Source organism: Patiria miniata, unplaced genomic scaffold (assembly GCF_015706575.1).
Source record: "Patiria miniata isolate m_02_andy unplaced genomic scaffold, ASM1570657v1 HiC_scaffold_26, whole genome shotgun sequence".
Classification (NCBI taxonomy): domain Eukaryota; kingdom Metazoa; phylum Echinodermata; class Asteroidea; order Valvatida; family Asterinidae; genus Patiria; species Patiria miniata.
The window spans coordinates 4675099-4747187 of NW_024037065.1; the positions used below are offsets into that span (position 1 = coordinate 4675099).

Here is a 72089-nt window from a genome sequence, read left to right on the forward strand (position 1 = left end):
TATTAATATCTGATAAAGAGCAAAGCTAAAAGTGGCGTGACTTTCCAAAATTTCTCTTTTTTATAGACATGCTTGCCCATTTTATTTTGATGATTCGCCCAAAAAAAATAATCCTGCTTAATGTTACTTATAATTTGTGTACTGATTGCACAGCAGGCAGTCCGGCCGCAACGAGGTTTTGTCCCAGAACATTCGCGATGGTCCGGGAAAGAAAAAAAACTGTTTTTGCTATAACCGACAAGAAGCTAAATCAAAAATCAACTGATGTTTATTAGTTGGCGTTTCATGATAGCAAACATTTCGATGGGTTTGGAATAAAAGCATGAAATGCTTAATCTTACAGATTTGAAAATCCTCGTTTGGTACGGCAATTGAGTGCTTAGATTCCAAGACACACCCGTACCATCCCCTCGTGTTATTTTCACTAAATAATGTGCAGTCAAATTTCCTGTCGAGTTAATATCTGCCACACTGGATTTTCATCAAAATAACTTGTTAATGTTGCTTTTCAATTTGCTATTTCAGTTAAGAGTAAGATGATTTGCACAGTATTGTTTTATCTTTCTATTTTGCAACCAGACTCATTGACATGCCGAAATAAGAGTTGTAAATTGAAATTGCTTGGTGTTTTTTATCAGCAGTCCAAAATGTGAATGTTAAATTCATTTTAAACATTGCAAACTTTCAAAGTCAGTTAAAAGTTGCAATGAAACGGTAGGAATGAGTGAAGTATTGACAATTACAATTTTCTGATAAATTTTGCAGCTACAATTTTAAAAGGCCAAAAAGCACAAAAAGGAAACAAAATACACAGTATATGTCAGTATTGCTTACTTGTTCATTACAATTTTAGAGCTATACACTTTAAAACGTACTCAAGGTTGAGTTCAGAATAATTTTATGAAAATTAAAATGATGTATATTACAGTCAAACAGCAACAATATTTTATGAAATTTTGACCGAAAACTAATAAAATCCATGTTTTGTTAGGGATCAGTCAAAAGTTTCGAAATGCAGTTATCTTTTTCATTTAGAAAGATAGTAAAAAGTACAAAGCACTTGTGACCTGCCAATTCAACTCCCTGGCGTTTGGACTTGCTTGCTAAAAACTCATTGGTCGTTAATATTGGGAGGGGGTACATGCATCCTGTAGTACTGTTAGTAACGCACATGTACAATCAAGTGTGTATTTTGTGTAAGTCTATCGGAACAGCATATGCTTGGGGATTAGTTGAAGTATAGACTTAAAGCTTGCTTAAAATCAACAGACCTCGCAAATGGAGAGGTATACCAGGTTCATTTGTTTTAAAACACGCCACAAGCGTTGGTTACCAAGTGGCAATAACGACAACGAAATAAACGTACTTGTGTTCAAGACTACGTGGGCAACAACTAATGCATCTGCTTGCAATGAGTGTGTATTTTTTTTACTCACTTGGTTTTAATAAATGTGGCTGTGCCCACGTCTGGAAAGCGCGAGTTTGAAAGTTCATTTTTTTGTTTCCGAAACAAATGTAATTTCTGAATAAACTTCATGAATATTGTAGCGTTTTCGGGGGTTCAATTTTATTCAGTGGACAGACAGAATAAGACACAAATGACACCAATATTCCGGTTTCTTATCTTCTAATTCTTTCCTCCAAACATCCAAACAATGAACACACGATATCAGTATTACTTGTGATTTACCTTTATCTGCACTATACTGGTAATCGCAACGTGGAGCCTGGGGTGTGTACGCGCGGAGCTGGCCTTTCGGAACAACCTTCACAACCAAGATCTGTACAGCAACAACCCGCGCGCGCGCGCACGCACTTTTCGCGCCAATTTCACGCTGACTTGCGCTGACCCAACCTCCACTACAAGTAAACAGCGCCACCTATACTGGATTCTGCAAACTCTACAATATAATAGTCATTTTTTTCTAGAGCGAACTGATACTTATTATCACCATTTAAAATGGACAAGTGCTATAGGTGTTTTCAGTTGGATTCCCTAAGTACGGAAATGCCAGTTGGCCTTGTTGTTGGTAAGGCGCTGTATACGGACTGCAGCTGAATTTCACCGTCACTGAACTTGACATTCGTAATTTTTTTATTGAATGAGAAATCAATATTTTAAGATCGGAAATTGGGTTTGGTGGATAAGGCACGTGGGTAAAAAAATAAATGTTTGTTTAACTTAACAGTATAGTTTAAAGTTTTAACTGTTTAAGGAGGGCAAAGCATGCTGCGTCAATTGCTTTGCAACATGAATTCCATTCCCCCTTTGTGCACATTCAGCTATGTCCTCATGATTGAAATACAGCTACTTTTTTTTTTTAGTCGTATGGGGTCTAAAGTCTTATGTTTAGACCCTGCACCCCCTTTCTCTTCCCACTCTAGAAACTTATGTAATGCATCAACTCACGCTCAGTGAATCGTTGCCAGCTGATGTATACAGGCTGGCAACATGTCTTGATCTTCATCTACTTCATTTCTTCTTACACCCACATTTAGTAGCCCTTGCCAGTTCCTTAAAAGGATTTATGCTTGGAGGCCTCATGACCCAGCTAGCAAAACAATTAGGACCCAGTGTGGTACCAATTGGGAAAAACTGGGCAAAGCAATTTGGTCCCGAATGGGCAACATGACTGGGACCAAATTGGGCAAACTTGGACCCAATTTTTCCCAACTGGTCCCCATTTGGGCAATGCACCCGGGGATTCGAATGTGGCCCAATTGGGCAAATCTGGGCAAAATGGGGATTTACATGAGCAACACAGATGATGCCCAATATTGAAAAGGACAAAACCTATCTGCTCGAGTTAAGCGTTTAAAGACCTGCGACAAAACAACAAAAACATGCATAGTAAACTGTGTATTTAGCTTATACACTCATAGGAACAGTTGCAAGGCAAATACGACATTTACAAACATCGAAAAATAAAACTACCAAGTCGTTACAAAACACCTGAACAGGATGTTGGTAAATGACAAGCGTAAGCTTCCTGTAAAATTATGGCACCAGGTGTAAAGCCATTTTCAGGAAATTGGTATATTTTTTATACATTTTCAACGCTGTGAATGTACGTGTCACATAACAAACATAATACAAACATTATTTTGAATTTAGCATATTGCGTTTGTGAGATAGGGCTTAATGGTCCAAAACTTCAAAAATCGATATAAAATCACACGATGACGTCATAATGACGTAACCTCAATTTTTACCTATAACACATCCCGGTCTACCTACATAACCGAGTTTCAACCCAATCCATCTTACAGTTCTTTAGATATAGGGTCTTAGAGTTTGCATGCTTAAGATGACGTAATCGTGACCTCACTCTTCGGGACACAAGCTCACTATGGGGTCGTAATATATTGTAAGTTTCATCAGAATACGAGTTTGTTCTAGGTCAAAAGTGGCGTGGTTAATAAAACTGTGTACAAAGTCTATGGGATTTGGGTAAGAACAAAAAGAAAAAGGAAGAAAAAAATATCTAGAGCTCTATGTCTGTTTGGAACAGAACATAGGGATCAAAACACGTCACAGACTATGCATATATACAACGTTTCAAAGTATACGGTACAATAATTTTTAAATTTAGCATGTAGCGTCTGTGAAATATATTATCTTCCAAAAGAAATAAAATCATACCAAATTAGACGTATCGGACAATCTTCATACGCAATTTTGACCCATTCCAACTTATATTTTTCTCAATATGAGACTTAAACAAATGCATCTTTATGATAGCCACACATGCCCTACAATGACGTCATCTTGACAACACTTGTCAATGCACTTTTTTGCATTGTGGTCTTGGTTTCTACCAAGCTTTAAGTCAATCCAATGAAAGGAAGTGTTAAATTTTGGAAGCGGAATGAAATTGTAAATATTAAAAAAAATCATACAGAATCATGCGATGACGTCATGGTGACGTCATTTCACATACTGGTACCATTATCTAGCAATTCACTAAGTTTCATGACGATGGGACCTTCCCTAAAAATCGCATTTTTGAAGACGTAATGATGACGTCACACATTTTTCAAAATTATGTGCATATTTATTTACATACCAAGTTTCACCTAAATCAGACTTACAGTTCTCTAGCTATAGAACTTTACAAGATGCACATTTAGGATGACGTCACGAGACCTATGATGACGTCACCTCAATTTTCATCTATGACATCTCTGCCTACCTACATACCAAGTTTCAACCCAAACAGACTGACAGTTCTGTAAATATAGGACTTTGTAATATGCACATGAATGATGACGTCATCATGACGTCACTCTTCGGGACACATCCTTGCTATAGGGACTGTGGTAACTTTCAATGATGTATGACAAAGATTTATACCAGAAGTGCCGTACAGAAATATCGTGCACAAAGTCTATGGGGTTTGGGTGGGACAAGAAGAAGAAGAAAGAAACAAAATCAGAACAAGGCTTTTCCGTAACTTTGCGGAAAAGCCCCCCAAAAACAGAACAAAAACCAAAAAAAGCCAAAAAATATATTGTAAGAATGCTCGTGCAAAACTTGAACATCAAAAAGTGAGAGTTTAATGTGAGCATGGTGTCAATAAGGCAGGGAAAAAACATGTTTCTCGTCCGGGTTTGGGGGAAAAAAGGAGGAAGAGGGGCTTTTCATTTTTAATTTTTTTTCAAAATGGCCGCCATTTTTAAATTTCCTGCAACCGTTGGTGTTTCCACTGTTTAAAGACACTTTTAAAATGAAAGGCAAGTTGGACAAGAGAACTGAACATATTTAATGTGTCATTTAGAGTTGTGTTGGTCTACAATGAACAGTTTTGTATTTTCCAATGAATTTGTGGATTTTTTCGGTGTTTTATTTTACTGCATTTTTAAAAAATAGAAAAAAATAGAAAAAAATGCAGGCGGCCTCCAAAAAGGAGGTGGGCGGGGACGAGAAACATGTTTTATTTTTTAACTTCGCTTAATACTTGATAAGCAGAATTCCAATCTCTTTTGTGACGTTGTATTGTTCTGAAAAGAACCGCTTTGGTTAATATTCGATGTTTCAGACGATGTGCTCTGTCCGTCATCAGGAGACTGCTGGAGCATCGTGGAATGGAGGGATCCTTGGTGGTCACTGCAGAATGTTGTCCAGTGAGTGGATGTAATGATGAAGGAAGGGATTGGAGCAGGGTGCCAAGGGTATAGAAGACCCATAGTCTACGTTTTCACTGTAGGCGCGCTGAAGCGCTCTAGGGGGCTGGTCGTGAATGATGCAACGGATTCTTACTGATGATTACTGGCATTTATTGAATCACCGTGAAAACTGAAAGAAGATAGATACAGATATAGAGTTCAATGAGCACCAATTAATTAGAGAATTGAAATGAAACCAATTGACTATATAAACAACCACTCGTATGAAATGAATAAATATGAGCGCATATACTCTCTTAACCAGTACGACGTGTCTGCGCTCTAACAAAATACTGAGATAGGCATTAATATAAAGTAGCTAATATAAAGTTATTGAAATAGCAAATGTCATACCGTTTACGCCTTCAGACCAGCTTTACTATATGAGGTTGTGGTAATTCGGCAGAATACTCTGTGGCCCAAGCTGAATGAGAATACAAATAACAAAACTCTTAAATGTCGTAGATCTATAAATATTTTTAATAGCAAAGGACTAAGAAATAATAAGAAATAACGTAAGGTATATGGCTCATTTGTATAACGTAACAGAAAAGAGCATAAGTAGCTAGCGATTATGTAATACTCTGTAGGATCATGAAGTGAAAGTGAAAAGTGAAAGTAACGTACACGAACGTGCATCATTATGGAATGTTCAGTGTGCGCATCGTAAAACAACCTGCGCGCATATTTGGAGGCAAGCCCGCGTGCGCATGCTTAAAGGTAAGCTCGCGCGCACTCAACCTGTCACTTACACAGGGTGCCAAGGGTATAGAAGACCCATAGTCTTACTATGGGGCAAAATACTACTTGACTTCTGGACCTTATTGGGGTTCACTGGCTTCATGAGTAGTTGGTGCCAACCGTCACTGTTCATGATATCCGATGTCTTGTGGAACTTGGTCTTGTTTGAGGAACTTGGTCTTGTTTGAGGAACTTGGTCTTGTTTGAGGATCTTTGTCTTGTTTGAGGATCTTCACGGCCTCCAGGTAACGGCAACGTGCAGCTTCGCTACTTTAACAGTTTTAGTAATCCTGAACATCTTAAAAACAAATTGATACATGCATTGGGAACATTAGTAAGGGGAAAAAAACATAACAGTCTGCATTTAAGTTTACCATTCTTAAAAAGCAGGAGCCAATTTCGTGAAATTTGCTTAAGCACAAATACACGTGCTTAACCCTGACCACCCAACTCCATCAAAATTCATCCCCTCTCCATTTTGGTGGATTCTGGGGGACTTGGTCCAGAAAGCTTGGCGTGACTAAATATTAATGAAGTATGATGGACTTGGGTCTAATGACGTACCTGAAGCTAGGGGTATCCGATTGATTTTGCCAAGCTACCCGTTCTGCTATTATGATAAAAGCCATGTGTAGCAAGTCCATGAATGTCAACCAGTGCGTCAGTGGTGGATTCCATTATATCATGTACAGTTTTGTATTAGAGGCACAGTGATTGATAGATTTTGATAACTTGGTCCAGGACCTAGTATAAGACGCTAGGAAGTTAGGGTTAAATATTTAGGTTACTGGACCAAACTCCATGCTGTGTACATGTGTATTGCTTGTGACTGGTATTTACCATTTACTATGCATAAAAATCGCGTAGACTTTTGGTGGGTAACCTGATTATATTCATATTAAGTTTTTTTGTGCTTCAGCAAATTTTATGCTTTAGCATCTTATGAAATTGGCCCCAGCTGCCAGGATGCTGATGATTCCTACACTTGTTTTTATCATGGACCAAATTTGTGTGTGCAATTTATCATTAAATGACAGAACCTGTCCCAGCCCTAAAAAGTACTGAATAATATTAAACATTTATTTCCAGGCTGACGACCTAAAAAAAAAAAAAAAATTCAAATAGAAGGGTTAATGAATATTACATTACCTCCCCATGGGCTGGCAGGTCAAAAAGTGTGGGGACAGCACCTTCTCGAAGCCTTGTGTGCACACCAGTCTTATCAAAGCAGGATGCCTCGAAGTGGTCTAAACACAGCAAAGCAAACTTTGATGGTTCCCACTCATGGCGATTAATGTTCAGAATCCACTGCTCTAACAGGTCTGGACTACTGGAGGGGAAGCTGGAAATTTAAATCATAATTTTGCATGTTAGATATGATTTTTGTAATATACCATGTTACCTTTTCTTATGGCTACAGTTGCGCATAACGTTTTTGTCCTCTAATGTTCGTTCAAAGTCCCCTTTAGAATGCAGAAACGCAGTCTCTTTGATTTTAATAACGGAGGACTGGTGACTGGTGTGCGGTGAAAAAACCAAACCTTGTCTACATTTCAGCACGGAGGATAGTGGGCACCCCCCAAACTTCCAGCCCCCCCCCCCCCCCCGCCCACCCGGATGAGTACTCTGTTTAAATACTAATTTCCCAGAAGTAGGCATATGGTTTTTGGGTGTAATTTTAACTCAAACAAAACACAAATGCGTGAATTTGGAATAGCATCTTTTCGGGCACTTTTTTTTCATCAAGATATTTTGGCTGGGATGCGAACATAACAATAGAAGTGATTTTGGTTTTTAACATGCTGTGGCTTTTATTACAGCAGTCATCCGCTTTATCTGACTCAACTTCAGGGTCTATGGCTGTACTTGGAACCAGACCGAATGATTCTTGGACTTTCTTTTTTCTTTAAAAAAAAATCCTCCAATGCCATAGATAACTGAAACAAAAACATTAATATCCTTCAATGTTAAAATGCTTAATAGAACTAAAAAGAAATTGATTAAAAACATGTATGCCTAGGCCTAGGCCCTATGTTATAACCAGAAGATGGTGTTTGTACGTTGACGAACAGATACAGAGCATACGAATAGAGAAAGCTAAAGAAGAAAAAAAACAAACAAACAAACAAACACGATGGTATAATTGGTAGTCAAACATTTAAACAATCGAGCTACCGAATCGTTCAGGGCCCAATTTCTTGGATCTGCTCAACGCAGAATTCCGTGCTTACGACCACACATTTTGTGCTAACCACGATAGCAAAAAACTTCTACGCTACATATATGCATGCGCTGAAGCAAAATTCCTTGCTAACGTGTGAAGTACGTTTACCGTAAACAATTTTCTGCTATAGTAAGCAGGGATTTTTCCGTAATAGTAAGCAGAGCCAAGAAATTTGGCCCAGGTTGGAAGGGCGAGTTATAAATCCTCGAGTGAACATAATTGACGCTGATAACGCTTGCACCGCGCGCGCGTTGTTCAACGCAAATTGAATACAAGTGCGTCAAAACATATCCTTGTCGTCCTAGGTGAACTGACGAAATATGATACACATTCATACTAAAGAGAACAAATTTAGTACTCGGTAAGGCCCCTAAATTATAAGAAAACATTCATATTCATGACATGAATCAGGGCTATCCGACTCAATTTAAAGGGGCACAAGATCCTGAAATCCCCGAAAATTCTATGTTTTGGATTGTTTACTTAGCCAGTTTCAAACATCTGGTTTAAAAGAAACAAACCTAATCTCTTACCGTTCCCGAGAAAAGTCGAAAAGAAAACCCACTTGATTACATTGGACATGACGGAGTACGAATACGTTTTTCGTGTCGTTCTCAGCTCAGTGTACGCTAAACACGTGTCTCGGGAACAGTGGTTTCTTTAACGTCCGCACAAACATTTTACGCGTACGAATGAAATACAACTAGCAGCAAAAATGGACCTCGAAATTCGTTCTCGCATGCATAATACAGGAAAAACACACACACACAAAACAGTTTTGAAAGGAAAGTTGTGTGGATGTGTATATCCTGCTTTAAAATGTTATTTCCGATTATCATCATCTCGTTCAAAGCGCGTTTTGTAGCCCTATTGGGCTGGTTCAAGGATCTAGAGTCCCTTATTTCAACCACTTTTACTTACGGAGGGGAATGTCTTCCCACTTCCAGGTTTACTATTGTGCGTGCTGCACAAGTTGGCATCGTACTTCTTTGGACGGCACGTAGTCCTACCTGTTCGAGGGAAAAAAAATAGTGACAAAACATCCCACACGACCCGTAAAAAACATTCACAACCACAGACTAAACACCTTATGTTTCTGCATTCTGCAACTTTCCTGCCATCAGAAAAGAAAAAAAATTCTTCAACTTAGTTCAAGGATCGATCAAACTGTCAGAGGCTAGGCTTTCTAGGCTACCTGTAGAGACCCAACTTCAAAATTCGCGGTGAAACAATCATCAAATATCGACCCCGATGTTTAACACTAGTTGGTACGACGAAATGTGACATTGCTGGCTCGAAATTTAGAACAGATTTTTGTCATTTTGCAATTTGACCACAAATCTAAGACTACGAAGAACAGCATTGTGATATGAAAATGTGAGGCTTTCGTGCGAGTTTTGTATCCTAATAAACGTAGGCCTAGGCCTATTTTAAGGGGGGGGGTGGACATTTATTAATGCGCCCCATCGTTTGCATAAGATCTATTTAAGAAAAAGAAAACCGAGAAGCAAACCCTTTAAAAACGTTATTTTTTAAAACAAAACAAAAATATTAAATTTATTTCGCAAGATAATAGATAACTTCTTACTTATGAAACGTCTTCAAAATTACTTTTTCAGCGCAGCGAAGATGTGTGAGGTCTGCGCACAGCAAGCAGACGACACGAACGCGCATCATTGACAGTTTTGCGCTCAAATTTACATTTCATCTGGTCTCACCAATATGGCGTCAACATCATTTATTGTGCGGCTTGCTATTAGCTTTCAAGTCTGTATATGGAGATCAGTGTTTACGACCCTTTTCTCGACGCTTTATAATGATGCTAAAAATGTGGATTTAAGGGCGCCCTCGATCGTAATGTAAAGAGAGAATCCAGGAACATCGTCCAAGCAAGCTAGCGATACTTCATTTTATCAACAGTGTATGATAAAATGCTTTATACTCAGCAAGTACATGTTTGTTTGCATATGAATTCATTTTGCACTTATCCCTAGTTTTATATACATGCATACAGGCCAGCAATCTTGCATGCTGTTAAGTATTTGACCTAATTAGCTGGATCGCCTCACTCATTTCTCCAGCCTTGCACAGCTGTACTCAATGATTTACATACAACTGTAGAGGCCAACTTATAACCAATGGAAAAGTTTGTTTTGTCTTATATTGCTTGGTGAAGCGGTGGCCCAAGTTGGGTTGTACTCGCATCTGTCACAGTCATTGAGACAGCAAGAGCACTTTTCATTTTGTGCACATTCAGTTTTCCCCTCCACCATCCCCTAAACCCCGCCTTGTCTTGTTTGCTCTTTAACTTTCTAAAATATTTAAAAAGGATTGACGGGTTCAGGAAGCCATTTCCCCTTTTCTCATTGTTGAAAAACATTTGTTCACTTTTAATTCTTTTTGAGGTGCTAAATATTGTACAGTTGCAATAGCGCTCACAAGTCTCATGGGGCTAGGTTTCTGACTTAATTGTACATCAGTAGACATGCAACTTTTTAATGTTTACGTTTTAATGATGTACATGTACATGGATATGGCCTATAACCACTTGTTTTCGTTTACATGTACATTTCGTACATGCATGTACCTTGTAGCTTCTGTTCTGTACCAAGCTAAGTCTTGGGTGTGTTAACTCTGTGGTGCCAGTTGCTAAGTGTATGTTGATCACTCAGTAGTGTTCAAAATCGTGGGATTTTGTCCCATGTAGTAATTGATGTGACCGGTTTGCCAAGTTATCGGTAACCGGCACAGCTATGAATAATGAGTAATTGGAATGAATTAAAACTTCACGTGACTGTGGTATAAACTCAAATTTGCGAGTAAATTCATGGTTATTTGAGGCCGAGTATAAGCACGCTATATAGTAAATGGTACATGCATCATTTTGTACAGTGCGAAAGTAGTAATTGCAAACACACATACCTGTTGATTCCACAACGCTGGCAAAGATATGGCTCGCTTGCACCAAGTTTGCACCGTGCTTGCGCCGTGCTCGCGCCGTGCTCGCGCCGTGCTTGCGACATGCTTAAGCCATGTTTGTCCATGCTTGCGCCATGCTTGCGCCATGCTTGCGCCATGCTTGAGCCATGCTTGCACCACACTTGCACCATGCTTGCACTATGTTTATCGTCACCGACACCACGAAGTAACACTCTACCGTGTTAAAGCATATTTTTTTTTCGATTTTCAGTTTTTTGGATTTTTAAACATTATTCATCAAGGCCTACCATTGCACAAAGTTTCAAAGCTTCAAGAGCTTTACTTTGATAATTACGCTAAGTATCCATGGCAACTTTTGCGCAAAAGTGACAATTTTCGTTTTCACGAAGTAACACTCAAGTTCCATTTTCCACTGCAATGCATGGCGCGCACTCTGCTCATAAGTGAGCAAAAACGTTTTCACGAAGTAACACTCTTCTTGTAACAAGTTGTATGAGCGCGCGCACGCTGACCTGAAGTTGCACTTTCCTCGTGTTGAATACATTGAAGAGTGTTACTTCGTGAAAACGAAAATTTACAGTTTCGCAGCTTTTTCGGTTTCACGAACTAACACTCATCTTTTTTCTCTTATTTCTTGTTTATTTAATACACAAACGCGTGAAAACAGCAGATTTAATAAATTCATATCATCAAGTGTCCACGAGAAACCCAACTGAAAATACTCTGTCGTTTTGACGGAAAGTGTTGTTTTAGAAGGCGTTCAACTTTAGTTGCCGTTTTCTCCGATTGCTAGTTTTTACTAGTATGTAGATGGGTGTTACTTCGTGGTGTCGGTGACGCTATGGCTAAAAGAGGTTGTGGAATGCTGAAAATCGTTTTTTTTTATATTTTTATATTGTACAGAAGACCCATATATTATAGCATAATGACAAACTCCCATTCTTTTTTAATGTGCGTTTATACGTTTATAAAACTGAAATTCATCGAGTAATTTGTTGGTCGGCGAGCGCATAATTGAAATCAACAGTCGTCGGGCTCTTCGTAAAATCAGAAAAAGCGTGACGTAATAAACATGACTCGTTTATACAACGACTGTTTACTGCTGCCCAACCCGCCCCGTCAGCACGTTTGACTCGCAGTCAAGCAGTGAAAAAGACTCACGGAGATTGATATTCCTTCCCATTGCTTAATTTTTGGATGGGTATATTGAACAAGGACACGGTGACCTCTGAGCTGTTCTTCCGTATAACTTTGAGCCACAACTGCCCGAAAAAGAGACCAGCGAAAACACGGATACTGCAACTGGCCAGCTGAAAACGCCAGGCAACGCGGCTATGATGAGTGGTAGGTCTGCGACGTTCGGCGTGAAAAAAAAACAGCTGCGTTTTATCCAAGGACTCAAAGTATTATGTTCATGATAACATTTTTAGATGAGCATCAACAGTCCTATCGCAACTTTCTTCGTGTTTTACAGACAATCTCAAACGTTATTCTGGTAAATATTCAGTCCAAAGAGACGACAAATCGTCGGATTGTTTTCGAATTATACGCGTACGGCACGCATAACGCATCATGGATGTGGTCGACCGTGTCCAGAACTAATGTTGTACGGTTAGCAGCGTCGCGGGCCCCGGTCAAGTTCCTTGCGTTGCCTGGTGCTTTTTATGTATACGTTCGCCACAAAAAGTTAGTTTACCGATTATACACAAACCGTACGTGTACGGTGTAGGCCTTTGTGTAGTGTGACTCACTGTTGCATTTTTTGCACTGTTGCAACTTTTTTGTGACTAACATCATGTGTTTTTCAACTTTTTGATTTTCAGGATGAAGGTGATTGTTCCCGCCCCAACCTACAAGCTGCTGTGAAGACAACAAGCCTAAACATATTTTATATGTCTTGATGTTAATGTTATGTATCGGCTTCCTTTATTCAGTTTTCATTTATTGACCAAATGTATCAAGTGTGGACACACTTACAGAAAATGCTGAAGAAGAATTTACTGCCAAAGTAAGATTTTTCAGTCCTGAGAAATGGAAGACGCCCAAAAAGAAACATCAGAAAGACACTGGCATAACTTTGAGGGCAGTTTGCACAAAATTAACAACGTAAGGGATTATTTCCGAAGTTGCAAAACTAGCAGCTCTGTATGAAGAAAAAATCAACATATTCGGAGTAGATGTAGCTGATGACGATACGACTAATTTGCATCCTCAGCACGTTTGTCTTGTGTGCTATTCTAGACTGTTTCTGAGTAGAAAACAGCTGCGAACCTGCAACCACCTCTTTGGCAGCCTCATCCCCGAACTGGACAATGCTCAGTATGTAGCGATTGCAATAAGCACTCTAAAGGTGGGAGGCCACCAAAGCCAAAGCATCCAGGTCGTCCAAAGAGTCAACCTAGCAACCTTGACAACCACTTTGAGTATCTCAGGTCTTCTATAAACACTGCCTCAATCCTGAATACTGCTGATTTTGGCAACTTTTCGGCTACGTCTTGTACATTTCTATGTAAACTTTGTAATAAGTTGTTAGGCTTTCCTGTTGCTACACCATGTAAACATGTCTTCTGCCTTACATGCATTAAGACCATCTACATGAAGGAGAATAAAGTCAAGTGCCCATGTCCCATTTGTGACTCACCCACCCACTACAGAGAGCTACAAACTGTGAGAGCTTACTTTTGGGAAAATTTTAACACTAGTAGCCTGAAATGCAACTCTTGCAACAAAGTGTTGCTCCTCTCAGAAATTCATGGTCACAAGTGTAACCCCATTCTTGCCATAAGCAGAGAGATACATCATGCATTAGTCGTAGATGATCCACTCATCGCAACCCCCCTATCTCCAACCCTTGAAAAATTAGGAACAAAAATCCTAAAATCGAAACTGGCCAAGTCAACAGATGGCATCTCAGCAGCTTTCAAGACTGGAGGACAGGTAGGGTTAACAAAATTCAACTGGTTATTTTACAAGAAAATTACATCTGTACAACTACAATAGTAAAAACTAAATGGACTGTGTACATTACAGTTATCCACATTTTGGTACTGTTATTTACAATAAATATTTACAGTATAGGCTTAATTATCATTTATTCAAAACAAATTAAAAATTGGGAGGGGGGTAAGAGCATTAATACAACTTAAAGGACAAACTGAAAAGTTTCTGGGGCAATACCCCACTGAATTGCAACACGAATATTTCTACCAATTTCCAATAATTCCATTATGTTTTCCCTAGCAACTGATGACAACATGCGTCCCCAAACCACGGCGAACAAGCGAGGAGGCGTCATCATCAGCCAAAAGACAAAGGACACTTGTTCTGGATAAGGCACGAAACTTAATCAGTGGAGGTACTGTACAAGTTCAGCTGGCAGATGAGATCAAACTGCAGAAGCACCACAAAGAGCTTCAAGAAGAGCTGAGCAGTCTTCATCATGTCATGATACCACAGGGGGGACCTTCTTTCGCTCAAGGCACAAATGTGCATCACGTGGAAAAGAAACAGAGAGTTGAACGTATACTACAGTCATACTCCTTTGCTTCAATAATTTATTTTAGTAAACCAAAAAACTTTGTAAATGTAAAAAAAAAACCACAAAAATACCCAAAACTCATCGCATCTCATAACTATTTGTTAACTATCTTTACATTTTATGCATTGAGGCTGGCTGAAACAGTATGGAATCCACACAGAATGTGAGGCAAAACTTCGGAGTCAACAAAAAGAAATCATCAAAGACAACATTGTTGCCGAATACTTGCCTTTCACATTCCCAAATGATGAAGGTTGGTTTGTCGTCAAGCAAGCTGCATGCGTTGCAGTCCGTTCCCTCAGTGACAAGGTCAAGCAACAGTTTGAGGAGTATGACAAGTAAGGATTTGTTTCATCCCTTTCTTTTTCTATAGTGAGACAAATGTGAAAAGTAATCAAAGACGGTTATGAATGTTAAGCCAACTATTGTATGTTTTTATTTTTGTTTTATTTACTCAAACAGTGCTGAAAAATTGGTTTGGCATGAAGGAGTCATCCCAAATGACAAAATTTGGATCAAGATTGGTGAGGATAAAAGTGGAGGAACATTTAAGCAGATGATGCAAGTGGGAAATGTTCATCACCACAATTCAATGGCAAACACTGTCGTAATATGTGCCTTTGAGGCAACAGACACCATCAAAAACCTTAACATCGGCCTTCTTCGCCACAAGCAGCAAGTGAAAGAGCTGATGCAGTCCTTCATTTTTAAGGAGCGCGATCGCGCAGGCGCTCCTACCGCGCTCCTCATCTGTCCCAAAGGAGCGTAAAAAATCACGCTCCTCGAAAAATCTAAGAGAACTTTTCAAACAATGGACAATGTGACAATAAACAGTGGAAAACAGCACCTACAAATTTGTGTGAATCGTTTCTGATAATGTACATTATCCTACCGCGAATTAAAATATACATGATGCCACAAAAGTACGATCCAAGCGGGCCCGGACTTGCCAGCCACACACACACTAGCCGGCCGGCTGGCCACACACACATAAACTGCAGTTAATAGCGCACAGCACAATTCACTGAACGTTTGTGTGTTGCTGGCTGCAGAGATCAGATGGTAATCTGCAACGTGTTTCTATTGGCCGGCAACAAGTTTTCGGTAACAAAAGAGCCAATCATGATCGATCTTCTTTACGGGACGCTTAATGCAGAAAGCGGTGTGTTCGTGCTTTGGTTCACCACGAAAACGTTGCACAATGCATTCATAGCATGCGTACGCATTGAGTTCGCGCACGAAATCCACTCATTGTGTTGGACAATATCATGTGTAAACTGTTGTCATGTTCGCGTCGCACGCACGTGCATATTGTGGCCGTAACGTTTTCCAAACTTTGGATCCGACTCATCTGACCATGTCCAAACAAAGTGTGCAAGTTGGGACTTTTTTTAAATGGAATATTTCTAGCTTCGGCTACGAAACCTCGGATGTGAATGGCCGTAAAATGGTCACAAGAATCTGGTGCAAAGTATGCCGCAAATACATCGACAAAATAAAACGCGACGGCAGGATTCGCGGACAAGCTCTTACGGACATTGAAACGTACGTCAAAGGCTCAGTGTACGTCACTAAGCATACAGCAACAAGGCACTTGGGATCGAAGGTACGTGTATATTTTTTGTCTTTAGTCAGAAATACATTTTTGTTTAAATGATTTCCTTATATTCTTGCAAAGAAAGAAAATGTCGGATTTGAAAACCCTAAAACCTTAACTCCGAAACTTCGCTTGTTATTGTTAATATAATAAAATCTGTCAACAGTGTCATGTCTGTCAAGAAATGGCCATCCATTATACTTGCAAACAATATTTAAATTTTTATGGTCTTCAGACTCTTGATTTCATTCAGGTTTATAGTTGATATACTGTTGTTTTAGCATGCCAATTTCCTCTTCACCTTTTTTTATGCATCATGTATGTAATTTTCTTTACTAACAATTTTATTTTTTTATGAGCCCCTTTATTTATATTGTTATAAATCAATTCAAATAACATTAAATTTGTTATTAAATACTTACCTTCATCTGTTCATGTTAATTTGCAGTTCATTGTCCTTCTAACATTCAGATATTCTTAATCTTGTAATAGTTTTGTTTTTATTAGTTTTGTCGTTTTTGCTTATTTGCTTCAGTATTTCCCCCTTAATTACCCTTAAGTTCTAATTTATGTAACATGTTCTTTTTTTGTTGTTATTTTTGTTCAGGGGGACTTCACTTGACAAGCTTTGCTTTTTTGTTGGTCGTTTGCATCTCCAGGTATTGATACTAATTCTAATCGTTTTATTTTATGTACCATATGAAAACAAAGTTTGTTAAGTAATCACCATCTGTCACAGTCACCCCCGTTTAAGTTGCTCCCCCTTTAGTTTCAACAAATTTCGCCGCATCCACTAAAAATAAACCCTTCGCTTGATTCCCACGACCCCTCACAAATTTAAACCTACCTTTTTATGAAATCAAATGAATTAATTATTCGGCCTTAGTAATTAAAAAAAAAATCAACATTTATCTGCAGGCCTACACATTGATTGGAATACCATCACTTCAAACACTTATGGACTGTTTGGTTACTTAATAACAAAACAAAGCAAAATAATGAATAGCTAAATTCATTTTCTAATTTGAGAAATTGTTTTTTTTTTTCCAGGCACATGCTATTGGTTTGGAGTACCAAACGCTTCTTGGAGATGGCGATGAAGCCTCTGGTTCAGCTGCGGGGTTACATCCTACGTGTTCTAAACGTACCCAACCAAGCATTGCTGTTTCTTTACATAATCAAGCAGAAGAGGGCTACAGAAAGTTGTTGAGAACTGCTTACTTTATGGCTGTGGATGGACTACCACTGTCCACTTTCAAGACTCTTGTGAGGGTGCAAAAAGCAAACGGAGTCAAGCTAATCGAGGGAACAGAGAGTAGCAACAAAGCCCGGGAGTTCGTCCATGAAATTGCAAATGCCATCCGAGCCAAGTTGTCATCTATATTATGCTCATCTACTGCATTTTCTGTTCTTAGTGATGGGTCACAGGCAAGAAAAACCTCAAGTGAGAAAGAGCTGGTGATGGTCCAGGTTGTTAAAGCTGGGCACTCTGTCTTCTATGTTGCTGCATTGGAGAACATAGACAGTTATGGGGATGCAAATGCAGAAAATCTACACAAGTCCCTCGATAATGCTCTGGAAAACAAGCTGAAAATTCCCCATGACAAGTATACCAAGGCACTAGTCTCAGCTACTGCAGATGGAGCGTCGGTGAATACAGGAATCTACAATGGCCTACTTGTCAGATTTCAGAAAGCAGAACGTCCATGGCTTGTTTCAATCCACTGTGTCTCTCATCGATTAGAGCTAGCAGTGAAAGACACCCTGATGAAAGAAGGGCCTTTCAAGCAAGTGAGTGAAATGATGACAACCCTCTACTACCTCATGAAACAGTCTGGTAAATTCAAGAGGCACTTCGAAGTGACAGCCAGTGCACTACATTGTCAAGTATACAGGTTCCCAAAGGTCCATGGAACACGTTTTGTTGGTCACCAGAGAAAGGGTCTTAAAATTCTCCTACATAATTGGATACCCCTTGCCCAGGCAATCGAGAATTCCATCGCGAGCAAGAAGCACACGAACATGGACGCTAAGCTGAATGGTATCTTGAAGAAACTCCGAAGTTTGCAGTTTCTTGCCATGTGCTCCCTGTTGTATGAGCTCCTGGACATTGTCTCATCTTTGTCTCTGAAGTTTGAGAGAGGTGACGTTCAAACGTTTGAGGTGTTGCCTGCCATCGATGTAACAAAGGTGAGACTGCAGGACCTACTTGAGGATGAAGACCCTGTCAAGAAAGCAGGCTATAGCATCGAGGGCAATTCAGTATTATGTAATCTTCCAAAAGGGGGGCACATGAGGAAATCCGCTGAAAAGAGGGAGACAGTCTCTGTGGAACTGGATGGCATGTCCCATGCACAACGCCGCAGTGACACATCTACATCAAGCACAACTGATGAGAGTGACATGTCACGCAAGCTGAAACAAAAAGTTGTTCCAGCTCTAATGAAAAAACTTGATGAGCGCTTCCAATCCTTCAGCAACACCTTGTTCAAAAACATGTTTTGGGTGAACCCAGCTAACTGGAGAAGTGACGCGCCAGAAACTGAGATTGAATCTCTTCAAGCTTGCTCTAATCACTTTTCAACAACTTTGGTGGCTTCAGGCTTCGACTCCAGTAAAATCAAGCTAGAGTGGCAGACCCTTAAGATAGTGCACAAAAGTTTCTACCAAGGGATGGAAGCAGGAGAAATGTGGGCCAAGGTACTGCAGTACAGGAGGAAGGAGTTCCCTAACCTCTGCCTCCTTGTGGAGCTTATTATGGCAATTGGTGTAAGTAACAGTACGGTGGAGTGTGGCTTCAGCATGCTGACAGCCATGCTGTCTGACCGAAGGCTGTCACTGAGCCATACTACAATGGAGGACCTACTTGTCATCAAAGCCAATCATCAAGTCTGGTCAGAAAGTGAACGGGATGACATCATTGAGGCATCATTGAAGAACTTCATGTCATCCAAGCGACGGAAGCGGCAAGTGCAGAATTCAACCCCGAACTTTGCTACAGTCGAACATGGTCATTCCATGCCAAAGAAAATGAAGTGTAGCAATGTGGCAAACAGTGACACACAGGACAGTGACACACAGGACAGTGACACACAGGACAGTGACACACAGGACAGTGACACACAGGACAGTGACACACAGGACAGTGACACACAGGACAGTGACACACTGGACAGTGACACACAGGACAGTGACACACAGGACAGTGACACACAGGACAGTGACACACAGGACAGTGACACACAGGACAGTGACACACAGGACAGTGACACACAGGACAGTGACACACAGGACAGTGACACACAGGACAGTGACACACAGGACAGTGACACACAGGACAGTGACACACAGGACAGTGACACACAGGACAGTGACACACAGGACAGTGACACACAGGACAGTGACACACAGGACAGTGACACACAGGACAGTGACACTGACTCAAGTACAAGTGACTCTGATCTATCTGGGCAAACAGACTTGGACAACCAATCTGGAACCGAACACGTCAGTGATGATGAGCCTGATCATGGTGGAGGACCTTCCAGATCGGTGGAACAGGAAGATAGAGGAGATAAGGATTTCGATGACACTGACTCTGACTCATCGTTTTGATTGGGGTTGGTTTACTGTCTGCATTGAACAGAGTTAAAAGTGCAGTGTTCGAATTAGGCAGTTTAAACTTTCAATTAACTTTTTTTTCCTTATGATTGAAAACCAGGTGCAAAACTGCTCAAATGTGGACAAAGAAAATTTGTGATGCAATCTGGATCAAGCTAAATGGGTCATCTGTCTGGAATTTTAGGCCAAAATAGGACCACTTCATCACATCACATTTCTTGGTGTTCCGACTTCCATAATTTTTTAACTAACGATAGTATCAGCTTGGGGTTTTCACAGCAGTTATGCTGAAATTGTTCTCTTTTTTTGACCAGGGTCGACAAACAGCTCGTTAATAGCTTGATCCCATGTACTTTAAATTGCTACTGATTAAAATTCTTTTAAAGGTTTAATGCACATGTGTACTAGTTCCAACTGTGTTCATTTGTACTGATACCAGCTAATATTTATTTTAATTTACAAATATAAAAATATTCTGGTGGTTCAAATAAAATGGAAACAAACATTGAGATGATTTACATGATTAAGGTGTCATTACTCATTAACTCATGTTTTTAACAAATTAAATGATAACTTGAATTTTATAAAACAAAATTAAAAAAAAAACATTAGTCTGTGCTGCCCCAAGAAACTAAGAAAGAAATGAAAATGAAAGCAATGGTCGAGCAAATCGCTCTCCTTAAACAAAAAATGTAAATAGAAGTACAAATAACAGGGTAAACAACCCCTAAACTAAAAACCAGTTGTTTACCCTGTTATTTGTACTTCTATTTACATGTTTTGTTTAAGGAGAGCGATTTGCTCTCCTCGGAGATTTGAGGAGAGCGATTTATAGCTCTCCTGGATTTTCTTTAAATGAAGGACTGCTGATGGACTTAAGTTGGAGGTGATTAGGTATAGTATTTAAATAAAAACAAACTTTTGCTTTAATGTATTCGCCTTTCTTTATACATATAGAAAACTTCATTTCAAATAACTTTCTAAGTTTGAATATAATCCTGAATGTCTTAATTAGTAAGCAAAAACCTAACAGACATGTTTGCTCATTTTTCCCTTAGGGAACATACACTTGAAGTATTCATGTTTGGTGACTATGAATATTTACGCCGCATGTATGGCATCAGCGGACCATCAAGTAAGGTGACCTGAATGTACAATAAAAGTCAAACATTCAGTATTCACTTTGCAAAAGAAAATGTTTGCATAAAATATCAAATAACAACATGCATTTATTCTTGGTTATTTAGGGCGACACTGCTGCTTATACTGCACTGCCAAATAGGAAACCCCTCCCCCAATGAGAAGACGTACGATCCAGCGGGGGACTCTTGACACAATGAAAATTGACCAAGAAAAGTTCATTGACAATGGAGCTCAGCCACAGACGGCCATGAAGTACAATAATGTCATATGAACACCTATGCTTCCCCATACCCCTTAAACAGGTAGAAACTAAATACACACAAAACTTATTATTGAAAAGCTGTTTATTTCTTTAAAAAAAACTCAAGTAAGTCTTTTTTGTTTCAGGTTTGCCCACCAGGACTACATATTAGCCTTGGGCTTTTTTTTTTGAAGCACTTTAACAGCCTTGAGGTGGCTTGCAGTGAGCTAGATATAAAAATTGCATCCACCTTAGCAAGCAGCTCAAAACGTCAGGAGGAGGCTCTCTGTCATGGTTGTCAAGAGTACACCACTGTAATCCAATCTGCCGCGAAGCTGAAGGAGCAAGGTTCTGCCCGGCAACAGAATACTGAGCACTTGCAAGAACAGCTAACAGCTACACTGCTGGAAGTCCCTGATGGCCATGAAGTGCTGGTACTGCTGAATGATGCAATTCAAGAAAGCAAAGACAACAGTAACAACATGGTACAAGTATAAATTATATATAAATTACAAATTATGCATAATCCCACCTGCCCTTTTAGCCCCTCTGCTGTTACATAATTAGTTTTTTATATATATTTCAGAAGACTCGAGCACTGCAGCTCCGAAAAAAATCCCGTCTAAAGCCTGGACAAGGACCTTTGACTGCTGCGTTGGACACAACCCTACAACAATTTAAGGTAGAACGACAAGTGTACCACAACAAGTCCTTCGTTGGAAACCATGTACACAAGTGTTGTAAGGTGTGTATATGATATTTACCCAAAGGATGTGTCTTATTTTAATCCAAATACATATCTATGAGACAAAACTCATAATGACAAATCTTGTTTCACCTTTCATATTTATTGAACTGTTTAAATTGTACAGACATAAACTATCCACAAGTTAACAAATGCTATTGTGACAACAACCAAGACAGTTTGTCCAACATCCCCTCCAAGATTTAGAGAGGCAGAGCAGATTGCTGAAAAGTAAAGCACACTCTTCACCAAATTGGCTGACTGTCACAACCTTTACAAACTCTCCAGGGAAATGGATGAAGTGATATTGAAAGGCTTGGTAAGATATTACTAGTAAATGTCTTCACATCAAAATCGTTATTTTTTAAAATTCTATTATAATTGTGAGAATTTTGAAACTATGCCCTCTTTCTCAATTTTTTTCAGACAAGAATATCAAATCCTACATGGATTTCTTTAGAACGTCCTTCAGTAATGAAAGTTTCCCTCCAAAAATGCACTTATTGGAGGAGCACTGTGTGCCATGGATAATAAGATGGAGAGTTGGTTTAGGTTTTTATGGTGAGCAAGGGGGAAAATCTATTCATGCACGTCTAAATAGCATTCTGTCCAATGTCAGAGGAATGACCGAAGCAACCATCTTCTTAAAGTCAGCGATTGAGACACATTGGATTCAGACGAGCCCAGCTGCAAGGGGTAGGAAAGTGTCCAATAGGTCCAGTCTCAAATGAACCGCATTTGCCAGAATAATGTCTGATTGAGAACTCCGTCTTAAGAACCCCTAGCAACCGGCAACCGACCAATCAAGATATATTATTTTTGTTGTTGTGAGACCATGCATTACATGCTGTGAGTGCTGCAAAAATATTCTAATACCATAATCACACCACCAACAATCCCCATATCACATCATGGAGGAAGAAAAAAATAAACGTGTTTAGATTTTGCAAGGTTCTTTAATAAGTCCTACATTACTCATTTACTGCTACAAATTAAATGCAAGATAAAAACACATGCCTTGCCACATGTAGGACCTATTTGCACTTAACTAGTATCTTGCCATGGTGATGACCGCCATTGATGGAACTGATGGCGAGTATAACCCTAGTACTTTAAGTACTTAGTAGTACAACCATTGAGGTATGACGGAGACTGATTTCTTAACTCTTCCTGACCTAGGGAGTAGGGCTAATGTCACCGAATGTAATGCCCATGTAAATCGGAGTATGTAAATAACCGTACAAAAATGTACATTTAATTTCAAATTCAATAAACCCGTCTCGTTCTCTCTTCTTTTAAAGACTATTTGGTTCTGGGTGTGATTCATAGATTGACTGATATTTGTTAAATATAAACTACGGAACTTATCTTTCTGGTCTGGGAATCGTCCCGACACGTCGACATGTTTCCTCACTTTAACCTGTGATTGACTTCAATGAGCCATGCCTGGTGACCAGGGATATCCAAATTAAGGAATAAGCTGATTTTATATGTTTTCTAAGCTAGAACAGTTTTCAAATCATAAACATTTTTTTTATAATTTGGAGTAATTATAACCCGGTCTTTCAACATTTGCTATTGGAAAAAAAAATGTTGCTCCAATTGTATAGTGTGGAACTGTTTTTTTTTTTATAAAGTCTGAACTAAATCTCATCCCAATAGTATTTAGAAAACTCATTTTTTCATAAAAGACCAAAAATTTACAAAACTGTTCCTAAAAGTGCAAATTTAAACCAAAACATAGCCAATTTGCACGAGCGACTTCATTAAAAAAGATGATATTTTTTTAAAGAAAATAACGGCTGGTATAAGTCTAACCCTAAGCTTTCGACTGATATATAAATATTCATTACTTGTAACTATCTGTGGACGATGTCATTGGATAAGAAACGAAGCGTTGATGACGCGTTTTGTTTACTTCTAACGAAGCCAGGATTTAACAACAACATTGCGCATGCGTCAAGTCTGCGTGAAGCGCCTGGACATACGTGTGTGATAGGGGATCAAAATACGTAGAAAAACGTGAATACTGTGCTTTTTCAATAGCAAACGCGGATCAGTGGGAGTGACTCATTTGCAGATACGCTGCGCGCGTTAAACCTATTGTAACGCGTGCGCAGTTCGTGGCCTAGTTTTTCACTGCCAGACCTCTACAAGAAGAGAAGCGCCTCCAGTATTTGGGTGGCTCGGTTCGTTCGAAGGAGTCCCACGTATCCGCTCTGTTCACAAGTACCCCCTTACCGGTGTAGCATGAATTTAGGTTTTATGAAATACGGACTCATTGGTGGTATTGCGCATGCTTATGCATAGATAATTAGGAGAGGGACTGGTCACGTGAAAGGGTTTAACCAATAAAAGGGGAAAAGAGTCCGATTTTCATACGAGTCTGATTTTCATACGACACCGGCAAAGGAAGTACAAGTTGGGGGTGACCGACAGACGCCATCTTGCCTGACTGCATGCAATTCATTTGTACATAGAACAAATTCCTGGTGTACGCGTGTCACACACAAGGAACGGTGCGCATCAACCAGCGAAATGTCCCGCCTAAGAGTGCGCTCTTTGTTAGCACATGGAGCTCATAGGATAAAACAGCAGCTAGCTAGTGCCGTAGAGCAAGGTGCACAGCTGGTAAGTGCTGTGTTTGTAAGTCGGCAAAGAAGTTCCGTGAAGTTTACATCATTAGTCAGCAATCAAGAGCTGTGAAGAATTTAGTCAGCATTCAAGTGCTGTCAGTGATTGATGAATTTATTTTGCATTAATAGACAGTGCACAACTTACAAGCCATTGCCTCCGAGCTAGCCGAATGTACAAAGCAAATTAAGTACCCGCATAATTTATTAATTCAGTAGACGTAGACCCCCACATGTATTTGTATAGCTCCGGAGTCTTGCTATTAAAAGAGTCACTTCAACTTAACAGCGAATGCAATAACAGTTTTATTAATTTTAAATGATTCCCTTTCATGTTAATAGAGTTGAATAAGCCAAGTTCGCACTGTTTATAAATTATTTGTTGCGGATTGAGTTTTTGAATTCCCACGCTGTTTCCTTGAACTCCTCGCTGTTTCTTGTTCGTTTCATGTGCCTGCTGCGCATTAGGAGACTGAGTTTCAATAGTACGCCTTTTCTGACTGACGACTGCGGAGACTTCCTGAGAAGCCTTAGCTGCCGTACCCCTCCCCTCCCTCAGTCCACATATAGTTAGTTCAGACTGGTTTAGAGTTTCACCCCTCACCCCTCTTCCAAATCCACGCCCCTTTCTGGTTCCACTGACTGCGCCCTCTGACGATCCACTCTGCATCATTATCTGGTGAAGCTCCAGCAGACACATCCGTCCTCAAGCCGTGAGTGTTACAAGTGAGTGTTTATCTTAACGGGCACCCCCTCCACATTTTTGGTGGCAGCGGTGGAATGTCGATTTAAGAAGTTAACCATATCGTCGAATGCCTACACACGCTGTCCAATTTTTCTTTTAACACTGGTAATTGTTTCAAAGGAGTCGGGATTTACAAACTCTGGTTCTCTGGGGAGAACTTCAGCATTGTTCGTAGGGATTTTCTCTTTGTAAGAAATTACATTGGTCACGTGTTCCTTGGCGACAGCAGATTCCCTGATATCTGGTGCTTCCCACTTTTGAAGTCCACCACCACGCACCCGGCAGTATCGGTAAGTTACATCGTTTTCCGTTCCACACTCTAAACAAGACTTCAGCCTGGGTTTCTTGTTTGATGTGCTCAGCAATGAAATCAGTAAAGTTACCGGAAGAAGTTTCCAACAGCTGACTTTCAACTTTAGTCCATGGGCCAGACGCCAAAATTTGGCTAATTGGTACCACCTGAGGTGCCAAAATCTAAATATATTTTTTTCGAAAGGTCTATGTCTAGGGATAATAAATTGATGTGATATCAATCCCTTAATGGTAGTAAATGCCCATTTTTCAAGGCTTGTCAGAAAGAGCTCACTACATAAACCCTAGCTTTTGGGTTAGGATATGGTTGTACAATTCACAATTAGTATATATGCTTAGTTGTATACTGATGGAGTTTGGTCGAATTATCAGCTTGCTAAAGGTTTTAAAAATGACGTCACGTAAAAATACATATTGCCTCCAGAGGGCGCTGTTCGTAGATGCATATAATGTGCTCAGCAAAAAAAGAGAGGGTGACATTGCTGGCTGGAGTAGAATTAATCGACATCTCGAGACAGTACAACTGCTCTTTTTCAGGAATCTAAACAAGTAAAAAAAGCCAAAATAGCAAAAATTCCAACAAAACGAACTTTAACGACAATAACAGAACTTAAACAAGGGTGACAAATGTGGTGATTGGATCAGGTCGAAAAGGGTTTCTGAATTTGCTTTATGAAAGTGTAGTATCCAAACATATACACGTTTAATATAGAATAAGTGTTAAGCCACATGTCATTTCCAGGCCACCATACAAATGTACAGGTTTGACCTTTGTACCCTGTGTACAGTATTCGTGCATTGCATGTGTAGTTCCAATAAAGCAGCATACAAATCAATCTAAACAATCTGTCTCCATCCTCCGATTCTACACTGGCGACGAGGATAAAAGGTCACCAATCCTAACATTAGGATCCTGGACAGTAACTGTGAGTTAAAATCTGCAGCAAATCTTGGAGCAAAAGTGTGAAATTTGGCGGATAAAACTTCGTCTGACTGTGAACATTCTGCATATTCGCTGTTCATAGAGAATACACACGTTCACGTGTATACAGCTATACATACACGTACATGTACTTACTGTCCTACTCGCGATTTTCAGCATTGTTTATCGTGATTTTCGTCATGGCCTCCGGTGGTTTTTCAATGCCGACATTGCCACCATTTGATCCACATAGTGATCCATCTTCAGTTTCCACGAAATGGGAGAAATGGACACGAAGATTCGAAGGCGCAATGGTTGGGTTTGATATCACTGACGATACACGGAAAAAAGCGCTACTTCTACACTATGGAGGTGAGGAACTACAGGACATTTATGACACGCTCAAGTCAGATAGCAATGACTATGCTGCTGCCAAAAAGGCCCTCACTGACTACTTCGCGCCAAAGAAAAATGTCGTCTATGAGACCATCATATTCAGACGCACCAAGCAAAATACCACTGAGAACATTCACCAGTACTGCACGAGGCTTCGTCAGCAGGCTGTGAAGTGTGATTTCAGTGACATCGATCGCGAACTCAAAACGCAGATCATTGAAGGCTGCACCTCTAAGCACCTACGGCGCAAATCTTTGGAAAAAGACAGAAACTTGACTGAACTGCTAGAACTAGCACGATCACTGTCGTTGTCGGAGAGCAGAGCACATGACGTAGAAGCAGATGGCTCACAAACAGCCGTCAACAAAGTTGCCAAGCCCAAGCGCAACTTCAAAAAGCCTACCCGACATGACACCAAGCCCCCAAAGCGTACATGTTTCTACTGCGGAGGATCGTATCCCCACAAGAACCAATGTCCTGCCAAGGGTCACGAATGCTCAAAGTGCGGTAAGCAAGACCACTTTGAGAAAGTCTGCAGATCAGACAAGCAGCGTAAAAACACTCCGACTCGCAAACGTCGAGGATAGCTCAAGCGAGGATGAATACCTATTCGGCATCCACAAAGCAAGCTCAAACAAGCAGCCAAGAGTCGATGTTCGAATCTGCGGTTCTCGCATCAATGCCTTAATCGACACTGGAGCCTCTGTCGACGTCATGAGTCAGCGCACGTTCTACACATTAAAAATCACACCGCCCCTCACAAAGCCAACACACACTCGCGTATACGCGTACAACAGTGACAAGCCTCTACAGATCACTGGAACATTCAAAGCACTGGTGACGCACAAAGAAAACACATCATCAGCCACTTTCTTTGTCGTTGCTGGTAACTGTGACACTCTGCTGAGTTTCAACACAGCGTTGGCCCTCGAAATCGTCCACATTTCGTACGCAGTACAACATGATGGCGATATCCTGTCGAAATATGCAGATCGCTTCGAGGGAATCGGCAAACTAAAGGACACTAAATGCAAGCTCCATATCGACGAAACTGTAAGATCAGTTACCCAACCACATCGTCGAATTCCATTCCACGTGCGCAAACAAACAGAAAAGGAGCTACAGCGTCTCCTCGATCTCGACATCATTGAACGCGTTGGTGACGAGCCAACCCCATGGGTCTCACCGATTCAAGTTGTCCCAAAACCCAAGAGTCCTGATCAGATCCGCATTTGTGTGGACATGCGTGCGGCAAACAAGGCAGTCCAACGCAAACGCCATATAACGCCTACAATCGACGACATCATCTCAAAAGTCAATGGAGCCAAAGTCTTCTCAAAGCTAGACTTGAATGCAGGATACCACCAAATTGAGCTCGCTGAGGAATCGAGATACATAACAGTGTTCTCCACACACATCGGACTATTCCGATACAAGAGACTCAATTTTGGAGTCACCTCAGCCGCAGAGGTTTTTCAGAACCTCATCCAATCATCACTGCACGGTCTTGATGGTGTCATAAACATTAGTGATGACATACTCATCTTCGCACGCTCACAAGACGAGATGAACACCCGGCTCGATGCATGCCTGCAAAGGTTGAGAGATCGCAACCTCACACTAAACAAAGCCAAGTGTGAATTCAATCGCGATAGCATTGCTTTCTTCGGACACATATTCAGCGCAGAAGGCATATCACCAGACCCCCAGAAGGTCAAAGCAATCCTCAATGCTTCTGATCCGCAAACCGTGAGTGAGGTACGCAGCTTACTTGGCCTCGCAACATATTGCAGCAGATTCATTCCCGATCTCGCAACAATATCTGCTCCCCTTCGCGATCTCACACGCGAATCAACCGAATAGAAGTGGACCAAAAAGCACCACAACGCGATACGCGAAATCAAGCAACGCCTTGCCACCAGCTGTTCTACATCCTACTATGACCCCGCCAAAGCAACACAGCTAATCGTCGACGCAAGCCCTGTCGGTCTAGGGGCCATTCTCGCACAGACTGACAAAGCTGGAAACCAATCCATTGTCGGCCTGGCAAGCAGGTCACTCACACCGGTCGAGCAACGATATTCGCAGATCGAACGCGAAGCACTCTCAGTCACATGGGGAACTTTGCACTACCATCTCTACCTATATGGTAATAACTTTGAGGTTGTCACAGATCACAAAACGCTTGTGACACTTTTCAACAACCCCAATAGCAAGCCACCCATGAGAATTGAACGTTGGATCCTGAAACTGCAAGAATACAAGTTCCAAGTAGCATATCAGCCTGGTAAGCTGAACCCGGCTGACTACCTCTCCAGGCATCCGCTTCCAACGACCAAGCCAGCAAGCCACGAAGAAAAAATGGCAGAACAGCACGTCAGCTTCGTAACCAGCAACGCTGTCCCAAAGAGTCTCACATACTCAACTACAGGCTCTCAACCCGCCGAGCTCCTGTTCGGACGCCCTTTTCGCACACGCATCCCTCAGACAGACATCACAACAGACAACGCTGACCGCGAAATTCGCGAACGCGACAAGCGCAAGAAATTCAACATGAAAAAGAACGCTGAAAAACACATGACAAAGAGACACAAGCCAATCACTCGCGGTGATCCAGTTTTGGTGAAGCGTGATGGCTTCATCAGAAAGCAGCAAACCCCGTATGACACGAATCCATACCGTGTCGTTGACGTCAAAGGTCCCATGATAACAGCCGAACGCGAAGGACTTCGAGTCACACGAAACTCTTCGTTCTTCAAAACACTCCCACACAGCGTCGCTACAGACAATGAGTCTTTTGAGCCAACAGACATCGTCCAAGAGACAGCACCCGATGAACCAACCAAGAACACTGGAACAAGCGAGTCACCAGAGACACAAACAAACACAGAACAACGCTACCCGACTCGCACTCGGAAATCACCTGAGTACCTCAAGGACTATGTGCCATCCTAGGCATCACAGGCACACAGACCAAAGACTCTTGCCAAAGTACACTGGACATTGAACTGTAGACAACAGACTTGTTTGCTTAAAATCAAGCACGCTTTATTTTTGTATCCTTTTGTTATTTGTTCTGTAACAGTTAATCTCTTTAATTCAAAAAGAAAAAAAGGGCAAATATTGCAGATGTGAGGTAACTGCATGTTTACATGATTGTTCTAGTTAAAGTTACTAATTTGTTAATCTTTAATTCAATCATTGTTCTGGCCAAAGTTTTTAAAAAAAAACTATTCTTAAATCGCCATTGGACTTAAAGAGGTTCACATGATGCACGAGTACCTTTTTAATCTAAAACTCCTGAAAAACAGAATCCAAGGTTGGGAGGGATGTAGTATCCAAACATATACACGTTTAATATAGAATAAGTGTTAAGCCACATGTCATTTCCAGGCCACCATACAAATGTACAGGTTTGACCTTTGTACCCTGTGTACAGTATTCGTGCATTGCATGTGTAGTTCCAATAAAGCAGCATACAGATCAATGTAAACAATCTGTCTCCATCCTCCGATTCTACAGAAAGGGTATTAGAAGGAAGGGTAAACGAATGGTGTGGGGACTTACCAGGTTGGGTGTGTGTGCGTTTGTGTTTGTGCGTGTTGCCTATTAGAAGTGACAGAAAGTGGAGTCTGTAGCAAGCGGAGAGTAGGAGATAAGACAGTGACGGGAGTGAAAAGGAATATGACAATGGACAATTAAGCCACAAAGAAAGTGGACAAAGGAGGAGCTCACAGCCCTTAGTGTCAAGCGGGAGCTAGGTGGGATAGGGTGTGTTATTGTTGTTTGATGTTCATCACAGCTGCTTCTACTGTGTTGAGTTGGTGCATTTGCAACTTTCCAAAAGAAGACTTACCAAATTGGTGTTAAAAGAAACAGACTTGCTTCAAACATCGTAATTAATAGCACTAAACTTCATGTCTTCTGGCATGCAGTCATTTCAAAGAAAACAAAATACGTCATTCCCAAGGTGATCGGTGATTGTTTCATAATTGATTCATAATCGATATTAAATCGAGTTAGGTGTAAAACGATTCAAAAACTTGTTTAATCCCTACTTAGTTTGTGTGGAAACTTTCGAATTTAAGGCCTTTTAATATGTTGCTTCAGATATTTAGTGTTCTTTTCTTTCAAGTTGGCAATAACAGTTTCTCTGGAAATGGGCCATTTTCAAAATGTATAGTAAAATTAGAAAAAAAATCATGCGCACTTTTAAAAATGCCATACTTTTTATAATATTTCCGACCAATTAAAATTGGCCTCATAACTTGGTCTTATACCGGCTTTAACATCACTTTCACAAAGATCAAGTTTCTTAAGCTCTGGTAGGAGTTTCTACATTGCACTCAGTTCTTGGTCAATCAGATGATGCAAAGTGTGCACTCTCACTCATTCTGAAGCATATTTTTTAACTACAGTTTAGTTTGTGATTGCGAAATAGTAATTGTTCAAGCCTTTGTCCCTTTGATGATGCTCATCCAGTGGCCGAGCTAATGGCACACTAGCCTTCAACCCAACATGCCTACTACGTGGCCGCGCAGGACACGCGGGACAAGATACGAGCTTGCTGGCAACCGTAAGGTAAAGTAAAGTGGTAGAACAACGTTAATATACAATGTATCTCTGATGTTTTAAATTGAGTAAACTATGTCAAATATTTTTATGTAAATAAACATTCAGTGAACAAACAATATGGCCCTGTTCATAATGAATAGAAAAAAAACAATTGTTAAACATTTTGTGCAAAACAGATACTACTTTTACGGTTTCTTTACCATTTCTGTGACCTTAAAATAGTTCTCACAGAGTACAGATATGGTGCATGGAAATTGCCTTTTAAGTAATGAAATGTATTCATTTGGTTTCATTTGGTTTTGTTAGGAGGGTGTTGGGACTGCCACAGTGCAAGTTAGTTTGACCTTTTGATTTTGAAAAAAAAATGCATATTTAACCTTAATTTGAGCTACAGTTTTTCAACTTCAAAGGACCAAAATAGGTTACATAACTGAACCACGGGATAAATATGAAGTACAATCACAAAATAAAGGGTTGGCAAGTTCTGATATCAATCTGATCGAGTTCTTTAATAACAAAGGTAAAAAAAAAAAAACAATATTTATTTGTGTCTCTGCCTACTAAACTTGCAGAATAATCCACCTACTGATGAGATCTCTCAGATTTCTAGCTGCCAGGTAGGTCAAGTTGTTTGGCTTTTGTTTATGCATGTTTGCTGATTATAAAGTCATATCAAATTTAACAACTTGTCTAAAAGTTTAATGAGTTTTTAAGTTTAGGGTATATGGGCAAGTTTGTTTCAATGCGTAGCAGATTAGCTTGGTTGAGAATTTCGTTTTGTAAATAACTGCAATCATGGACTCACCATTTTACCGTACCTTCAAAATTCCAAATTTACCTGACCTGAAAAAAATTACGGATTGTATTTTACTGCATTTTCCATTTAAAGCTAAAGTAGAAGAAAAAAACCGTATTATCCAGTATTCAGAACAGTATCACAATTATTATTTGAATAACACTTTGAATGCCTCATTTTAGAACTGTCCATTCTCAAGTGTTGAAAAGTAGATGTTCAATCACTGAAAATGTTCAATTACACATTAGCATCTAATGTTTTCATTAGTGAAAGTAATGTAAAAGACTGTTATGTCATGTTTAAACAGGTTGAATCATCCTTTAATACAATGGGTGATAAGATTGGATCAAAAAGAAGCCGGTTAAAGGTGAAGAGATATGGAGCTATACAAGGCATCTACTTTACTCTAAGAGTGAGGAAGACCACTGCCATCAAGCTGTTCACAAATGAGCCTGTGGACAGAACAATGTGTAGAAACATACGAAGTGCAAGTGCGGTCATCACAGAAAGGTTAAAGTTGAAAGAGAAGAGATGAAAAAAAACCGCTCAGCTTGATGAAAAGTCCCTGGATAAAAAGAGCAAGTTAGCGCGGCTGAGACACTACAGCAGCAGAGAAAGAAGGGAAGAACTAGGGTTCTCCAGAAATTGGCCCAAAGACAGAAAAAGACATGCAAGTGCAATACACTCAATACACATGTAGTCAACTGTTGATATGACTGCGGTAAAGTCTCAAGAATCTTTTCATCAAGGTAAGTTAAAAGTCCAGTGAAGTCAAAAATGTTCTTGAGTCAATTCACAAATCAAGTTTCTCATGTAATTAAGTCAGACCTCAAGTACTTTCAAGATAAGTGAAGTCGTAAATCAGAATTTGCATGAAGTCAAGTTACAGATTCAGCTACAGATTTGCATGTGCATTTGTATATGACTATCCAAGCTGAAGAGTTGTTTTAAACATATTACTTTTTGTCACTATCACTTTCGAATTTAATTGTTTTTTTTGTACATGCATATACGGATGTGAAATAAAACAGACATATACATCAACGGTCTAAACAATTATTGTCGTCATGAGTTTAATTAACTGTTGTATTTCTGTATGTATTATTCTTGGTAGTTTGATTTACAATTCTCTTATGGAACAAACTATGAGCAAAATTCATTGAGACTGATTAAGTCTGATGTTTTCAAAGATGGTATGTTCCATTTAGTGGTGGATCGAGTATGTGTGGTTTAGCTTATCTTTTCTTGTGCAAGCTTATCTTGTCTTAGAATAATCTTGTTTTATTCATTTTTTCATGGTTCTTCAAAGGTTATTATTAAGCACCATGGAGTAATTACAATGACAAATTACGATTGTTCACATGTTAAGAAGAGATACATTTTACGAACACAGGAAAGGAAGAAAGAGTTCCATACACGCACACTACTAGACATGTTGTGAGCAAACTCCTTAAGATATTGAATAGGTCTAAACAATTCCAAGTGTTTTGAAGTAAATGCCGAAATATTGTCACTGCTGAATTGATTTCTTCGAACATGTTATTTCTGATTGCTGATAAGTCACTATAGGCTAAAATTTGTATTGTTCGTATATGAAATTCTTACTGAAAAGGATAGCAAATAACGCTACCTTGTGTTTAATCGTGTGGGAAGCGGTCCGTCACAAGGAAAGGCTGGCAGTTTATTGAGACATCCATCATGATACCCTGACATATTTACAAGCAGATGTTTTAAATGAATCGAGAGGCACTTTGCGCAGAGTCCTCAAGCACACCCAAGCAGTGCAATTCTTAGTCAATGGATAAAGAAACATTTTAATTAGAAATGTGTTTGTGGACACGCACAAGCTGTTTTGGCTGTTTAAAACGACGTGTAATGAAGACAAGACAACGTCACTTCAAAGTTGATAGCCAACATGTCCTGGTTTACATGTATTTGGAATTACAAATCAAACCAGTAAAAGTTTATATATATGGGTACTTGACAAGTGCCCCTTAAATGGAAGGTCACATGACTTGAATTTTCATTAGTAACATCGGGGTCACATAAATGTGCATGTCTAGGCATATTTGATGTTTGACAGGGGACTGGGCTCCATTGACAAACGGGTAACACTCATACTACTTCCTGACGGGCAATTAACAAATACTGCAACCAATAATAACCAAATTTCTTGACCTGATCTGGACTCCCTCCTTGATGCATTAGATGAGTACGACAACCTGGAGTCATCTCGCCAAAAAATGCCTGCCAGCACTGGAGACATCTCGTTGTCTGCCAAGAAAGGCTGGGATTTAAGGACCCCGGGAAACTGATGAGACCAAGTGTGCCCCAAAAGGAAATGTTATTATATATAATATTATTATCACATAAATGTGTATGACATATTTTTTGCTTCATAAAAAATACACTTTTGAAATAAATTCCACCATACAAAATTCCACAATGCAAGGGCGGATTTAGAGAGGTTACTGCATGTCAGTCGCCTCGTCCACACACATGGATCCAATACTGTTTGGATAAACATTAGTTCAAACACAGAAAAGATTCATCATTACTTTAATACACATTTACCTCTTCCCTGACTAGTTCACATAGGAAATTCTTCGGTTTTAATTCTGGGTGAACCCCTAGAGGAAACAAAAAACCTAGAACTATATATGCAAAGGATTAGTTAACTTTATAAATATTAACAAACTAAAAAAAAAAAAACCAGTTTATCTGGTTTTCAAAGTACAGAGATTAGTTGAACGTAAACGTGTTTGGATTGAACGAAGCTTTGAACAAAAATATTGAAGTTTGAAGAGACAAACTGTCTACAGGTTCAGTCAACATTGGCTTGAAAGATTTATCATTAACAACTTCTTCTGTGAACTTATTCACTGGGCTTTGTAATTCCTTCAGGAAGAAAACAGGCAGACCAAAACACAGTGCACGTACCTTCTGTCTCTCTCAAAGCTTGCACACTTTTTGATCAAACACCCTGAGTGGAGGACCCGCTACAACTTGTCGGAGGCAAAATGGGCCCGAATTAAAGACTTCAATGCAGAGTTCACATCATCACTAAGAAAGGCAGTCTGAATACTGGGACAAGAACTGAAGTCGGACATCATGGTATATTTGTGTCTAAAGTGTAAATTATCTCAAGTGGATCAGCAAATTGTCTCAGTCAGGGTAAACTATTGAAAAACGAAATTCACTTTTCAAAGAAAAAATCCCAAAGAAAACGCAAAAAAGCTAGATTCTGTTTTACTTGCCTAAAAGGGACACACATCCGTCGTGATTATTATTTCAAAACGCCGAAAAAGTGATATTTGCGGCATTTTAGTAACCACGACGTTAGAAAAACTGTAGTTAACATTGGTCAGTAGTGGTGAACAAAATATAAGTCAAATGAACCGCGACGTTACAAAAGAAATCATGCTGTCTTTAAAAACGGCAACTTGTCCTTTGTAGATCACCAGCCGGTCTCACCAATATGGCGTCAAATTCATTCATTGTGCGGCTCTTTATTAGCTATCCAGCAGCCGATTTCACGAAACTTGTCTTATTTTACAACTTATCTTAGGACTTAGGACGAGTCCCCCCTCTAAGATCGATCCTAGCTAAGACGCGTCCAAAGATCGATTTCACCAAACGCATCTTATGGAAGACGCATCCGAAATACAATTTTACAAACCGCCAATTATTGAACGAGGATGACCTTTTGCGTGCTACGGCCGTCGGAAATGTACACGCGCTTGCAGTAAAATCAAGATGGCTGATTGGCGGTTGTTTTGGAGTGAAAAATTCGTCTGCTAAAAAACGTCTGCTAGCTCGTTTACCACGTAAGTATATACGTTACTAGGGAAATTGGTCAATTTTGGTTCTTTGCATTGTACAAGTTACACAATGAGGTCATTTTTGGGGTTGTAAAAACACATTTTGAGTCGCAACATCGAATGCGTCTGTGGTGTACCGTGTACATGGTGTACATGTACATGTACTTTACTACTTGTGTACGTACACATGGAGCCAACGGCAACGTGCAGCAGCATGAACGTCAACGAAAGTGGGGGGACGGGGAGGTCTAGGGCCAGTAATTGGTCTCACGAAGAAATAAAAGTGTTGAGTGAATTTGTGCGGGCCTACAAGCACCAGCTGATGGGCACGAGCAGCAAATCCACAGCCAATGTGGAAAAGGTTAAAATCCACTACTGGAAAATGGCAGGGAGAGTATTGGTGGAAAATGGAGGGGTGGAGCGACCGTGGAAAAAAAATAGAAAGAAGTGGCAAACCATCACCAGTCAAGCACGGTCATACCATAGAGAATGTAACAGAACGGGTAAGCTCATTTAGTTAAACAAACATTTATTTAATATTTTATTTTTAATTTGTATTTATTTGTTTCATTTATTTATTCATTTTTTTTTTCGGGGGGGGGGGGGATTGTCCTACATCATAGTTTGTACATTTGTTTGTGATTGTCTGTGTACATGTTGCCCTCACACCATGGATCAGTTACAGAAAGAATTTTCCATCCTGATGCCACTTTTTTATTGTATATTATTCAATGAAGATCAGTCCTTGCAAAACTGTTGAATAGGCATGAATTTTGCCCTAGAAGACATTTCCAATTTCGTTAAAAAAATACGTTGAAAATGCACTCTACTCTCCATAGACTTTGTACACAACCAAAGAAGTGGCGACGGGATAATACATGCTTTCCTTTTCATTATTCATGCAGTCTCGACCCCAATAGTCATCCTTTTGTAATTTTCTATAGACCTAGCTAGGCCTCTCACATAAATAACTTAACATGGCAGTAAACTGTTATGAAGGTGGGGGGGGGGGGGATTGTACAATGGGTCCATTGTTCTTGCAACATCAGCATCTGACAAAGGGGAAATAGATGTTCAATGGGCAATGGATATATGTTTGTCACAGCTCAATATAAGGTTAAGGCCAAACAACACTGCTGTTTCTAATAACGTTTAAAAAAAAGTTGGTTGTGCATCATTGTTGGCTTTTTTTTCGAAATAATACTAAGCATGTGGTGTTAACATTTTTAAAATAATCGTTCAAACAAAAAGAATCTAAAACTTTCCATTTCAAATAGAAAGGGATCTTCATTCATGTGGTTTTCTTCGAAGTTAAACATACAAAGTCTGAAGGGGAAATTTTTGCTTTATTAATTCTAGAACTTGATTAAATTTAATACATTTTTCTATGAAAAGTATTTTTTTTTCCTTCCATCATTTGTTTTATGATGATTACAAGTCTAGATTTTCTTCATTTTTATGAAGATGGAGGAGAAAAACCGGATCTGAATCCAACATTCGAAGTCGTGCTAGATGCACTTGCACCAGTTGCCAAGGATGGCATCCTGTCGGCGGATGATGGTGAGTCTGACCCAGCAGCTGCAATACCAGTTGAGGACAGCACAGCTGAGGAATTGATGCTAGACATGGTGGCAAATAGTAAGTAGTTTTAATTAGTGTGCAGTCATACAAGCATTCGATTTCATTAAGGTCATCATAACTTACGATGCATCGCAGCGCTGCGACGTGCCGTACCTCTACGATGCGTCTCAGCTGCAACGCGTCCTGCGATCCATTTCAAAAAACATGTCGTAAGTGCGACGCGTCGAAGGTGTATTTATAGCACAACTTGGTGACTGTTTTATGTATTTAATCAGTGTACAGTAAATAGCAGGCATGCAACTTTTCCTCGGTTCAGCTGATTTCCCCTTTTTTTACTTCACATGTGTGCCATTGAAAATAGAAAAACACTGTACAAAGTCTGGGAAAAATTTGAATTTCCTCTTTTTTTTGTGATTTCCCAGTTGCATGCCTGAAATAGTCGTTTGATATTCAACAAAGAGTCGTTGGATCTTCAGTCGAAATTTGTTAAAATGTAAAACAAAATGGAGGCCGTGTGATGCAATTTTAAAGGAAAACAAGCTTTCAGGGGACTGTTCCAAGTCCCAAGTCTTGCAGGTCGAGTCCCAGCCACAAGAGACTCCGGTCAAGTCAGAGTTGCAAGTCGCCTTTAAAAGTTATTTGGGAAAAAAATTGAGGTACTGCTAAAACCTCTCATTGTAAATGTTTCCATTTTTTCACAGCTTTTCTCTAATTTAATGAACTGGGAATACATATAATTTTTTAAAAAAATCTGGCTCGAGTCCTAGTTATACAAGTCACAGAGGCAATGAATGCTCTTGGAATTTAAAATTGTTCAAGTAATATTAACTTAGGTTTAATTCAGCACTGAAGGAAATTTTTGTGCAGTAAAAATACAAACAAATGACATTGTATCAAAACTATTTACACAAGAAAAAGTATGTACAGTAATTCAATATTTCCTGGCAATTATTAACGACTCTTGATTTAATGAATATTATTCAGTTTTAAGCAAACATTTTTGTTTTGTTTTTGTTTTGTTTGTTTAAAGCCATCAGTCTAGGTGAAGTCGCACCTGCTGAGTCCAACCCGGCCCCTCCATCAGAGGAAGCACATCATCGACATCCAGGAATTGTTCAGGAATCAGAGGAAGTGACAACAAAAACTACAAAGGTGGACTCCATCTTGGAGATAGAGAAACAGAAACTGGCGCTGGAACAAGAGAGACTTCAGGTTGCTAAGGAGCAGCTGGAAGTTAGTAGGCAGATTTCAGGTTCACTGGGTGAAATCAGCCACAACTTCCAACTGTTCCTTTCCAACCTGTTGCTGAGGGATCAAACTAATTAAAGGGCTCCTGAAAATTACAATGCATTTTTGTCGGCAACATATTTTGTGCAACTTTCTGCTACATTCACATCTATCATTGCCGGTCAAGCAGTTTAGCGATCCACATTCTCAGTTCACTGCACAGTAGCCCCGTCATCGTCATGAAGATATAATATCACTGGCATTTTGTTGAAAACTGCACTTCTTTAAACATTTAAAATGTTCCAAGCTTTTCCGGCCAACTGAGGGCGCTGTTGTCATAATGTTATTTCAGGAAGACACTTGTCAGTTGAGGGATGTTCTGATCAAATTATGAACCCAAATATTTGCTTATTGGAAACATCTGTGAGATAAATTTGCTCATTGTCTTACTGACGCCACAATGGATCACCACAGAAAAGGAATTTACAACAGCAAAGTATCCAAATTCGGGCACCTGTTGATGCTGTTCTAGATGCAACATTAAGGTCTCTGCCTGAAATGACATTATACTTTTGCTTTTATGTGGCAATTTGTATGAGCCTCAAAATCAAAAGGCAGCAAAATGCCCTTAGAAATGGCAAACAAAAGTTAAATATAAGGTTTAAGGGGATACAAATTTGCATTTTGAAGGATTGCATAAAAACAAGTTACATTGCATGAGCCCTATAATTATTTAGGTCTAAAGAATCATTAAACTGAAACTTATGAAGAAATTGTCAAGTAGTTAAAGAAATAAATCCATTCAATCCCATTGTGTTGCATGAAGGTATTTTGAAGAAACTAATTATAGGCTTGAAAAACGTGCAAAATTAACTCGACATCTCTAATGTGTAAAAATTTATTCACAAGCATTTTCAGTGCCTGTAAACATTCTGAGTAGGATTGCTGAAATTTTAATACATAAAATAGGTTACAAAAACACCAAGATAAATGAACAAATCTTACAGTCAAATTATATGTTGGATGGTTCTGTTTTTCAGATTCAATTGATTGCTGCAGGTTACATCAATAAAATGGATTTACTCTACTGGAACTCTGTATTAGAATGGATTCGAAAAACATAAGGGTTCATTGGTACTGGAAACAACAACCTGTAAATATGCAACATAGAGGGATTGATAAATTGTACAAAAACAAGTGGGATTGATAAAAAGTATTCAAAAGTATGCATTTATTATTCTGTTCCTCTGTATCGTACCATCTTGGATGTGCCCATCATAGGGTATGTCATCGTTTCCCTCATTCTCTCTCAGCTCTCCCTCTATCTCCGGCTCCCTCAATTCTTTGGCAGTGTTATGCAGCACACAACAGGCCTTGATAATTTGACAGGCTGTACGGGGGGCGACACGGAGCCCGAGTGACAAGCAGGGAAATTTGCGTTTCAGTTGACCGAAAACCTGTTCAATTGTCACTCTTCTTCTTCTGTGGCTCCTGCAATAAAAGGAAGAAATAATAGGTTGAAACCAACTAAAGTCACATGGTTGTAACCACAACACTTCAAACTTACGATACATGATTGGAATATAACCAATCCCAACCACAACTTTTCCGCGAGTCAGCTTCGATTCTTTCTTGAATCACCTACTTGCAACTGAAGAGTGCCCAACAGTAAGGCACGAAAGCATGCTATTGCTAACAAGAGGATTTGCGAACATAATCCTCTGCTCGCACCTTTAATCACATTTGATTACCCAACCTATCATAGTCACTTAATCTCTTATGTCCGCCCACTCTACATTTCAATCGGACATAACCGGCAAAGACTCAGTCATGCTTTAAACCCATACTATGCCATACAAGTCACCAGAGAAGAAGTGTCACTGAATGGGATAGTGCCATCCCTTTTTCAAACTTCCACCACAGGAACACTCGGTGATGTTGCAGTCGGCATAGCTTCTTCAGTCTTTGGAGCATACATAACGGCACTTATAGATCTTCAGGCTTGGAGCTTCAACCAAGAAGGCGTCAAGGTGTACAGCTGTAGGCTATTCCATTACAGGATCACTCATTGAATAGGCAGTCGACATAGCTTCTGCAGGCTTGGGAACCTTCACCATAACAGCATATATTAGAGCTTCAGGCTCTGGAGTTTCAACCAAGAAGGCGTCAAGAGGTACATCTGCAGACTTTTTCGTGATAGGATCACTAAGTGATGGAGCACTCTAAATATTTTCTTGCTTGTTTTGGAGAATCCACCATAGCAACTCCTATTAGAGCTCAAGCCTCCGGATCTTCAACCAAGGAGGCGTCAACTGGTTGAGGTTCAGGCTATTTCACCATAGGAGTACTCGGTAAGGGAACATCAGGCTATGGAACACCAAGTGTTGGAGCAACCAACAAAGCACCATCTGTCAAAGCATCCAGTGATCGAGCAGTCGGCATAGCTGGCAAGATTTCTTTTAAAGCAAAGACTCATCTGAGTCATGCTGAATGGTGTGTTAGCACTCAAAACTGTTTTGCCATCTCACTAGGCTGTGAAGAGAGGGTAATCGTTGCCTTGTGTTCTATATCGGACTGACCTGTCTTGGATAATCTTTAAACAGATACATATTAATCATGTTGCAATTCAATTTTTGCCCCAGGCAAGTCATGTCGCAAGTCACTGTTCGCCCATTTGTTTTTAAGTATTTGACTTACAAGTCAAATATTCGAAAGGCCAGTCGAGTCGCACGTCAATTTTAAATTCACTTTTTTCCCCAGTCAAGTCAAGTCGCAAGGCTTGACTTGAGATCTTTAATTTTCAAATTTACTGCTCTCTTTACTTTATCATTTGCATGTAAAATAGTACGTAAATGTGTTAAAGGGGCACTAGGTCCTGAAATCCCGAAAAAAAATCACGTTTTGAATTGCTTATTTATCTTATTTCAAACATGTGATTGTTTACATCGGACACGACGGCGTACGAATACGTTTTTCGTTTTTTCTCATACATTGTACGATATACACGTTGTGTGTCTCGGGAACATCACCAATGCAAAACAATGTGGTTCCTTGAACGTCCGAAAAAGACGATTGGGATGTTCCAGGACCTAGTGTCCCTTTAAGTGTGATGTCTGTCGACAAGTAGATTCCCTGCCTGGCTGACCAATTCCTCGGTGAAATTAAAGCACCTGCATTTGTACGCTACCACACCAAGTGACGTCCAGTATTCCAAATATACCACTAAGGGAAGCACAGGAAGTTTGAAATGGGTGAAATTTATTGGATTGGGTGTAATTTATTGGATTGGGAGGATTAACCTATAAATTTGGTTGAGTACCGGTGAATTTGAGTCGATGGCTGATGCCTTTGTGTGGCTAATCGTTGGCTGTTTAATTGCAATATTTTGTTAATTCAAATTAGGTTTTGCCCTTCACCGACGTTTGTGCGGTACCCGCTGCCATGTACATCAGATTCGAACCGGCCAACCGATCCCGTTAGCTCAGTGGTCGAGTGGTTAGACATCTGCACTAGAAAGCAGGAGGTCGTGGGTTCGAGTCCCACCCGAGGGATTTTTTCAACTTTCACTTGGGAGGTAACACACTGAGTATACAGTGTTCAAAAACCCCGGTGAAGGGCAAAACCTAATTTGATTTATATCACCCTGACGCAAAATTCCATCTTATAATATTTTGTTACCCACAAATAATATTTGACGATCTTCTTTCACCTCTAACTTTTGAACAAAATGATCAATTGTGTTCCAACCACGTGTTTGTGAACTCGCTTGACCTTAACTTACGGGTCTACCGAAAGATAGGTGCATATAATTAAAGAAAACATTAGCCTGAAATCAAACCAAAACCAAAGTTCTTCCGAATGGTTCGCTGGATGATCATAAAACCTAGTATGAACTTGTACCATTGTACTAAGATGCTTTGAGTACTGTTACGTCATCACACGCCATCAGGTATACAATTGCAAAACCGTTTCCCAGATCAAGTTCCCCAGAAAGGCTTCCGATTGCCAGAATAGGCTTTACTTCTCCGGCTTCAGATTGAGGTTGACCTGTCTCTGTCTCCGAAACATCTTCTCAAGTCTCTCTATCTCCCCATCAACCGTTTTGCCAAAGACCTTCGTCATCGAGATACAGTACTCTCTTGAAGGTAGCCGGTGGTTACAAAGGCCACAAAAGGAATGACCTTCCAACACGTATCTCATTCCGCGCAAAATGGTTTGCGCGTGCGCGTATTTTTTTAAAAATGGCGGGCGTACGCGCGCGTATGAGCTCCTAATTATCGGTTCATGAATATTCATTTATTTATCAGCGCGAAAACTCACCAATTAAACCACCCCATATCAGCGATTACATCGCCTCTGACGGTTTCTAAGCACCCCGGTTGGTAAGGAGGCTTCATCAAAATGATAAATACATTTTAAATTATGAAAATATCATTTTGTAATCCAATTTTATCCAAGTTTGAATTTTGGGATGATTTTGCATGAAAATTGAACTTTTTTCCTGATATCTTATCAAAAAAGGGCATATTTCTAAAAGTTATTTTTTTACGGAATTTTTACTTCTGAAAAGTAGTGAACGAGGGTGTAATCTTCATTGTTTTCTATGTGGGAACCCAGCTAATATTTTTTTTTTCGTGAATTTTCGTCCTTGACTATCACATTTTTGGCGACATTTCGACTTGAATACGCATGTGACACGCGTTGAGCATCAAGAAATGCACACTGGGAAACTGCTAAACGAGTTCCAAAATGCTGAATCTTGCAGCAAAAACGAAGATTCTGTACTGCTTATGTCTCGGCGAAGTCAAGAAACCTCCGATCTCCATTCACACCACGTTAGAAAGGACATCGCAGGCATTGCATGCCCGCACTCGTCATGCTCGTGGGAAGAAATTTGACACCATTCGGTGGCATAACGCGGTCGTCGACGGCCAGCCGTGCCGGGAGTTCGAGCTCGAAACCCCACCACACACATCGCTTGTGACAGGCACCGCTTTGGAGTCGAGTTTTGGGTGTAATATGCGGGTAAACAGGGATTTGGTTATGTGCAGTATATATGAAAACTGGTTCAATTTCAAATTAAATTTTGTGATTATGACCGTGGCTATTCCTTCTTCCAATGTATTTTTGTGTCATATATTTTTTAGACATTTAAATGTTGTGTTTTGCATTATTTTAATCTTGCTTCATTTCCTTTTCCATTTTTTTTTGCAGCTGTAAATGGAGATGTTTTGATTGTCGTTCCTTCTGATGACGATGCAGACCTTGGAATCTACAATATGAGACATGATGAAGAACTCTGTGAAGAATAAAACTATGGACAGACTTTGAACTGAATTTTAAAAATCCTTTTATTTAATATACTTTAAAGATTTTTAATTATTTTAATAATGGAGACTAGACATGCATTAAACAGAAATGTAACCATTAACAAATGTACTCAGAAGAAATCAAAAGTAAGTTTACCGACTTAGAATAGAATTACATGGCTTCTGCTGACAACCAAGTACATGTATCATCAAGCCAATGCAAAACTAGAGACTTTAATTGTTTATTTAGACAAAATATCTCCTGATTAAATTGATATTGCAGTATACATGTAGTGAACAAAAATTGCAGTATGGTTATAAGACAAAAATGCTTGGGTCTCGTAACATCGGCTGTTGGATTCGAAATTAGGATTGCAGCAAGGATTTAATTTTTCATTCTAGTGATTGTCGAATAAAAGTTTTTTTCTTTACAAATTATTTTGTTGAAAAAACAAAAAGCAAAACACTCAAACTGGTCGGTGTTTAAAACTGAAATTGAAACTTGGGCTTTCAAAAATAAAGGGATGGGATTGGAAAGAGAAAATTCAATGAAATAATTCTAATAATTTAAACGATGAATAGGTCTACTGAATACCATTGCTACTTTTCATAAATAATGGATTATCTTGTAATTTAACAGTCTACAAGCTGCAACAATAAAAATTTCACGGAACTGCTTAAACACTCGTGAATCTGCCTATGCTTTAGCACGCAGGTAAGTTCCCTATACAATTACACGCAAGCTTCTCATGAAAAGCGTGAAATACGCGAACGAGATCAACTTCTGGTTGAGTGCAAAAAATATAAGCTCAGTTCTCATAAAATGGAAAAATTACAATAATTAATGGAGTACTAGGTCAGCCAAGGCAAATTTGCTGGAAAAAACATTTTTGGAATGATAAAGTAGAACTTTGAGGTTCGTTTTTACCGCGCGGAAAGTTCGTGCGCGTTTTTGCGTAGTGACGTCACAAACGCGTGCGTACAGCGTTCTCCCGCGGGATTTCGGGTGGCCATTATCATAATTTATGTGCGCACGCTCAGACCAAGTTGACACTGGTGTCATATTTCACTAACGTACGTGCCAATGGAACGGTGCTCCTCTGGTTAATAAAAACACTTTTTTCCATGGCATCCTCAATTAGTTCCACTTTCCAGTTCCGACAAGCCAAATCCAGGGTAAAAAATCACACTGTACTTGTGCTAACGAATGTAAGCTCACCCAACCTGAGTAAGTCGGTTGTGGCAGTGACGCCCCAGTGGGTAGGAGTTTTCCTTCTCTCCAATAGTCATTTTTACTCTGTTTTGAGTATTCCACTGTTTTCAGAAAGCTAACTTCATAGTAATAATGACGGAGTCTTATGTAGCGCACGTATCTACCAACAATTAGGTTCTCAAGGCGCTGGAAAGTTATGTCAGTTATTAAAGAAAGGTAAATAAAGTTTATGAGAAATATGACACCCATAATGTAGCACATTATAATGGTTTACAAGGTGTTGCGGCGGACATTGCAGCCACTGCCAGAAACACCCTTCTCTAAGCGATAAGTGTTACTAGGTTCTTTAACGTGCATTACAGAACACACGAGACCTACAGCTATACGTCCTATCCAAAGGACGAAGTGATAATGGTAAAATGCCTTGCTCAAGAGCACAAGCACCATGTTCCCACGGTCAGGATTCGAACCCACGCACCACGGCACACGAGTCGAACACCGTTACCAATGGACCACAGCGCCCCACATGAACTTCATTAAGTGAAACATTGGAACCTTCAGCTTGCAAGGAATTCTGAAGAATGATCGCCTGGAAGATGTTGCAAATGACATGCAAACATATTGACCATGTGCACTAGCAGTTCAGAAAACGCATTTACGCGATTCTGGATCACGCGCAGTGACCACCAGCGATGGAAGAAACAATTCCAATTTTTCTACATTGGACCATCGGACAATCCATATCAAGGAATAGGATTCTTCATTGATTCCGGCCTCGATACAAAGATCAACATTTCAAGTCAACGGATAGCAACGGCTTATATTGCTTTGAATGATGACAAAACTGTTAATCTCATCGATGCATATGCTCCGACACTTCCAAAAAGTGAAGAAAAAAAACACCCGGAGGTAAGAGACGACTTTTATCACGGCAGTTCCACATGCATAGCGCGCGCACACACAAAGGTTAAGTAATGCGTTAGTTCTGTATTTGTGAACTCCAATGATGCCAGCGACGTCACACAACATGGCGCCGTTCACATACAGAAAAAAACATCGATGTTTCGTCCCAAATAATGTCAAAATTAGACACTTTAGAAATACGTTTTATTATCATAAATGACAGGCAATGCGGGATGAATTTATTCGCGTATCGAAGACTTTTAAAAACCCTTTAAGAAAAGCGAAACGCAGTTTTTCAGAAGAAATCTTTATGTTGATACCATTATTCAGTTATGAAAATAGCCAAAACATACTTTTTCTTGGTCGGGTCGACATTTTAAAATAAAATATAGACGTTGAAAGTCGGACTACAATTCCAAAGCTTCGCTGAGAATTCGGGCTGCCCTCTGGTTTACGATCTAGTTTTCCATTAATACATGCAAACTTACGCGCGGGTACCAACTGGCCTAGCGCCGCGTGTGTTGTGAACACAAAAGCGCCGTACAACGTCTACACATGTACATGTGTACGTAAAACCATCGCATTTTACGGACAGTCGCAAATAAAATTTAAAAATACATAAAATGCAAAACAGATTACATAGAAATAAAGAACCATCTGTCATTAGATGAAAACACTCACTGTGGACAACCTAAACACACAATCCGAAATTCACAAATGTTTAGTGTTGTACAGTGAGTGAGTGAGTGAGTGAGTGTGTGTTGTACAGCATATTAAGGCAGCACAATCCAAAACCAAGCACGAATTTGCCATTAGTATGAGACACTCTATCCTCTTAAAATTCTGGGAGAAGTTGCTGACAATTAATTTGATCTATAATTTAAACAAAACAATAACAAATAGGTTTTTGTTTGGCAATAAACGCATTCTTTATTTCACAACAAATCCAAATCATTTAAAAATAAAAAGTTTCATTTACAGAAGTGAAACTTCACAACAGCCATATTTTACAAGTAAATAAAATGCACATGTAATGCAGGCATGAACTCAATTAATGAAATCAGGTTTGGCAAGTGATAAAACTATTACAATTCTGAAAAATTAAATAGGGTAGTTGCAGTTGATTCAACAAAAGTGATTCAAAAATTCAACTTTATGAAAGGGCAAATGGATTTAGACATACCCTCACACCTGAAGTAAAGGTTTTTTTTATATTTATTTATTATTAATATTTTGTTGGAGAAAGGAGCTTGCAGTTCAACTGCACTATTTCATGAGTGGTGGTGATGGCAATTTCAGGTTTCAAATTTTCGCTTCATTAAAATTTCACATACGTACGTGTACACGTACCTGGATGACCTGCACCAGATTTACAAAGCACTACGTCACTTTACAATTTGATGCAAACACAGTCTACTGTGAAGTTTTTTCCAGTGTGAATGCATCATACATCCTCAATTTTGTTAATTTTTTAAGAAAAGTTTGCACAAGTACAATCGACGACTCTTTGTTGACTTTTCCACGACTATTTACTGTTCTTTGAATAAATACATAACATGAAAATACATGTACATGTACATGTACTCACCTTTTGTCCTTTGAATACACTACGACGTGTCGCACTTACAGCATATTTTTGTGAAATGAATCGCAGGATGCGTCATCCTAGGGATACAACGATGCATCGCAGATTAAGTGTCGTGAAATCAGGTACAGATTGTCATCGTCACTACAAACGACACTCTCGCACCTGAATACAGAATACTTCACACGAGATTGATTAACACGCGTGTAGTTGGGTCGTTAGTGCACGCGTAAACTGGAACTGGGCAAAAAATTGCGGTTGCGTCACGACGAAGTCCGGTCCCCAGTGATTCGAACCTGAGCACAAAAACAAGCCAACCTGCAGTTCCATTATATGCAGGGCTTGTTTGAAACGATTGCAGCTTTTTAAAACAAATTTCCTGTTTTTCTGTCAACCATCTTTGCAGAAATCTGCCAAAAATCCATTCTGTCAAACTCGTTTTTTAACAAAACATCTGTCAAAGTTAGTTAGCCGAAAATCGGCCGTGGTCACCTTAAGGCAAATATTATGCATGCACAGCGGGACTATTGCTATTTGGCCCTAAGTGCGCGGCGGGAACCAGTCACTGCTGCACTAGCACGTACGGGCCTATGTGTTTTCATACATGCACGCAGCTCTATGCGAAATGCAGATTTGTGCACATACAGTATACAGCCGGTCATCTGTACACGCGTATGATATAGCGCGGCACTTATGTTCGAGACTGTTTCACGTTTTTCCTCAAAAATCCGATTGAAATGAAATTTTCCCACAATGTTTCTGAAGGTACAAAGAGAATATATAAACACCTTTCGGTTTGGTAAAAATGTGAGTAGTTCCGGAGAAATCAGTCACTAATATAAATTAGTGGTTATATAAGCTACTATTTATAATGTTAAATGTAATTTACAAGTAAAGCCCGGTTCATACTTCACGCGAAAGCGAAGCAAAATTCCTGACGTCAACAATACTTTCGAAGCGCGTCCACCATTGATGACGACATGAATTTCGCTTCGCACTTGGTTTCGCGTAAAGAATGAACCGGGCTTAAAGCTTTAGAACAATGAGATCTTGTGATCGAACTTGTCTTTTTCTTTTGAACCCTTTCTATTTCTTCTAGAAAATGAAATTGACGCTGAAGCCTTCATGCTGTTGGCAGGTGATGAAGACTTACTGAGGGAGATGGTTCCTATCCCAGGACGCAGGCTAAAACTTAAAAGTCGTTTGTCTTCGTTGGCAACTGAGCATGCTGAGAAAGAGGTGAATACGAAGTAGTTCTTGACGTGAGTTTGATTTGTCTAAAATATGGGAACGTCATCCAGGGAGACACTACAAATTTGGTGTGGCACTTGAGAAACTACCATGCTTTGATGGCCATGTATTTACTGAGAATGTGATATGCAGCCAGAATGGATGTGAAAGAAAATTTGATAAATATATCACCACTTTCACTCGCCACTTAATTTCAAAACATGGAAATAGCAAAGCAGCTGGTGATCACCAAGTTGAAAACAGACAGCATACTGAAGAAGATGACGTTGCAATCCATTCGGACTCGGATGAAAATGATGATGGTAATTATGTAGGTGCTCATGAGAACTTGCAATATTGGGATAAATTTGGTGAGGCTGAGATTGAAGAAAAAGCTGCTTCAGTTGTTGCAGAGTTATTAGCTTCCAGTAGCGTGATGCAATCAAGTGTAACAAAATGTAATATTCAGCAAACAGTACATCAACTAACTCTTCAAAATATACCTATAAAAGTTATTTTGAAATGTTGCTGGAGGCTGAAAATATTTGAAAACTGATGGACACTCACGTACCAAGTGAAAGATGGCTGCCTGAGAGATTTTCATGATGGACGGTTATGTCAAGAAAGTAATCTTTTTTCATCAAAGAGAACAATCAAATTAGTTCTGTACATTGATGACTTTGAAGTTTGACTGCTTTGTACTTCTGCATTTTGAATGTGCCACCAAAACTTTGGTCTGTTCTCAGGAGTATATTCATGCCTATACTGTTCAATAGTGGCCACAGTAAATTGTTTGGATACGGACCATTTTTTGAGCCAATGATCAGAGACTTGAAGCACCTCTGTGCTGTTGGACTAGAGGCAAATTCTGCTGAGTTCCATGGGGTTGTCAAAGTTGTGATTGCTCAGGTTGCGGGTGATAATTTGGGAATTCACTCACTCTTTGGCCTGGCTGAAGGTTTTGCAGCAAATTATCCTTGTCGGAGATGCAAAATGCACCGTGATGAAGTGTGGTATGCAACAACAGAGAATCCCAATTGCCTACGCACAAGGGAGAATTATGAAATTGACCTCCAGGAAAACAACCTTCAGATCATTGAAATCAAAGGTCCATGCCCCCTTAATGAACTACCTTATTTTCACATAGTGAACAAGGTAACATTTGATATAATGCATGACATGCTTGAGGGGGTTTGTCCTCTGGAAGTGAAGCTAGTGGTGAAAGAGCTTATCAGAAAAGGCCGGTTCAATCTGGACACTTTGAATGCAAGAAACGTGTAACTGCAGCCTAAGCAAAACCTATAGGGCGACCTCTTTTGACAACTAGGATTGTACTTGTTGAAAGCACATTGTTTAAGTAGCCATCTTTATTGCATGTTTTATATTGTATTCCAGAGCATCCAAAGGGACCAGTAGAACCTGATTGTTTTTAAGGCCTAAATAACCCCCAGAAGAAGCAAGGAGGTATTGTTTAATGATTACTCATATCATTGAGGACTTTCTAGAGTCTTTTGAAGCTTTAGTTTATTCAGTTTTTATAAGAAAAGTACTGTACTCTCATTTATATCTTATTTGCATGTAAACATAGTGTAATTCCATGATATTGAACTTTGTATTTGGATTTGTTCTTGTAATTGCAGTTTTAACGGAGCTTTTGCCAGTTCATGTTTCGTATTCAATGGATGGAACTGTAGCCTAGATCACATAGCCTCAATTATTGGAGATTATTTTAACTGATCCCTGATCCTTGAATCTTTGTTCTGTATTGGAGCTGTGTTACCATACTAGCATACTGAAGTGAGAGCTGTATCGCAAATGTATCATCACGCAACAAGGATTGAAATAAACAGAAATTGGACCAAAAAAAGGGCGTTTTTCGACCACCTGACCTTTGACCTCGTGACCTGACCCCCGCTGACCTGGCACCGCGTCTACGCAGTCGCTTCAGGAGAGGACCCTCACACAAATGCATTTAAAACCATCGCATACGCGATTAGCAACTAATAAAAAGATAAGCGCGTATGATTCCAGATTTTTTTCAAGTGGGCACAGATCACCATTGCATACGCGTTCGTGCACCAATACATATAATAGCCGCGTATGTTCCTACGCGGTTAATAAATCATATTTTTAAAACCGCGTATGCGTAGGAAATTTTTCATAGAGTTGAGACCTATGGTGCATGAAAGAGTATTGTTTTCTCTACAAAATAGACTAAAAAAACCTTTAAATTTAAATAGTTAACCGTCTTAAATTTGAATGTAAAAGAACCGTTATTTTTTAAAAATTATAATTTTTAAAATATAATATGTGGATTAGGTAGGCGCCAACCCACTAAGTTAAAAAAAAAACTATATATCCGGTTGATTCCGGTTTGTTCCGGTAAGTTCCGGCTTTAAATCCGAAAGTATCGGGGTTAATCCGGGTTAATCCGCTATTGTTCCGGTTCTAAATGTATACATTAGAAGTCAATTGTATACATTTGGGGTTTATAACGCTGGGCAATGCGTTTTTGCGTCACTGCGGTCTTAGACTTTGAACAGACAACGTCAAAATGGCTCAAGCAATATGATAAATGCCCGAGTTTCTCAAGTAAAGCGTAGCGCCGAGCTTCACGGCACCGGGAAAGCTCCCAACGACCGTAAGAAGATGAAGCCGGCCCGTTCTTCTGGAGAATACAACAATCTCCATAAGACGGCGGTGATAATTCAGCGTTTGAATCCTCATGCCGACGTTCCTGTCGCCGCCATCCTCCAGCGTTGCCAAGCAGAGTTGGGGGACTACCAGTATCAAGTATTTGAACATGACCCTAGCAAAGGAGGACTAGCCTGCAAGATAAGAGGGTTACACCTCCATCTTGTTGTGGTTTCTTCAAGTGTTGGGAGAGACAGTTGGCGTGTGAGACAACTAAGCAAGAGCGTACGTGCTGCTCGCTGTGAGATGTCGGGAGAAGCAATCAGAGACGCCAAAGCTATGATGACGTACCTGTCTATCCCCCCCCCCCCCGCGTCCCCATCTACTCCCATCTACCTGCAGATCGTACCGAGTACGACCCCATCTTCAAGATAAGACCTACGGCAGAGGAGATTGATGCTATGAAGACAGCCAAGGCCCTGAATCGCGGAACAGCAGAGAACCCTAAACCCCAGTATGGAACAACGGACTTGAACAAGAAACCAGACTTGCAATTACTGATGGAGCTCATGGAAAAGTGGGCGCCACGCAGCAGTTATGACTTTATCACTCGTGTGATGAAATCCGAGAGTGAGGAGGTGAAGGCGCGAGTTGAGAAGCTGTATTTTGCTTCCAATTGGCGTGGCAGGTTCCAGAACATTCTGAGAGATCCATCCTTCTTCTTAGCAAGTACGATGGGAGCAGCATAATGACTGTGACTTTCAGTCACCATACCATGATCTAGCAAACCTTTTTTATGTTGTTTGACCTGCTCGTATTGATTAAGGGGAATCCTAAGAAATGTTTGAGCCACCGGCTCTGAATCAGTTGTGTTTATGTGATGTTATACAGTATTCGTCTCGCCCAAGTCAAACTCATGCTCAGCAAATATGTCTTTATGTTTGTCCAATAATTTGTTAACTTCCATCAACTCCTCATCTGAACGTGAAAAACCTGTCAAAATCTACTGCTACTGGGGACTGGGAAGAAGATGTAGATTTCTCTTCAATCCTAGAAATTTGGATGTGATTCACAGAAACCTGAAATTGTACCTCAGAACTACGGTTATCCACAACACCATCTATCATGCGTAAAACTCCTGTACGTGTTTTTGGACGCAAAGTGAATCCAGAAGTGGACAAGTTATCAATCCTAACTGGAAATGTTTTACCTACTTCCACGAGTGTAGAGGCTATTAGAATCGCAACAGGAAGATGATCAGAATTCCTTAATGGCTCTACAATTCCCACTTTGGATGGAGAATGGCTATTTGTCTCTGTTCTGACCGTCACCGACGATTGTGGGGGTACAAAGATGTTCTGACTACCCGCAACTTTCACAAAACCAACCGTCTCTATCTCCTCTGCTAAATCCTTCAAAGCTAAAACTTAAGTCACAAATGTAAGTGAAGGAGAGTGATCACTGTTGTCATCTTTCATCGCTTCAACGAGAGGTCGCAGTAGGTTCATACCTAACAACCCGGGAATCTGTTCTCGGTGTTCTACATCAACTGAATCTTTGACTACCAAAATACCAACTTCCGGAATCCTTATCCCATCAACTTCAACATCAACTTCAATGTAGCCAACATATGGTATTTCAAGACCACTTGCAGAAGTAATCTTCAAAAACAGATTCTCGCTATGTATGTGTGTATCACTTGGCCTAAGTAAAGAATTAAAACATTCTTCAGTAAGAGTTGAGACCAAGGAACCAGTATCGACAAGACAAGTGATTCCTCTACCACCAATATTCGCCACTACTGTAGGACATGTTCCTACCACACGAAATTTACTTGGACCAGTTGAGTCCACTCCATGCCTCCCAATCGATGGACTCTGAGCGAAGGGAGGTTCTAGTTTTCCGATGAAGACTTCTCACTAGCTTCCTTCTTCAGCTTCTCGATGCTGCCTGGGCTTCTTTAAGCTGTAACTTATAACATCTATCCCGGGAATGACCTACACCGTTACAAAAATAACATTTGATTCTGGTTCTACCTTTGTCACTACGACTTGGACGAGACTCAAGATTACATGTTGGATTAGACTCAAGAGTTGTGTTTGTCCCTTGTATTCTAATATGCTCCTGCAATAAATGTGTTACATCCTCAATTTGTTTCTGCTGTTGTTGTATTTGTTGCTGTTGTTTGTGAACAGTGTCAGTCAATGCTAGTGTTTCTGAAGCAAGGCTTGTTCTGGCTGCTTGAATGGAAACTTGCTGTTTCGAGGTTGTGATGTCAGTAGGATCTTCAGCCCAATCAATGGCTTCAGATCGCAAAGTGTAAAATTCAACCGAAGGGGTATCTTTTACTCTTTTCCTCAAATGTTTCCTTAGGAGACTATCTGAGACACCATCTGCAAATTGGTCACACAACACCTGTTCTTTGTGAACACTAAGAGGGGGTGATTTTCGACAAGCCCTGTCAAGGAGGGCATGAGAAAAGTCACGAATGTTCTCTCCTTCCTTTTGTCTTCTCTCAAAGAAAGCACGCTGTAAGTGAACGGAAGACCCTGATCTCCAAAAAGTTCCCTAAAAATTTTGAAACCATCTTCCACTTTCTTTTTAGGTCTGAATTTAACTATTAAATGTGAGAACACGAAATCAACTTTATCTACCTCTGCTAATGAGCGAGACCTGATAGTTGCCTTAACATCACAGATCCAATCCTCTAATTTGAGTGTGGTCTCAGGTAACTTTTTCTGGCTAGGCATGAGAAGGAATGCGGGACTAGTTTTGGCCTTTGGTTCACTGGCAGTTGCAAGGAGTTGTTCCTGCAACTTCTCTATCTGATCCATCATTTCCCCTTCAGACATTTTTGTTTCTGGTTTCCCAACTGACTTAGGTGACTTTCCACCAGTAGCCATCACGCAATAATCATCCTCAGATCTCTGCTGATTATGAGGAGAAAATGTCAGTACACGGACAAATATAATCACAAAGTAGCACGAGCAAGCGGTTAGCATGCATTACCTTAACACGTGTTCTACGTCGGTAAAGAAGCAAATATGGTACGTTGGTGCTACAGCGGTTTGCGGATACGAGAGGCTTAGAGAGCAACAAGCGGGTAGTAACTGCAGTGAAGACAGCAGGGCAGGGAGAGAGGCATGAGGTACAGAAGCCAGAAATGTTCCGGTAAAGCTTCAACCTGCAGATGTAAAAAGAGGAAAAAAAAACTACCACGGTGTTACTAAAAGTCCACACAAAATGTGAGTATATACTTAAATGTGAAATATCTAAAGCGTCATCTCCATGGCAAACTTGATTTTACCAAAATAGCTGTTCTCTGGTTTGACCAATCAAACAACCAATCTGTTCCATATCTGTGATAAATCTGTGTCTAACATGCAAAACTACCACTTGTCAAAACGACATGCTCAATGGCTACAAGTTAAAATACAAATGAATATGCAATATCAAAATGTTAAAAATCTTGACTGCAAGACACTGTTCCCAGTGAATATGTTTACAGTTCACCATCAGTGAAAGAGTTCTATAGCTGAATATTATACTGCTGAATATCTATACGGCTAAAAAACAGGTAATGTGAAGAATGTCTCTCCAAGCTGTCTCAACCACTTGGTGCCGGAATGTGGGGAAGATGGGTGTAGCTAAGAAGGCTCTCCGAGAAGATGTGTGTAGCTACATGTAAAAATACTCTCACTTCAGACGAACATCTGGGCAGCTGTCTGTTTGGAGACTAGATGATGTAAAACGCCTCGTCTTGCGCTGCTGAAGCAAACCACCCTTCTGATGAAAGACGCTTCTCTCCAGAAGGTTGTCATCGAAGATAATAACGATGATGTTGATGATGATAATAATGACTGTCGTTTATATTTGATCAAATGTGTCACAAAATAAGACATCTTTTATGACATCCTGCCGACTACGCCATTTTTGTAACCGAGCTGGAAAGGTTACGCAGAAAATTTGAAAGTGACACTGGGTAAATATTCCACTATAAATGGATCAAAATTTTATTACTACAAAAAAAACGAGTCATTCTCCAGCAGTCTGTAATAACAGAAAACAGAAGAATAGAAATTAATTTATTTACAAATATACAATGACTATGAATCCAATATTCAATTATTAAATTATTTGAAATAACCATCTCTTCTTATCCTTGGTTATCTCTTACGAATTTACAAGTACATTTCTTACGAGAGGCATAAAAATATTAAAGGCATAAAAAATTAATCAAGGAGAAATAATCTCCATAAGCACTTGCTATGCAATAATTTTCCAACACATTAATCTCCAAATCTCTAATTTCTTAGGCACCTTTCAAACAATAATGTTTCATACACGTACCCAAATATTATGGATGCTGGATAAGGGATACACTAGTAGTCTACTCGAGAAGGCTTCTCTGTTTGTGACCATCAGGAACCACAGAACCACAAGCAGTAGCTGTAATAAAATTACTGTACATATTAAGTAATCTCATAAATATTAACAAATTTTTCCATGAAAGAATATTAAATAATCATCGGTGCCATCAAAAAGTTTCATCTCCACAGTACATGTGTACACATCCGTAGTTATTCTATATTGATGAATTTATAATGCATTTTATACAGTACATCTTTTCTTAACATTTGTTTGTTTAAACAGTAATGCCCATAAAAAGAGTATTCAATATTCTGTATTCGTACATCCATCTTCATGTCTCATGTGTTTCATTTCAGGCTAGAACATTCTCTTATTTCTCTTTCCATCCACGCTATCCAAATTTGAGTTCAATAAAGTGCATTGACCCTATAATTCAAACATATTTAGGATCGAAGTATGTGCAAGTATACAGTCAAAGGTTCGATATCAAAAATTCAAGTCATTTTATGCAAAATGTTCATAGGGACTTGGCTTTCAACCGGGGATATTTATTTTATGTCATAAAAATGTTTCATACAGACTTGGCTTCCAACCTTGAGTATTCATGGCATAAAAAGGGGTCGTATAGTGCTAATTAAGATAACGTCAAAATTTACAAAGATGAAACACTTACCGGAGCAGTTGCGGCCTGTGTACCTATGCCTTGGGATGTTTGGGCAAACTACACGATATGCATGTACACGATATGTGTATGCACATGCGGCGTGCTAACCAAGGCAAAACCACGTGAGAAAAACAGCAAAATATATGTGGAGGCCAGCTCGGGCTAGTGATGGGTGTGAATAAATGAATAGACACACCAACACGTGGGTTCGAGTCACTCCATTGGTTTATTTCTATTAAAAGCAAGCGGTGCGCAGGCCAGCAGCAAGGGAGACAGCACGATGGGGAATCAATTAAACAATTACAAACAATGACAGAAAAGGGAGAAAAATAAAAGAAAACCAATAAGTAAAATGTAACATCAATCCTGAGGGAGACCCTATTGTACATAAATTAGAAATATCTAAGACAGCATTTAATTTATGAGAAAGAGTTGTCGAGGTGTGAGAGCACAATACCCAACTTAACTGTAAATCTCTCCAAGAAACACATAAATTTCATTGTAAAAACCAGAATTTCTAAATTGACAGTGATGACAGGGAATTAATTCAGTCTGCCATTAAACAGTCATAAATTATGCTATACAGTAAAAGTAAGGACTGTGGATCAATTACCTACTGTAGCAAGGGATTTTTCTCTAAAGACAATAATTATTTCAGAGATTAAATCCAATTCATCAAAATTCTGGGATTTATGTCACTCAAAATCTGTGAATTTATCAACTTAATACAATGACCTGACCTAGAAATGTTATGTCTATAAATCAGTGAAGACACCTACACACATGTAATTTAAGTTGACACACTCAAAATAATCAAATGAACAACAAGTTGACAAGCTTTGACCAGAAATTATGATGAAAACACAGCGATTCAGGGCGACATGTCATGTACACTTTCTAAATATGAACGCAAGAGGGCCTTCATCAAATTTCGTTAGCAACGGAAAACGGGACGAAAATCCTAATTTACACTAAGTCTCATTAAAATACTCTACCCCTATACCTCACTATATTGTGCCAGAGTCCCCAATACATTGAAATACTACTGCTTCATGAATGATGATTCGATAAAAATGGAGAATATTTACCTATTAAAAGCAAGCGGTGCGCAGGCCAGCGGCAAGGGAGACAGCACGATGGGGAATGGCGTGTCACCGCTTGGTGGCGCTGTCACTTACCGCGCTTGGCGAATTATTTGGGAACATGCGAATTTCGGTACCTGCACATCCTTACATATAGACAAGCTGGCTCGAAATAAGGTGTGGCTGGCAGCAGCAACGACAAGCAGTCAAGTGACCTACCGTTGCTTGCTTGCTCTCCAAAAAAAACTCGCGAAAAAAAATCACGGAATGTGCATCTAAAGCCCTATGCTTTTGAGACACTGCACGGAATAAAAAGGCTTTTTCGCACTGCATGTCATTAGCAAATTGTTACACAACTCTGTATGCTCTATTCAACGGAAAACACAAGAGGGCGCTCGCAATGCTTCGACAACTTTTGCATCGCTGTTTAACTAAAAATATCAGACATCGACAAAGAAATATTTTACAGACGGGACCTGGCAGCATAATTACAGGAATTTCAGTCTTGCCGGTCACATTAAATTTGCATTTTGATAAAAGTGAATACACAGGAGGATAAACCTTAGATGAATTTAAGAAAGTTGTCACCATTTGCACATCTCCTTATGAGAACATAATTTCCCTGAAATTACTTGTATACAAACATGTACAGTGTGTATCTTTCATTTAAAACAGTTAGATCCAACTGATGTCGACATTTTTCCACACCAAATGGAAAAATCCATTCTTTAAATAGGTTGCCGGTTTTGATTTGCATGATGCAGAGACAAGGATTGTGCCATTCTGTTACACGGTATAGGGAAGGGTGAAGTGGGAGGTTGATGGGGATGAAGTAGCGTTTTTGTTGGTACACAAGGACAAGGGGAGGTGTAGGGGAAAAAACCGGTGTGATAATAGGAAAGGCAGGGAGATCGGTAGGCAGCTAGTGGGGTGTAGTGGGCAGACTGACGGGGAAGGGACTGGGAGGGGGTTGAGGACTCGGTGCTGTCTATATCTACTATGACCTTGAAATTGAAACAACTGAATGCACTTGCTCATAAAGATCTGGTGATTTTTGTATGTTGTCAGTATGGTGTACGTCTCCGTTACACCCGTTACCTCTTCATTGATTTTTGTGCTTTGTCAAGATACTGACATTTTGAATTTTTCTGGTTGCAGAGCCGAATAAATGTGGACTATTATGATGTTGTGCATAAAGCCTATAGTTGAAGTGAAAATAAAAATGGTGTGTCACTTGATTTGTTTGGTGTGTTGTTCAACACTTACCTCTTGTTCTATTGTTAAAAAGAGAGCTCTGAGATACAAGGTTTAACTTTGATTATGATTTATTAACAGATGAGAATTAATCTCAGGCAAAATCTGCTGGAAACCCCTTTGTGCTGTATTATGTCAAAATGTTACACCCGTTACCACGTGGATGCAGCAGTAAACCGCATGATGTTGTGGCACTACTAGCATTGCTATTTATTTTTGCATCTTAAAATTAAGTACACCTAATGTTCATTTAAAATACACATAAACATGAACACTTTCAGTAACTTCATATTTCAGCCTTCAGGTCATGCTTATATGGCACTTTACTGTGCATTGAGCCATATGTTGCTTTCGCGCAGAATAAACTTGAAGCACTAGTCTCACTGCACAAAATTCCAATGTTTACGTTCGTTCGAGCTGTGACGAGGCTAAAAAATATAATACATTTTGGAGGCAAAGTGAGTGCTCCCAGACTTGCTACAAGCCGTTTCCCAACAATAATGTGTTACGTGCGGGGAACGCACACGGCAGAAAGAAATAAGTAAAAAAAACGGGAATCATGACTTTTGAATCAAAAGGCAAAAGAGAGACCAATATATGATTAACAAAATTTAATTAATTCTCCCAAATCAATCAACAGGACAGTGGGTGATACAAACGTTCTCAGTTAGTCTTCAACTTTAAACGTCATGCAAGAACCCCAAAGCATTAGACACAGGCAAAGCTAATAAGCAAAACACACAAAAAAGGCAAATTGTATTAGGCCGAATATAATTACCAATAACGAACCAGTAGCAGAAACAGGCCCCGCCAAGCCAGTGCCCACAACGGTATTATCGCAGCCGTCGAACCAAGCATCTCCGCACCCAGCCGTAGATCAGCCAAGCCACAGGTAAGTCGGCGTTGAGCACCGGGAAGTCAGCCACCTAAAGCAGGCCACGACAGTCCAGGTCTCCGTCCAGTAGTACCGTCAGCCTCGGCCACGATCCAGCGATGAGGGGTACGTAGATTGATAGGACGGCGGGAGATGCTGTCTCAACGACGCGCTAATGAAAATCGCACATAATGGTTGTACATGGGCACCAACTGAGACCGAATAAAAGCCAGTCAGTGCTTATATAGGGTATTTACCCGCGCGTAGCCACCATAACAAACATTCATTAAATACCGAAAATTCTAGTGCGGGAGCAACCGTAGTAAAGGATTATAGATTAAGTGGGTTCGTAACACACTCCCCTCCATAAAAAAAGTTTGAACGTCAGGGAAAACTTTCTTTTTAAACATTTGGCACGCGAGTAAAGCCCTTATAGAATTATAAAGTTTACACTCCATTATACATAATTACTAATTATTAATTATTAATACCAATGTAATAAAGTTATTAACATAATGTTAATTGGAAAATGTTAATTGGAAATAAATGAGCAGTTTTAATCGAACCGCTGCTGACTTATGGAAATACAAAGTTTTGAAGAAAACGTGCAAATCACTTGCAAAACTCAAACTAAGCGTACACTTGATCTCCCGATACTGACCTTTTCTTCTACACTCATACTGCATGTGTCGGTTCGGAAATCCATGTCTGCGATTTTTTTGGGCTCGATGGTCTGCTGAGTGGAGTTATTCCATTGGCAGCTACTCTCTGTGCTCGAAGGTGTATTCAGAGAATTTGTCACTGCAAACTTCACCTTATAGAACACTGTAATCACATGGTTGCAGGTCTTCCCATAACCTGCGATGCAGGAGCACCACGAGGACAGTAGGGTACCATCATGGTTGGCAAGTACCCATACCTGGTGGGATTCAGCCCTGACGCTCTGTGATGAAGTGACTGAACACTTGAGGAAACACTTGTCATCCTCAACTGCCGCCCATTTTACTGGCCCAACAAACTTGCTTGCAAAGTACGAGTATGCCTTGTGGGTTTTGTACTTGCCGATGAATAAATCTATGTTAAAATCTTTTGTTTCCAATATATATTGGAAAATCTTGCCCAGGTCGATTACGGGCCACTTGCTGACGTCTTCAGACCACCTGTCTTCAGGGATGCTCAGGGGATCTGGAAGCCCCCTTAAGTTTACTCCGTATTGGCGTGGCAGGTTTTCTTGGTGTGTTTCGTCAGACGCCTTGACGGGTTCCTTGTTCCCCCATGCCCAACAAAAGCCCTTGCAACGAGAACCTGTTTGGAGCCTGTGGTGCTATGTGAGCTGCATTTTTACATAAACCCAGTAATAAGACTTAATTCAGCAGTTAATTAGTGAAAATTTATTAGTAAAGATACGTGGCGTGAAACGCCAATGCAGGTTTCCGACATATTGGCCCTTTCTGTTCAATGTGTATTTCCATAGGCGTGTTTGAGCACGCGCACGCAGCTGAAAATGTAACAAAGATATGTGGCTCTTCTTGAAAACGCAAATCTCATTTGACCTACTTTTACGTATTTCCGTGCAATGGGTTTTGTACGCGTTCAAAGTGTCAATATGTATATGGCTCTTCGTGAAAACGCAAAATTCATTTATCGAGATTTTGGCCCCTTGCAACATTAATGTAACTTGGAAATTAATGATGTTTTGCTTACAGAAACATGTCAAAATGGTTAAGTACATTGTTTTAAATCAAAATATTAAAAAAAAAAAATCGAAAAAATGGTAATTTTTGACATATGTAGCTCTTCGTGAAAACGGTGACGAGAAGTCAAAAAATCAAATTAATGATTCAGCGAGAGTCTGTTCAAAGTTACTGTATAAAAATTAAACAACTAGGCCTACATATTATTTCAAGCTTGCTACGCAATGAATACAGAAAACTCCACTAAACAAAAATGGTAATTTTTGACATATGTGGCTCTTCGTGAAAACGGTGACGAGAAGTCAAAAACTCAAATTAATGATTCACCGAGAGTCTGTTCAAAATCACTGTATAAAAATTAAACAACTAGGCCTACATATTATTTCAAGCTTGCTACGCAATGAGTACAGAAAACTCCACTAAACAAACAGCCCCGCCTATGTGCCCTAGCCTATATCAACCCCGCTGAAACCAAATCACTATATGCAGCCACTTATCGGTCATCCAAGATTTTTGATATCTGATATTTTCAATCTTTAATGTTGTGTGATCGTTTCCAACACCAGATTACAGTATATCCTCATATGAAAAATATATGCCTACGTAAATGTATTTTGAGGCGATAGGGGCAATGGAGACGCAAAGACAGTGATTTGTTCAGTTCCTTAAAAGTGGGCCGAACGAAGTAAGGTCAAAAGTGAATTACAGCTATAGGGGGCGGGTCTTGATATTTGTCAGCACTGCGCACGTGCAGTGCTCCTAACTTCCGTTCTGAACTACCCGTAAATCATTCATTATTCAATACTTCCGAGTCAACAAAGAGGTTCGGACGTTCTGCAGCCGTCGCTACGTTAGTTGCTGCTGATGTGCTGATAGGGGTGAACTGTTCCGACTTCAGTAAGCAGATATTTTAGAGATAATTTCAGAAGATTTGCAGAAAATCAGTTTTGCGAATACCTGGGCTAGCTGTGCGCGAACATTTCAAGCGTGCCGCGCGGGGAGCATTTGCCCCCCGAACAAGATGGCGCATATAACCGTGAAAGTGCTTATTGTTTTTTTATTTTATTTACTATCGAGTATGAAACACATTTTCATGAGGATTTATGTCATACGCGCTGGAAGGTAAGACAGTTAATTTCAATTAGTAGTCTTTCGGCAGTCACGTGGTAGGAATGTGCATGCCATTACATTCGTTTCCTCAATCGTACCCGTGCCGCCCGCATAAAAATCAACAAATCGTTCGAAATGACTGTCAAAATGTCGACGAAATACATTCTCAGGAATGTCACACATTGATTTAAACTTGGCTTTCCTTTTACAATCATTCGTTATTGACGATATTTCCCTCTTCCCCTGGAAAGTCCAATTTTGTGCCTAAAAAATACCAACCTACGGTAGGAATAAAGCCGCCATGACACCCTAGTACCCCACTTAACTTGGCTTAAGACAGGTCCGGTTGCACTTAGATTTAAGTCATGAAAATAAGTTGGCCGCTTAGTGAAAATGCTTTGTGAATACTGCTTCAATTGTAAAACTTCTCTAAGTCGCATATTTAAGTTGGGTGCTTGCTTTTTTATGACTTAGGTCGTTCTGTGAATACCGCCCCAGGGCTTTGATTTATGAGGGGCTAAAGACGACCATTACGACAATGACAAACAAAATGTATTAAAAAGCAAGAAAAGGTAGGAAAGTCACATTTTCTTTGAAAGTGCTTTCAAAATTACAATAAACATGAGTTTGTCTGAAGAAAGAAGATTTCTTTAGCCTGCAAAAGTCACTTTGATACTGGACAGCCATCTGCAAAGTCAGTTTTATGCAGAACTTGTTCAAAATAAAGGTTTCCTAAAAGTAAGGATTACCCTAGCTGCTTAAAAACTTAGTCTGCTCATGGTTTTCATCATCTCTACGAAAAAATGAGGGTTGATCATCGCCAAATGATGATAAGACATGAATCTAGGACTGAAAAACATGTCCAATTTTGTTGAGAAATGCTTAAAAAAAATTCCTCCATATAGCCTACTTTGTACTTTGTAGTCCAGTCGTACACAACTGATGAAATAGCATCAGGTTGCAACATTCTTTACCAGTAGTTTTGTTCATATACCGTTCCATAAGAAGTGGTTTCTGTTTTCCAAATAACAGTGACACTCTTTTCAATTTTTATTGGAACAATTAAGGAACTAATTTCTAGTCAGCTACATACATCATAATTTTGACTTAGTGGTGTTACTATTTTTAGCTATTGAGTATTGTTACTGCATTCTGGCATAGGAAAGACAGCGACGAATCGACATCGCATTTACGGGGTCCGCTCATAAGTCCGACGCCTCATAGGTCCGACGCCTCATAAGTCCGACAAAATTGCATCCCCTAACCAAATAAAGGCCCATAAGTCCGACGCCTCATAGGTCCGACGCCTCATAAATCCGACGCCTCAATGGTCCGACGCTTCATAGCTCCGACGCCTCGTAAGTCCGACAAATTAAATGCCTCGTTTTTCCGTTGTCGGACTTTTGAGACGTCGGACTTATGAGGCGTCGGACCTATGAGGCGGAATAAATAAATGTTATGCCTCACATGTCCGACGCCTCGTAAGTCCGAAATGTCGGACTTATGAGGCGTCGGACCTATGAGGCGTCGGACTTATGATACGGCCCCGCATTTACAACATGCCGTCCCACTTCACATGTAGCAGTGTGTATGTAGGGTGATCGTGTATCTATGGGCCTGGTTCCTGGCACGCCATTTCACAAACATTTAAGATATCTTTTCAATAAACATGTTCCTTTTTATCACAATATTTGTCTTGTTTTCAACATATCTAGGCACTAGCTACATCTGGGTGGGTCTAATGAAAAGGGACTGGATATATTGTCTGGATTTAACTGACAATGTGACACTTCTCTTAAATCAATCATTTGTGTACATAATGCAATGTAGGCGTACTCATTTCCACTATTTTATGTTAAACTCAAGTATTGGCAAACAGACTGTCATTATTCAGGACGAAGATGGGCAAAACTACTGTTACTCATTAGATGCAGCTAATTTTCAAGACCCATTGAAGTTTAACTGAATTCATACGTTTTCTTCACTAAATATCTTGAAGGATTATTTAAATATAAAGCATGCCTTGGATACATGTTATTGTTTAATTTAAATCAAATTAATGTTTTTAACAATACTGTGTTTGGGAATGGGTTTTGCCCAAAATCGTTTACTGTATGAGTGTTGTTTCAGGGCTTGCAAGACTCACTTCGGTGGTTGGGTATAATAAATATCTGCACCATAAGAAGCAGGTCGTAGTTTTGAGTCTTATCTCGTATATCTCCAAAGCCCTTAGACAACACCGAATACCGTGGATTTTTTGGTTTAACTTTCTTCAGACACGTTGTAAATAATATGTATTATCAAAGCATTTATTTGTCAACTGTTGATATGTAAAAGATTATACATGGAAAAAAATGAAATAGATGGATGGTTGGTTCACTGAAACAATAGGCTTAATTGTTTACTTTGAGAAGTAAATGCATAACAAATCATTAATACATGTATTTTTTGTTGAAGATGTGTCACTGTCAATACACCAAAAAAAGACATATATCGTATATCTGCGTTTTGTTGGCCATCTTCATGTACCCCCTCCCCAACATGCAGGTCAACTGGCTCCCAAACCAACTCGGTCCCATGTATGCAGATCAGCAATCAGTGCTAGATCAAATATATTCCCCGGTCCCAAGGAACTTGGCCCCTGTAGAAGTATTTTGTTTAAAAAAAACAAAGGCTGGATAATTTTAAGATCTCTTCTATATAAATGTTGATGGCCTGTCATGTCCCTCAGCGACTGGCTAGAGCGTTTTGCCCCCTCAGTTTTGCTATTGACTCGAAACCAACACACACGCACCCACATCCCTGTATTTGCCTGCAATCGTGGACCCCTATTTTCCCCATTTTGTTTGTATTCTAACTTTTTGTATTTTAGCTGTTTTGTACACGAATCCAAATTGGGAACTCCTCGGTAATTGAAATCAGGTTCCTTATATTAAATGCACAATCTCTTTTGTTCTGTGTTAGGCATACAAAAAAAAATCCCACTGCTTGACCTTACGACTACAATGACTGTTTGGGTTTAACTATCTTTTTTTGGGGGGGGGGGGCCTAGTCACATTGGAAATGTTTGTACTACAATAGGATACTACAATAGGACTTACACAGTTTGGAAAAAAAAACCTAAGTGCAGTGGCGTAGCCACGGGGAGGGGGGGGGGGTGGCGACAGCCCCCATGAAACCTTGTCGCCCCCAGTGGGACCCCCCCCCCCTGAGATTTGGAGTTTCAAAAAACATTATCATTGATCTACATGACGCCCCCATGAAATGTTCCTGCCCCCCCCCCCCCCCTTCCCTACTTAATTCCTGGCTACGCCACTGCCTAAGTGAGTTCATTCAATGTCATTTTTTTGTGGGTGTCTCACTCTCGGGATGGGTGGGCAGGCCTACTGCCACCACAGATAATCTGCACTTAGAACAGTCAGGCCTAATCAGCTAATAAAATGACCTAGGCCCAGTGTTAAATTTCAGTTTGATTTTTTAAATTACTTACCGACATACAGCATGAAAACCAATACCGACTTTGCAATATATGTATGTGGATTTCAGGGGATTTATCTTGGCCTCAACTCTGGACAAGGTCCAAGTTGGTGAATACAGCAGGCCCGTAGGAAGCTAAAATTTATTGGTCAGGCTCATCTCAGGGCAGGGAGTTCGGTTGATGCGAGCGGGTAGCGCGAAGCCTTAACGGCGTGGGGACCCGAATTTTTTTGGATTTCAGACGCTCTGTGGTGCAATCTGAGGCAATTTCTGACCACTTTAACCTTTTTTTGAGCTATCATCATTTAACCATCATTTTCAAGTTTGGAGTCAATCATCTTTTTATATATATATATATTTTTGCGTGAGAAATCTTATGTCGGCGTTAAAGCATGAGAATAACCTGAAATGTGTGAGTCTTACGCGCAATGTGTTAGAGTTGACAGGCCTGCAGAGGCAGATCCAGGATTTGACCCAATCCCTCTCAAATGTAACCAAAAGCCCCTCCCCCAACACTATGCATGTATACAGGGAATTTTATTCTTCGTAATTTGTACAAGACACATTTTGGAGCACTGCACATCTGCAAGTTTAACCAGTATATATCACTTGATGAACTTTACATAAATCGTCAAAATTAATTCGTCACAATTTAGCCTATCGCAAAACTTTTTTTGGATCTAGATGCTCTGTAGTGCAATCTGAGGCATTTCCTGGCCACTTTCCCCTGACTTTTTGAATGAAATGTATTCGTGTTTTAGTGGGTGGGTCATCAAAGATGATAAATTACATCACAAGCATCACATCAAAACTGTAGCTTTACTCTCTTTCTAGATTTGTGCTCTTTAGCTTGATCCATGATTGTGTTTACAGGGAAAGGGCGTAATCATACATGTCACCATGCACTACACGTTAAGTTAAATGGAATTTATATCCTCAGACTTGTACTTGTGTTTTCTTTAAAAGAAGTGGTTTTAAATAGCAAGGAAGAACCGGTATTGTGCAAGCAAAATTCAGGGAATAATCCGTTGATACTAATATCTTGTTGGAAAATTTCAAAATCATTTCAAGAAAATTGCCGCCGTGAATCAGATTTTATGAAGGGACGGAAAGTGGGATTTGCTATCAGCATCAACAGGGCCGTTCCTCATTATTTACCTTTTATGGGATGTGAATCAAATTGGAGGACGAGAGGCTCTGCGGGCTGATGTATTTTTTAGAAATTTAATTCACAGGTATGGATACCAGTGTACGTACATGATTGAACTGCCGAGCATATTTGTCAAGTATTTTTTTTTCTAAAAAAAATACATCAGCTCGCAGTCTCTCATCCTCCAATTGATTCACATCCCATCAGGTAAAGAATGACGAACGGTCTTGTTGATAGCAAATCCCACTTTCCGTCCCTTCATAACTCTGACTCACAGCGGTAATTACTTTCTTTGAATGATTTTGGAATTTTCCAACAAGATATTAACTTCAACGGATTATTCCCTGAATTTTGCTTGCACAAAACCGGTTCTTCCTTGCTATTTTCTCATTTAGAAAACCACTTCTTTTTAAGAAAACACAAGTACTAGTCTGAGGACAACTAAAATTCATGGTGGCGGCCAATCGCCATTCCGTTTAACTTAACATGTAGGCCTAGTGGCGACATGTATGATTACGCCCTTTCCCTTTAAACACAAACACAAAAACAAAACAAAACACAAAAACAACACAAGAAAAATTTGGGGGAGGGCAACGGGGGCCATGCCCCCCCCCCCAAAAAAAAAATTGGAACCCATTTTTTTTTCAATGTCGTCGCAATCGAGGCAGGTACTGCATACACCACCATCGTTTCCTTTAAAAAAAATGGCTAAAGTGGTCAGAAATTGCCTCAGATCGCACCACAGAGCATCTAGAACCCCCCCCCCCCAAAAAAAATCCAAACTTGGGGCCATGCAAGGCCTTGTGTACATTCAAAACAAAGATATGCCTGTTATTATTGGTACGGCCATAGCCGTACCTGCCGTACCGCTTCCTACGGCCTTGGGTGAATGAGAAGCTCAAATGTAGTTTTTAAAGCCGAAAGTGAGTGTTGAAGTCCATTGGTTTGTACTGCGGGACGGTGTACTTTAGGTACTCTTCAACTTTTGGGGCAGTCCCTACAATTTGTCATTAAATTTACAGCTACCTGGTCGTTTTGACATACTTGTCGATAATTTTGAGCAACTTCGTTTACTCTCTCGTCAATTGATTGCATTGCAATGATGCAGCTAAATAATTTCGATCGATGCCTCTCCGTTTTCCCGATAAGCAGACGACGTGTTAACATTTCACACTCTTTAATGTTACCACCCAACAACCTTTGACCTTGTATTTACCCAGCATGCCTAGGTAAAAAAAAATGCGGTGTTCGACTAGTCTCGTTTCGTGGCCTCACTTAGCTCATGAGCTCTTTGCAGCTCTTTTGTGTACTTTGTACATTCTTTTTTGTGCCTTGCATTAGTTTCCTTTTCTTCTTCTTGGAGTTTTCTTAAATTCTTCTCCAATTCCTCACGCTTCTGACTTTCTTGTTGACACTGTTCCTCACTTCTCTTTCCAATGTCGGACTCGTGAAGTAGGAGGTCTTCTGTTCTTTTTTGTCTTCTCCGTTTGTTCATGCACTAGTGCATGAAGAATGTCCATGGTATCTCCATGACTTCTGAGTGCATATGACATGGCAACTGGGTCATTGTCACCATTTTGTTTAACTTCATGTTCATGTATGTCGTCCTCTTCCTCTACTTCATTGCATTTAGATATGGGTTTCTGTTCTGGCAAGACATACGTTGATTGAAGAAATTCTTTTGTGTCTTTACTTCTGCGCTGTTTCTTTTTCTTGGCCCCGACATCCAACCAGCTGCTACAGACAGTACCTTTTGGAGGAACTGTTGTGTTGAGAACAAGTTTGGGCCACCAGAGACACACATTATACCATGATATTTGATGGCGCGACCTGAACTGTGCCAGTTCCACTATCATTTCATTGGTAATGTTAACCGGTTGATGAGCTTCATGTGACTGGTTACAAAGCCACTCTAGGTTCACCCCTGCAGTGTTGCATGCTTCTCCAATTTCATAAGCATTCGGTTTCGGAAGTTCTTCAAGCAGGACATTCAGGTTTTTTTCTTTTACTGAACGCCTGACATGTCGGTGAATCTTGGCAATCAGTCCATTGATTGATGTTGGTAGGGCATGTAACCCAAAGACAGTCAAATACTTTTGTGAAGACATCTTTAAAGCTCAAACCTGACTGCTTCTCACAAAGTCGGCGGATGCTCTCAAGCAGATGAAGAAATTTTTCTTCCAGTGTTCTGAAACAGAAGGAGTATATTGCAATTTATACAAATAATCTCAACTTAATATCAACTGTCCTAACTTACATTTTGATTCCAAATTCAATCCAGATCTTAATTTAATTTTCCGGCAAAAATACAAAGCTTTTTTTATTTGTAATAAATGCCATACATTTAAGGCGAAATAAAAACCAAAAAAATATTAAGCGTCCTGCCTTGTTTTATAAAAAGGAAGCAGGAGGCAAGCCTCCAAAAAGGAGGCAGGCAGGGACGCTAAATATTTTTTTTATTTCACTTAAAGGGTTTTCAGATAAAGAGCTTAAGTTAACTTTAAGGGTAACAAAAATGTAACAAATTTAACTTCAAAACTACAAAAATCAAAACAGTAAAGGAACTCACCATAAAAACTGCAGAGGGTAAATAAACTCTGGAACATTACAAGGTTTAACGATGAAAAATAACGCAAACAATAAACATAAATGAAAATAATGTTAACAATAAACAACACCACCATAATAAAATACAACCAAAAGAGTGTTCAATTTTCCAAAATTTCTTTATTTCAATTTAAAAAAATGCAATGAAAATTGAAATGTCACAAAAATAAAAACACAAAAATAACATTGAGCAAAATACTAGATAAATCACAATGTCAATGCCCCCCCCCTTTTTTTTTTTTAAAGTAATCATGACATTGTTTACACAGTTCTATCGCAACTAGATTGTATTCCACCATGCTAAGTTTCAAGTCCTACTGATAAAAATGTCACAATATGTATTCAGATTTTGTATTTCATTTGGACCTGTAATTTGTAAAAAAAAAATTTTAAAAAATGAATATCTCTGTACACACGGAGTAAGTACACTGTTAAAAAAAAACCTGTTAAATCACAGTAGTTTCTATTGTCAATTGGCATTACAGGAGTTACTGTTTTTGCACAGTGCATTCTACTGTTGATTTTTCCTCTGTATATTAACAGCAGATTCTACTGTATTTGGTTCTGTACACCTACAGGGATTCCACTGTTTTGCCACAATTATTAAGCGTTATGGTTTTGTAACATAACAGCAAGTTTTCTGTTACAGTTTTTTCCCATAACAACTCCTCTGTTGAAGTACAGCTCTCTGTAGCCGAACGAAACAATATTTCTGTTTGGTAACAGTGGTTATTTGTTTGTGGACATGCAAGTGTAGATTAACAACACTTCCTTCAGGGTTCCAACCGACCGTTCGCGACCCCCACCCTCACCCCCACCTACCCCCTTTTAGTATGCGACACAAGTAATTTTTTTCAACAGCAAACATTTGAAATTTATTCTCAACTCTTCATTAATCACACAAGGTAAAATATTAAATTTGGGAACTGGAATTTAAGTTACAATGAATAGTTAAAAATGTTTTAAAATGCAGCCTGCAGTGGGGTCTAACATAGTCTTAAATTAGCAAGTTCAAGTTGATAGGTCATAATAATCGCTTAAATCAATGTATTACTTTAGAGATGTACTCGATAAGCACACACGGTCATGCTAATAATTTTTACAATATTAAAATGATTCATAGCAATTATAAAATAAATAATGTCGATTAGAATCGAAAGGCCCGCTTATTTTGAAATTCAATTCATTTTCTCGAGTGTATTTTTAAAGAACACAGCCCTTTTCGTGTTTTATTTAGTAGGTCTACACATATAAATAAAAAAAACCTGCATCTCCAAATTCTATGCAATTTTACAGTTTTAGGTAAACCCAGTATTTTTTTCAAACAAATTATTATGCAGTTGTCAAAAGTAATCACAAAAATGCATCTTGAGCTCATGAACAAGCATTAGACTGAATAAAATGTGACTGAAAAAAAAGACCATGAATTCGAACGAGTTCACTGTTAAAGGGAATGTACATCATTGGTTTTTGATGTAATTTTCAGAAATGAACTATTTGAGGGGTTAGTATATATAGATCAAATATTGTTACACTGACATTTTTGAAGTTTTGTGCTCGAAAAGGTTGGAAAAACCAAGAAAAACAAAAATGTTTAAGTAGTCTGGTTCCCTGACTCCACAAAAGATAAAATGGATCAATTTATAGATGATGGAAAATTATAAGGCACCGGAACCAGTCTAGCTGGCCTGCACCCGTTCATGAAACCATGTAACCAACAGCAAACAAAATTTGGACTGAAAAAATGGTTAATTTCGAGCAGTAGTTGAAAAATAGTTAAGTTTTTCCAACGCTGGTCGGCCGACCACCGTTGGAAATGTATACACAAATACCATTTTCTTGAAAATGACTTCACACCAGGTGCCATAATTTTACAAAATGCTTGAGACTATCATTTACCAACATCCTAGTAAGGTATTTCGTAAAAACTTGGTAGTTTTATATTTTGATGTTGGCAAATGTTGTTTA

At 39.6% G+C, this 72089-nt stretch overlaps 3 protein-coding genes and 2 long non-coding RNA genes across 5 annotated transcripts; 4 read left to right on the forward strand and 1 right to left on the reverse strand.

Moving 5' to 3' along the window:
- Positions 1-16495: 16495 nt before the first annotated feature.
- On the forward strand, positions 16496-19821 carry LOC119733866 (zinc finger protein 862-like). Its single transcript, XM_038207232.1, has one exon. The coding sequence runs from the start codon at positions 17431-17433 to the stop codon at positions 19819-19821; it is 2391 nt and encodes a 796-aa protein (XP_038063160.1). The 5' UTR covers positions 16496-17430.
- Positions 19822-26879: 7058 nt separating this feature from the next.
- LOC119733867 lies at positions 26880-27551 on the forward strand. The gene has a single exon (XM_038207233.1). The coding sequence runs from the start codon at positions 26880-26882 to the stop codon at positions 27549-27551; it is 672 nt and encodes a 223-aa protein (XP_038063161.1).
- A 9681-nt stretch (positions 27552-37232) lies between these two features.
- On the forward strand, positions 37233-39064 carry LOC119734113. Its single transcript, XM_038207471.1, has 2 exons — positions 37233-37794; positions 38768-39064. The coding sequence occupies exons 1-2, from the start codon at positions 37581-37583 to the stop codon at positions 39061-39063; spliced, it is 510 nt and encodes a 169-aa protein (XP_038063399.1). The 5' UTR covers positions 37233-37580; the 3' UTR covers position 39064.
- Positions 39065-43875: 4811 nt separating this feature from the next.
- On the forward strand, positions 43876-44801 carry LOC119733641. The gene is made up of 2 exons (XR_005271952.1): positions 43876-43989; positions 44179-44801. It is a non-coding gene; the product is annotated as an uncharacterized LOC119733641 (long non-coding RNA).
- An 11023-nt stretch (positions 44802-55824) lies between these two features.
- LOC119733645 lies at positions 55825-58106 on the reverse strand. The gene is made up of 2 exons (XR_005271954.1): positions 56883-58106; positions 55825-56287 (listed from the first exon to the last, which is right to left on the reverse strand). It is a non-coding gene; the product is annotated as an uncharacterized LOC119733645 (long non-coding RNA).
- Between the last annotated feature and the right edge of the window lie 13983 nt (positions 58107-72089).

Excerpts from the sequence above, each read along its gene's own strand:
- LOC119733866 (XM_038207232.1), top strand. The coding sequence starts at position 17,431 with ATGGCTGTGGATGGACTACCACTGTCCACTTTCAAGACTCTTGTGAGG.
- LOC119733867 (XM_038207233.1), top strand. The coding sequence starts at position 26,880 with ATGGTTGGGTTTGATATCACTGACGATACACGGAAAAAAGCGCTACTT.
- LOC119734113 (XM_038207471.1), top strand. The coding sequence starts at position 37,581 with ATGATGATTACAAGTCTAGATTTTCTTCATTTTTATGAAGATGGAGGA. Across the intron at positions 37,795-38,767 it reads GCTAGACATGGTGGCAAATA|CCATCAGTCTAGGTGAAGTC; the intron begins GTAAGTAGTTTT and ends GTTTGTTTAAAG.